The following is a 72,089-nucleotide window of genomic DNA, read 5'->3' on the forward strand; positions in this document are numbered from 1 at the left end:
TATATATATATATATATATATATATATATATATATATATATATAGTAGGTGTAAGACCCATGTAATACACGAGTTTATTAAAAAAAGTTTAATATAAAATTATAAGCATTAATTATTTCTTAAAGTACTATTTCTACATAAATACAAAAGATATATAATGAATACAGTAAGTAATTCAATATATATATATATATATATATATATATATATATATATATATATATATATATATATATATTTAAAAAAATGATGTTGAAACTTAGGTGTAAACATATACATATTTTTTAAAGTAAACTTTCGAAATAAAAGCAAACAAAATGATGAAAAAGTAGGTAATTGAATCTACCCTAATATAATAAAGTAATGACATATTGTAAATAATTATTATCAATCACAAATTTCCAAAGACTTTTTTGAATACAACATTAGATGTCGTATTGCTAAGTTTACTATCTTTGTCTAAAATTAATATTTTTAATCCATATTTGCTTTGAACTTTCGACAATACAACTACCCATGAGTGAACATTGGTTGTCTAAAAAACAATCACTCCTTCGATAGCGACTGTCATTGACTCTTGTTTATTGTCATCACAAAACATAGATTAAGTGGAAATTTTCTTCTTTGAAATGAGAAAGGATTCCTTTTATCCAAAGACAACAAAGACATTCTTAGAATACACATGCGGTTTCCTATATTACTTATGCATATTATATCTACTTCTATAAAACGCTTACCTAGTGCCTGTAGCATCGTTCCATCACATAAACCATACTTCTAATCAATATTTCTTAGGTGTCGTTTGTTTTTTCTGCATATCTTCTTGGCATCTTTTGTATGCGTCGTGCAAACCACGCACATACATTAGCCTTCGGAGACTTTTTTTTTGTAGACTGCAGACCTAAAAAGGTTTGTGTATCCTCTTCTTGGCACAACTGTGGACCATAGTCTTCTAACCTCTTCATATATTTCTTCAAGCCTAAAAAAACACATATATCTTTGTTTTTTTTAACTGAGATTTATTCCAACTTTATTTATGATAAACAACTTGAAAAAAAAGTCACAATACTTCAAGAAAAAAGGTTCGATAGACAAACATGATCTTTGTGCCAAATTTATAAATAAATATTTAATTACAATAATTGTCATTAGAGCTGTTTATGTAGATATGAAAAGAAATCATAATGTCATATATTTTTTGTGCCAAATTTTATAAACTATTATTTAATGAATTATCATCTATTTCTTGGAAAAATATTTATGGTCAGTTTTTAATTGATTTACTTGAAAATGTAAAATGAAAGTTTTGAAATTTTTCATTTTAAAATCGAAGTTTATTTCAATCCAATTTATATGTTAAATTCATTAATTCCTAATTACAATGTTTAGGTATAACTTTATGACTAAAGCTTGTTGGTTTTTATCAAATATATAGTTCGTATCATTTTATTTTCAGTTTTAATATAATAATACCTAAACATCGAATTGTCAGTTTAGCGGTAAGACATTGGGCGGTGGTTGTGAAAAGGTGGAAGTGATGTAAGACTGCGGAGTGACCTGTAACATTCACTAGTTAGCAGTTCGTGTGGAAGTGTTGTAAGACTGCGATGTGTCCCGTAGCGTTCACTAGTTGTCAGTTAGTGTGAGAGTGTTGTAAGACTGCAGGGTGGCCCATAGCATTCTTCGATCCATATGCAGCGGTGAGATTTTGGCAAATATGTGATTTGCTCACGGATTTCTTTATATGGTTTAGACTAAAGTGGTTATGTTCGCAAGGCTGTGGGAGGGCTACGACAGGTTTGGACTTAGGAATGGTAGGTCGTGGGAGATCAAGTATGAGGTAAGACTACAGTTGATCCTGTAGCGTTCAGTTTAGCATCGGGTTTGGTGTCGAGATGGTTCAAATAATTATTGCCAGTTGAGATTTTCTTTCAGAAGTCGCATTGGGCGAATGTGTTGGTTTCTTCTGGTGCAGTAACCTGGGAGGAATCCGGTATTTCAAATAGCGGGCAGACAAGTTGGGACCAGGAAGGTCTCAGCTGCTTTTGGAAAGCAACTAAGAGGCAACATAATGTTTCAGGCAGTATTAGTGATTTAGGATTTGTGTGTGGGGGGTAGCTTGTTGTTCGAAGGTGCTAAGTCACTTTCAGTAAATAATCTCAGAGTAATTGTTTTGACCCTATCGCGTAACTCTTGTTTGAGCCTAACCGTTGTAAGGATGAATCATCTACTCAAAGGATTATCAGAGCCTTCTGTTAAGTATAAGTGTTCTGTAGTTGTTTATGCTCGATAATTTTGTTTCCTTTGGTCTCATCAAGATAATCAGGGTTAGAAGTGTTATGTTTGGTATGTTATTCAATGAGGACTTGGTTTAGTGATGTTTCAGCGTGGGCGGTCTGTCGGATAATCAGACCAATGTAGATTTTAGGTTTCAGAAAGGTAGAAGTGGTTTTCTTAGGGGCTAAGAATTGTTCTTCTTCAGGTTGGAAGTTTCTGTTTGGGTTCGGTTGTATTAGGAAGGTCGTTTTTATACGCAAAATTCTTGGTTGCGTTCCTTGGGTTGTTTGGTTTGATCTAAGTGTTAGTAAGGAGCGATTTCGAGGATGAAATCTAATTGAAGTGGGGGAGATTTGTAACATTATGGAATTTTTAAGTGTTTTTTTTAAGATCCTTGAAGTTATAAAGTGTTGCAAATAAGTCATTGGAATGTTTGAAAATGTGGGTTGCTATTTTACGCTCAACGTAATTTGGTCTTACTCCCCGCGTAAGTAGGAAAAATGGACGCGGGTGTTGAGGGCTGTGCACCCAGCGTACAGAAAGAACGCCCATCGTAATGAGCTGGATCTCAAAACCCTAAAATTTAGGGTTGGATCAATATATAAATACCTTAAGTCCCAGGTGTTTGCCCCTCCACCAGCCTCCATTGTCATAAACCCTAATCTCGAACCGTAGCATCATCCAAGAGTGTTGTGAGCTCTTTATGTGCATCTTTGGTGGGTTTTGGTGATCATTCAAGAGTGTAAGCTTTGTGCAAGGTGGTGAATCAAGGGGAAGGCTTGTGCATCTTGACTAATTTTGCTCCATTTCCTGCTCATAAAAGGTAAAAAGTTCTAACCTTGCTCATTATAAGTTGAGATCTAAGATTATGTGAGTTTTGGACCTAATTTTGATCTCATGGATGAGATCTAGTGGTTGGACACCACTCTAGGAGATTTGAGTTGCTACTCTTAGCATTTCTGAGGTTATAAATTCATAAAGTTTCCACCTTTAAGGTTGAAAATCATCCATGCATGAGTTGTTGTCCAACTAGTGAAAGTAGAGTGTTGCTTCTTGAGGTTGGGTCCTTTTGGGGCATGTAAAGTCACCAAGTCCATGACTTTATGGTTACAGATGTTGATTAGGAGTTGGATCTGAGATTTGGACTTCTGTTCATAAGTAATAATGGCTTAATGGTTTTTTAGCTAAATGGTGTCGTATGCGGGGCGTACATTGTGGTACGTTGAGCGTACATGAGTGCCAACTCGTTCCCAGCCAGTTAGCCCAGTACGCGGGGCGTATCAGGGTTACGCCAAGCGTAAAGTGATCAGTACGAATTGGGCTTCTTTCCATTTTGAGCTTATCGGATTTGTTCATGGGTTGGGTTTATTTATATTTCTGGGCTCGTTTATGTCTGAGGATTTTATTAAAATTTGGTCCTTGACATTGAGCTTGCCTTGTTGGACCTGTGTTTTAGTATTGGGCCTTTGAGGGCCAAATGGGCTTGAGCCTCGTGGTGTCTTTTGGGCTTTATTTCTTTGGGCCTTTTGGGCCATCTAAGGTCAACTGTTGGACTAAGAGAATTATTGGGCTTAGGATAAGGCCCATATGGGGGGTTGGGCCTAATTTTGAAATTTGGGCCATTAGTGGGCCTTTGTGGAACTTTCGGATTTGGGCCTTTTTGGTTTTGGATTTGGGCCTCAGTTTTGGTTTAATTTGGGCCAGGGGTAAAATGGTCATTTTACCCAAAGTATGGATTATGGATCATAGTTTGGGACCTAATTGCTAATTGGGTGTTATTTTGGTATTGATAGCGTGTAGGAGTCGTTAGGGCAACAACTATGGATTTCTTTCAGTGAGCACTGCATTCGAGGTGAGTTTTCCTCACCAGGTTTAGTGGGTCTAAGGCACCAAGGCTGACCCTTGTTGATTATGTTGATATACTCGTTGTCTATCTGATACTTGTATGTGCTTGTATTTGTATGCCCATTGGACAGGGCCCGTATTACGAGTGTGGGCGGGGCTCATATCTTATTGGGCGGGGCCCGTTATGCGAGTGTGGACGGGCCCATATCTTATTGGGAGGGGACCGTTATGCGAGTCTGGGTAGAGGGCGGGGCCCGTATGTGATATGTTGGTATGTGGTATCTTGGGGAACTCACTAAGCTTTGTGCTTACAATTTGTGGTTTATGGTTTCAGGTACTTCCGGTTCGAAGGGGAATGGCTCAACTTGATCGCAGCACACACACCTATGTTTTTTCCGCAACTTATGATTTTGGGAGTTACTATGATAATTGTTTTAATTTGGAATACCTTAATGTTTGGATAAATGTAAATGGATGTTTGAATTTATATATTAAATATGAAAAATTTACCCTTGACTTTCGGGATGTTACATAAACATAACTATAAGCACAAAGCGTAGTGAGCTTCCCCAAAATACCACATACAACATACACATAAATATAATCGCACGTGGCTATGTCGAGTCCATATCAAACCCATGTAGTAGCAAGTAGTTGTGTTGGGTCCGTATCAACCGCGAGTCCATAATGACTCTGAGTCCAGTTTGGCTCCATGTATATATCATACAATTATATCAATAATAGTCATATAACCACATACATCCTACACATATGAATCAGTGGGCCGACATTAGTGTCTTCGACCCACTAGTGTGGTGAGAAGACTCACCTCACAGAAAAATGCTCTACTATTACTGCTCTTATTGATAGAGTACCACTGCTACGCAACACCTAATCAGTCAAACCAAATAAACCTTAAGCTCTTCCTCTAAAATTGGTGATTGACCAAAATTCAACTCAAGTCAAAGGTCAATGGTCAAAGTCAACGGTTGATGTTGACTTTAGTCAACCACCACGTCGTGGCCACCTATGGCCATGTCGTGGCCCTCTAGTAACAGCTAGTCGTGATTTTCCCTACCGCTACGCCGAGGCGACCTGTGCCAAGCCGTGGGCACTGGGTTTTCTGCATCTTAATGGATTAAGTTGTTTTCTTTGATCCCTAAGGCTCAAAATTTCAGATCTGGTCCGAAACAAAGTCTAGAAGGATAAATTTCCAACTTTACCCGATAAGACCATCCAAAAGGTCAAAACCTCAAGCCTAGATTCAATGGGGCTAAATATGACATGACTTTCCCCATTAAGCACTTATCCCAAAAATTCCATAACTCATTTACTCCAAAACATATTCTAATACCTAATCCAACATAAAAGTTGATGCTTTATAGACATGCACGTCCAATGCATGTCTTGAAGCCATAATGAGCCAAAAAGAAGGTTTTTCCATGGAAATCCCATGTGTGGTTCAAAACTCCACAAGAATTCATATCCATCCCAATAACTATGTCAAATGTCCTAAGACCCATAAAGTTGAAAACTTTATGAGATCTTAACACTCTAACCCACAAGAACATGAAGATTTAGGGACAAAAACACAAGATCTAGCAACCTAACATGATAAAAATCGAGTCTTGGACACTTACAAAGACCTAGAAGATTGCTAACACCAATCATGAGGACTAGCTTGCCGAGTCTTAGCTCACTTCTTCTTCTTCCTTCCTTCTAAGGCTTCAAGAACACCAACAAAGGCTCAAAATGAGAGAGAGAGAGAGAGAGATAAAGAGGGATTTTGGGCTTCACATATCTGATGGAGGCTAAGTGTGAGCAAACCCTAGCCCCCTCATTTCTTTAAATAGGGAGCAAAACCCGGAAAATAGGATTTCTCACTTGCCAACTGCCACGCCGTGGCCTATAATGCCACATCGTGGCGGCTTAAATGAAACACGTGGGCAAATATTGACTTGCCACGTCATGGTGCCTCCCCGCCACGTCATGGCAATCCTATAAAATGCTAACATTTGCAAAATGTAAAGTACCTTGGGATCTAAATGTTACACATAAACCATGATTGAGGTAATGCTGTAGAAAACTAATTATTAGAGGCTTATAGAAGGAACGATGTAACATCCCTTTAAGGCATGTACCATAATATTTTCTACTTTTAGCCACCCGACATGAAAAATTCTCAAGAGGTCCACCCATCCTAAAGATTGCTCTAAGATAGTCTCACTTATATGCATAGTTGTTATGAGATCTACTGTCATCACGATTTTAAAACATATTTTATATGGAATGTATCCACCTGTGACAACCCGAAAAATTTGGATCAAGCAAGGTCAAAATTGTAACCATGTGCAAGTGAATTCACAACGTAGTTTGTTGTAATAATACTTTGAAAACCAAGAGGGCTTGGTTTGGATAAGTGTATATATAGGAATATATACTTTGAAGATTATATTCATAAGAAACCTTTAAGATTCAACAAGTGATAACATGGCAAGACAAGTCAAATTGTGGGAGCACAAATCATGAAATTAAAACATTATTGTATTATTTAAGCCTAGTACCCCACAAAGAATGGGATTTCGGTCCATTTAAGGCCGAAATCACCCTCCCATGAAGCATCAAGACCGAAATCATCTTAACTCCAAACCACTAGGACCGGAAGCCCTTTAATGGGTGATACCTAGGTCGAAAACTCCAAGAATAAGCCCACTAAGGCCGAAAACAACAATTTTGGGGGAGTTTAGGACCGAAATCACATGGGGGAAACAATGTGATTTCGGTCTAGGGAAGCAGATAAGAAGTGTTGACTTATTGATTAGATGCTTATCCTTTTTTTCCCATGCAATTTTATACCCAACATGTATCCATGTATTACCCCATAGTTAACCAAGTATACATCACATCATTTTCCCTTCCTTATCTTTGGACGAAGTCAACCCCACCATTTCTCCATTTTCACTTCCTGTTAACTTCCTTCTCATCTCAAGGATTAATTTTCAAGTTTCAAAGGATTTTAAGCTCCAAGTTCATCCGTAGATTTTTGGTAAGTATTTTCATAATACCCTAGTGCTTATGTACAATTTTATGTTGGTTTCATCCACTTTACACACATTATTATGTGTTAAACTCTTAGGATAACATTCTTGCCAAGAAAGTTCAACCACCCCATTCAAGTGTTAGGCTTGGAAATCTTCACACCATCTTCTCAAATAACCCACAAAACCACTCACGGCGAGTTCATACCCCCACATTTTCAAGCTTTTTCATGTTTTCTTGTTTTTTTTTGTGTGTGTGTGTGTGGGGGGGGGGGGTGGGGGAGGGGATACAAGTAAAACTTTGTTTATCACACAAATATTTACGTGTTTTCATCTTTATATTCAAGATAAGATATTATTTGCATAATATATGGTTAATACTAGTTTCGTATAATTATTTGTGATATATATATATATATATATATATATATATATATATATAGTTTCAAATGCAAGACTAACAAAACAAACATAATCTATGTTATAAAATCATAAGAAAATTTATGATTTGTAAAACTACATGGTTTTTGAAGCTTTTTACTAAAATATAACTTTTATAACCAAGAGAGTACATTCTAGTTAGTTCACTACTTTGTGGGTTACAACCCAAAATATAATGTTTTGACCTTACATTCTGAAACTAGACAAGATAACTACTACATATTTATATAAATGGTTATTTAAATGTCCTTAACAAACAAACGTTATAAACTATAATTGGTATAGTTTGGGGAGTCACAAAGCTACACTTTCATTTCAGAAGAAACATATAATTATTTAATAATATAATTATTTCATTTACAAGAAAACGATTTTTCAAGTGCAATAGACGTAAGCTAGTTGATAAAGACTTGTGAGATCTTTAGCTTCACCGTACCCATCAGAGTACACAACTAAGTCCTGAATTATAACCAGAGTCTCATGTAAGGAGAACGTAACACTTGTGTATAGATCTATATGGGATTGACAACCCCACACCTCAGCGGTTCGCTATAGTTAGACCGGCCAGTCTAGGCTGACAAATGTCTTCTAGTTCCGGCGCCTGAAGAACATTGTAGCAGGCCTACTAGTCGTTAGCATGGTTATGATAATTCACATTACAGTATTAACAAAACATATTGGTTTATGGGCTAGAGTACACTTAAATAGTTTCACAAAAAGATAAATCTTACTAAAACTATTTTTCAGTACCGCATCGGTTACATTTTAGCTTTGGGTTTGAGACTTACAACAAGGTTAACATACACACAAGTAGTTTTATTTACAGATAAGGATACTACTTTTCAGCATAATATTACATACATTTTAGTCTTAGGGTTTAAAACTACAGTTCATATTTAAGAAAATATTGGATTTTCTGGAAACATACATTATCTTTGTACAAGGAAATGATACAAAGGAAATACATACATCTACAATTTATATTGAAGAAAATATTGAGTTTTCTGGAAACATACATTATCGCTTTACAAGGAAAATATACAAAGGAAATACATACATTTTAGTTTTGGGTATAAGGCTTACGACTCGCTTTTAAAGAAAATATCAGATTTTCTAGAAGTATACAAAACCATTTTACACGAAACCGTTACAAATCTTTTTCATACAAAATGCTTATGAACTCACCAACTTAATTGTTGACACTTTCAAAATCACTTGTATTCTCAGGAAACCAGTAAACATGTAATCAAGCATTTTGAGGGCAGGCGGCGTTGTATCATGTTTTCTACTTTTCAGTATTTGTATTTAACTTTTGAGTAAAAATAAACAATGTAAACTTGTAATCTCAATGTATGATGTTGTGTTGCTCTGAATCATTTATATTCAATTGTTATGATACTGTGAAATGACGTCATCGTTCCTAGTATTTGATACCAAGTATCATAATATTTTCTACTCTAGGCCACCTTGTAGGAAAACTTACCAGTGAGGTCACCCATCCTCCAACATGGACACACTTAACTACATAGTTTTTTGTGATTTATTGTACTTACTACTTTAATACATGTTGTGATGAAGAATGTATCTACACCCTTATAAGTAGATGTTTCGTTTTACTTCCCAATCGATGTGGGACCATACATCTCTCCCCCATTCTAATGAGGGAGTGACCCTACTCCCACATTGATTGGGAAGGAGAAATAATCATTTCCTTATAAAGGATATAATACATTCCATGTTACAACTCATTTTAAAGCTATGAGAACAGAATACTCTATAAGAACTCCACAGTTAAACATGCACAAGTGGAAGAATGGGAGATTGTCACGACGGCTGATTGAAGACGAGGAAGAAGTCTTCACAACGGCTTCACAACGGTGCAGAGGCGGCAGGTGAAAGGCCGAGGAGGGAAGAAGGAAGGGAAAAAATTCTAAGAGAAGATTAAGGAAAGCTCTTACGGTACCATGCTAATATATGTATATTTCTCATTAATTCAGAAGTGATTAAAATACACATACACAAATACATAGGCCTTGGGCCGACTATCACAATACAATACGTGGGCTACACTACATGTGACATGGTCTAACACATATTTGATATCAATGTAAAATATTAAACAAAACATAAATCGCTATAAGTATAAAAAATAAAAACTATAATAATTATTAATTTGTTCACAAATTTACTATAGAAAATATACAGAATACTTATATTAATCAAGTGTCAACAGTAGTTGCAAATTTTAAACTATCACAATATGATTCTTTTTAATCTTACTACTGCGATATTTATAGAGCTGTAATATAAATAAATATGGGATTTATAAAGTAAACCACTCAAGTCTTTATGTTATTTTCTTGTCTCGGAATACAAATTCTTACATACAACTACAAGAATCACATATTACTGATCTCAATTAACTTCATCAATATATACAATAAAATCTACCAAACTTATGATCAAAATCATTATAACTTTCTAAGCTAGTACTATCTTTTGAAGAATCTCCTATGTATATAAATTAACAAAGAAATGCGGCTTTAATTTCTTGATAAGTTATCACCACGGCTACAGCCTACAATGAGGGGTCAAGTAGTCTTACAAGGCGGATGTCACTAAAGTGAAGGCTTATCCAGTTATCGACTCTATCTGCAAAATCATATGTGACGTGATCGTTAGTTTCATAGAATAACACAAGTAAAAGTGTAGATTTAACCACCATATTTGAAAAGTCTATATGTAAACAACACTAATTCATCACTCAAAAACTAACTTGTAGCAATAGACAAGATAAGTTGACCCAATATCACCATATTAAACAATAACATGGTGCAATTTGGCATTAGGCATCTAATAATAACATGACATGTGGTGATGACCAACGAAACGACTGCCGTTTTGACTTGTTCCAATTACAAACCATCCAATAAATTAAAGTTAGGTCAGGCTTTTTTTTTTATAAAGTTACACTTTATATTTTTAAATTAAAAGACGCCCAACTTGACCATTGAGTAGCCCACACTATATATATATATATATATATATATATATATATATATATATATATATATATATATATATATATATATATATATATATATATATATATAACCCTTACAAGAAAAGGAGAAAGTGACAACTTTCATGTTTTGCACATGATATGAATCTTTCATGCAGTTTCTACTGAGGGGACATAAGATAGTGGCTATCTTTGGCACATTACAATCATAAGAAATCCTTGAAGATATGATATGACAATTATGGTGAAGGAAAAGCACTAGAATGACATGTATACCCTTGAAATAGATAGTTGAAAAGAAAAGCACTAGAATGACAGATATACCCTTGAAATAGATAGTTGAAAGGAGTAGAATTCAAGAAATGCATTACCTCTAATATCGCGCTCCCCATGCATTCTTTAAACTAAATGTTAGTCAAGTTCTCTATCTTTAGACAAAGATTAAGTATCCAATTAGCAAAAAGAGAAGGTTGAAGATAGACAATCCCTACAAAAACACAAGTTAAAAAAACATAATCAAAACTCAATAATTCATACTTAAACCACTTCAGTAACACAAGGACAAGAGCGTCTTTTCTTACATTTTTCATAGACGCCGAAAAATGCATACGAGGAAGGTAACCTTGTACACCAAGGTTATATACCGGAGTGCCATTAGGATAATACAATCCATAGTTTCTCTCTGATGTAGGGCCAGGCTTCATGTTCTCATTAAAAAGGGCAAAAACGTAAATGTCAATAGGTTGTGTAGGGTTCGCCGGTGTTCCTTGTCGTTGTTGCATTCTTTGAATCAAGTTTTTATGGTAAATCCCCGCGTTTTGAACTGTAGCTCCAAATTCGTTCTCATCTCCCTTCGAAGGCCACCCAGTTTCAGAGATTTGGACTTGTATATTGACATGATTCAATGCCTTTATAGCCGAATAAACCGCATCAATTTGAGCATACAACATATTATCATACTTCAAGTTTGTGTTTGGATCAATTGCCCCGGGATTCGGTTCAAAAAGAACGTATTCTAAAGGTACATTGTTGGGGTCATTCTTGTATGCAAAGTAAGGGTACACATTGATCAAGAAAGGAGAATTGGTTTGAGCATGGAAGGTAAGAATCGGTTGTATATATTGGATCAAATCTTCCCGAAATGCCCCTTGGGAAGGTGGGAAAGATGTTGCTAGGATTTGAAGGGAATGAGCTGTTGTCACGTAAACTTGTTGGTGTAATCCAAGATTAACCAACGCATTGTACATGCTTTGCATGGCTGGATATAGATATGGTGCTAATTGAATATCTTGTCCTCCTAAGATCTCATTACCTACGGTAATACAAGTGATCCTAGTTTGGGAAAGATAAGGTTGTACGTTTTGCTGAATCCACATTTGAGCTTCTTGAGGATCTTGCATTCTTTGAAGATACTCGTTTCCTAATCCTATGATGAATTCGACGTTGGAATTCGCGAAAGAACTTAACACTTTAGGATCGGCATCGTAGAGTTTAACTCGACTGATGTTTAAAGATTTTAGGAGGACTGAGACGTGTGATGCCGGTGGGAGATTGTTCGCTATTTGTCCATAATTTATACCAACTCCAAGGGCATATGTGCCAACGAATAATCCTGTGAATGCATCAAATTCAGAACTTTTTCGAATTAATATGATATAATTACAGTGCACAACTCAATGAATCCCAAAATATATCAAAAACCCAGACACGAATCAATAAATTAATCCCACGTTTTATTTAAAACCCAGAATCAAGATTTCTTGAAAACTAGTAAATGGTAGAAGATGAAGTACCTGATAAAGTTAGGAGTAAAAGAAATGTTGGAATGATATTGGCCATTAACATGTCAAATTTTGAGCTTCCACAGAGCTCAGCTGCCGGAAAGGTGTTTGTGTGATAAATCGAAGGCGGAAAGAGGCGTCTGAACTTGAAAGATGTTCGGCGTTTGGTGTTTATGAAATGGATCATGAGGCGGCATTATATAACCTCGATGATCGCAATGTGGAACTTTCTAGGGGCCAACAAATGAGTGGATACCAGGTATTGCACCGTCATTCTACTTGCAGCTCTAGGTCCAAGAAACCGACTTAATATGAATTTACCAATATGCCCCTGTCAGGTTTTCGAGTTTTAACTTTCATACACGGTTTCTTGCCTTTAATTGTTACTTCCTTTCCACCAGCCCACCACCCTATCTACCAGAAACAACACCATTCAATGAATAATTTTTTATTGCTTTCGTGTTATTATTAAATTAGCACATGATTAGGACACATTTATTATTGTTTTTTCTGCGGTATGTTATGGCGTATGTGCTTGGGATAATGTTATTATTGGGTAACAAAAGTTACTTGAATTGGTTTTGAATTGGTTTAGAAGGTTTTTAAATTAATTTTCTGGCTTTCTAAACAAATATAAAATTTGTGGTTTTAAATGGTTCTTTTTCAAAAACTGAAAGGGTAACCCAGTTACCCTTTTGTCTCTTTATGTGTTCAGATGATCATTACTTAATGTCGATCCATTAAGTTTAAACACGGATAAACTCATGAGGGCTCCACGACATCTCAGGCAAAAAAACATTAATTAGAATTTGGGAAATGAGTTATGCTCGATTGGGTTTTAGAAAATTCATCATGGACCTTTTCACTACAAGAAAAACGTGCGTTACCAGCGACACCATTAGTGGCGACTACACCATTAGCAGCGACAATTTTATTTGTCGCCGCTAATGGTGGAGTCGCCGCTAATGGCGTTGCTGACAAAGGTGGCACATAGCGATCCGCGTCGTCCTCCAAGAAGTAATTACATTCGTTGATCATATCACCCAATCGAACGACTGTTGATCCATTCCGTCTTAGATACCATTACCACTGACACAAATAGCGGCGATTGTGTCGCCGCTAGTGCTCGAAAATATAGACTGCGAATGAATTCCCTCCGATTACCCCAAAATGTCACCGGTAAATCCTTGCGTGGCTGCTATTTCCTGTTGCCGCCACTTCTCTCCATCTACATCAGGATGCATTCCTACTTTCATTCCAAATCACAACAAAACCTCAATTAAACTCATCCTCCAACGATTTCGACTTCCAAACCCACAATTGAAGCTCCAACCACCCACGATTGAAGCTCCGGCCACACATACATCACTGTCGACCACAATTTGTCGGCGACGAAGCATATACCGACGACGCCTTTCGTTTTTCCGACGACTGTATGTTCCCTCTTCCGTTTTTTCTCTTTCTCTTTTGACCAGAATTCCAGACCTAATTGTTTTTTTTGTTTTTGGTTTTTGTTGTCTTAAGTTACGCCACCACCACCACGACTGTTGCAGCACTGAAGACTACCACCACCGGTTGAAAGAGGGCAAAATTTTAGGGACCAAGGTGCATTTTTTGTAATTTGTTGTATATATGTGTGTGTATTTCATATATATATATATATATATATATATATATATATATATATGTGTGTGTGTGTGTGTGTGTGTGTGTGTCCGTGTGTATTTCTTATATGTGTGTGTATAAAAAGTATGTATATATGTGTATAATATATGTATGTGTGTATTTATATGCAATGTGTAAACTACAATGTCATAATGGAAAAAACAAACAAAAAACAGATAGGATGCTATTATTGAAAATGTTATTTAAAGTACATTACTATAATAGTTCCTATGTAATGTGTATTTGTAGATAAATTGGTAATTATTAGTTTGTTGGTTTGTTAGTTTGATTGTTGGTTTAACTTATAAGGTTAATGTTAGTTAGTTGGTTTGTTAATTTGATAGTTTGTTGATATATAGATAAATTGGTAATTGATAGTTTTCTTATCATTTGGTAATTTTTAGTTTGGTTTATGTTAATAGTTTAACTCACAAGTTTATATGTTGTTATTTACTATGTAGTTGGAGAATATTTGATCAATGTCCAACGATCCGGAGTCTACTACGGAACTTACAGGAGGAAACGAGGGTGGCGGTGATGATGACACATCATATTAGTTTTAGCTTTTATTAGTGATTCTAGTATGACATAAATTTATATGAATTTTGTTATTAATTTTGGTGTATGTATGGTATTATAAAACTTGGATGTTATGTAATCATTTTTCTGCATTTTATGTATCGGTTTTTCTGCATTTAACGTTATTATGTATCAGTTTTTGGACACCCGATAATGACTCATTTAAAAAAAAATGAAAAAAGACAATAGCGGCGACACGTAGCATTAGCGGCGACATTATCATTAGCGCTGACAGTGAGCATTAGCGATGACTTTTTGAGCAATAGCGATAGGGCAGTAGTGGCGAATCTGTAACATCTAGAAAATTTCAACAATTTTTTTTTTACTTTTCAAAACAACCCATTCACTAAATAGGTAGTTATAAAAACCATTGTTTCTAAAACATTATTTAAGAATCAAAATCATTTACAACATAGTTTTCAAAACATTTTCATTATCAGAGTCTCAAGAATCATAAGTCCCAAAAACACGAGAATGTGCACGGTTACGCCTTCACCTTGCCACGGTCTACCGAAGTACCTGAAACCATAAACCAAAACTGTAAGCACGAAGCTTAGTGCGTTTCCCCCAAAATACAAATACATAGCATACAATACAAATATAATAACATCATGCAATGGGTCCACAGCTAACAGACTGGATTACCCTTGAGCCTACAACATAAGTCTGGCTTGCCCTTGGCCCAAAACTTATGTCTGGCTTGCCCCTCGTCCTGATCAGTCCTCGGTCTGAATACCGCTAAGCCCTCAGTACGAGTCTCACATGCCCTTCCCGACACTCATCTTGTATCTGGAATGCTCATGAGCCCACAGTATGAGTCTGGCATGCCTTCCTTGACCCTCAGTTCATATCTGGTATGCTCTAGAGTTTGTTGGCTACAACACGGAATACTACAACCTCAGCCCAACCCACACAATATGTCGACATATAACAGATAACATCATATACATATAAACAGGCAATATCACAGGTAGTCCTACACATCAACCAACTAGCATATCTATTCCATACTCAGCATATCAACGATATCAGGTTATCTGTAACACCCCGTTTATTTAATAAATAAATAAATAAATAAATAAATGATTTTATAATAACCCTAAAATCAATAATTATAGAGCAAGGTATTGGTCTCGAGGACTTAATTGTCATAATTCTAGAAGTTCGGGGTTAAAAGTGTTAGTTCGGGATTTAATTTGAAAAGGATTTCAAAAGTTAGGGTGCGTTTGGTAACTAATGGACTTAAATTGAAAGGGTTTTTGGATGGCTGGGTTAAAAAGGAAAAATATGGACTGAACTTTAAAGAAAAGGGAAGGAGGGACTAAAATCGCCATTATGGAAACTAGCTTAAGGTGGTCGGGTATATAAACCCGTTACCCTTTTTGGAACCCTAACCCTAATGAATGAACAGTCGCCACTCTCCCTCCTCCATGACCGGCCACCACCCTTTTTTCTTCTCCGACCACTTAGTCGTCGTTATGTCATCCCATTGAAGGTGGAAACCTCAGACGTCGTAGCAGCGGGGGATCGGAAGGAACTCATTTGTGGTGTCGCTATTATTATTCCCGATGGAGGCCACCACCTTCTCGCGTCTTCTTATGTTGCATCACCATCCTCCTTCGCCTCCCCGTTAGCCGCTGTAAGCGCCGTTGTAGCGTTGCTGTTCCGCCGCTGCTATCCTCTAAGACATTGCTGCCATCGGCGACCGACCACCGCTTCCACTAATTTCAATGCTGCCAGCCACAAAGTTAGTGGCTGGGGGCTGCTGTTTTGCATCGGGTCTCACGTGGGTTGACTTGTTGAGGGCAGAAGACCAAGAGAAGTCGTCGCCACCGCAATCCGTCGTTGATTGCCGCTAGTATGCTGCTGCCGTCGCCGCCCACCACAGGTGGGTGTTGGATTCGTTTTGCAAGCAGAAATGTGTGTGTGTGTGTGGTGGGTGATTTCATTTGGCTTGAAAACTGGGAAAAAGCCACTGCCACCACGTGCCATCGCCGGCCACCACTAGGGTGGTTGCGTGTTTGTGTTTATTTTGGTGAGTGTGTGTGTGTGTGTTTATTTTGGGAATTCATTGTAGAAATTGTAAAAGCTAAAAGAATAATGAAAGAAACTCAAAACCACCACCATGAGGTGGTGGTTTCCGCCTCCTGCCGTCACCAGCCGCCATGTCAGGGGCGGTGTGTCTTGTTTGGATAGTGACTCGTTTGGAATGTTTGGACAAAGGGACTAAAATGTTAATGGGCCTAATGAACCCTAATTGGTCAAAGGACCTAGCTATTGGGCCTATTGGGCTAAGATGGATTGGAAACCCTAATTAGGGTTTGGAAAACCCTAATGCCATGAAACCTTAATTTGGCACTTATCGGGACCGCATCAGAATTATTTAATGAACTTAAAATATTAATTAATAATTATTCAAATTAACCTAAGGCCATGTGGGACATAATGGATTAAGACCTTAATGGGTTAAGTAGGAAAACTTAACCCTAATCATCATTTTATGTGAAAACCCTAATTTCACTTGGGTTTATTGTTGGGTCTTTATGATTGGGTTATTAATGGGCCATCCAAGATCAAGCAAATGGAATAGAATAATTAATGGGCTTTGAGTTAAGGCCCATATGAGGAGTTGGGCCTAATTTGGAAAATTGGGCCATAGATGAGCCATAGTTTGGGCATTTATGATTATGTGATATTGGGCCATTAAAATGTTGAATGTTGGACTGGACTAAATGGTTGGGCCTTATGGTAAGATCTTATAAAGTTTTAGGCCCAATTTGGAAAATTGGGCCATGTGTTGGGCTTTGACCCATAGTTGACTTTTGGGCCTTTGGATTGGGCCTTGGGCTTGAATAAAGCTAAGCTTGGGGTAAAGTAGTATTTACCCCAAGTATGTACATATGGTTATGTGTTGGAACCCAATTATTAATTGGGTGTCATTTTGATGTTGATAGATTCGGGAATCTGTCATCCAGCAGCTAGGGTTTTGTCAACGGGACTTCAACAGTGTGAGGTGAGTCCTCTTCCAGTAGGAATGGGTCTAGGACACCAAGGTCGGCCCGTATATGTGATACCTTAGTAGCTGAGTGTGGGTGGTGCCCGTATCTCATCATTATCTGAGTATAGACATCAGTCAGATTATTAGATTGCTATACTTGTTGTCTGTGTGATACTTGTATGTGTTGTTAGGAATGTGAGTGTGGGCGGGGCCTGTATCTCATACATAGCTAATATGGTACATCTTTATATGTTAGTGATACTTGTGGTCTGTGTGATACTTGTATGTATGTTTAGTAGCTGCGTGTGGGAGTGGCTCGTATATCATAGTAGCCGATTGTGGGCGGGGCCCGTATCTCAAAGTAGCTGAGTTTGGGTGGGGACCGTATCTCAGAGTTAGTGGGGTGTGGGCGGGGCCCGTATCTCCCAGTTAGCGGAGTATGGGTGGGGCCCGTATCTCCATGATTGCCGGCGGGGCCTGTATCTCTTAGTTGTATGTTATATGTTAATGGCGTGTGGTAGTTTGGGGAGACTCACTGAGCTTTGTGCTTACGGTTTCTAGTTTTGGTTTCAGGTACTTCGTTTTAAAGGAAAAGAGCCGGTTTGGTCGCAACGCATCACACTATGTTTTCCGCACATTAGATCTTTGGGAATACACTATGATATTGTTTTATGTTAACATGTTTTGATTATTGACACTTTGGTTTTGAAATAGACTGTTATTATGGAAGCTTCTATACTAATTGGTTTTATAATAATTTAATTAAAAATGAAAATTTTAGTCTTGAATTTTGGGATGTTACAAGTTGGTATCAGAGCCTTGGTTTGAGGGATTCGGGCACACTCCCGGGTGTGTCCGAACTTAAACTAAGGACTTGGTATGAAAATTTTCAAAAGTAAATGTGACATCCCCATTTTTACGACCAGAAAAGACCGATTTTGTTTATGCTTTGTAAAAATCAGAGTACTTCTTTTCATAAAAATGTTGCGGAATTTGTTCCCAGAAAAACATGTTAAATACGTTATCAAAACATTTTCGAAGAAACGTATTTTATTCATTTTAAAACGTTTGGGATGTCATCGTCAATACAAAAACATAAGCATAAACAGAACTTACATTTATTTACACTAGTGATCTACATCTCTTTAATCTCTGAGTGTAATGTGACTTCATAACAACACCTGTGATATTAATAAACTGAGTGGGTCAGGTTAGGCAACCTGGTGAGTACATAGGGTTTTCAACCCACAATCATATAATTATTATGTTCAATCATCAAACAATTAACCCAATTACCCATCCCCATTATCTTCTTTATTCCTAAGTACCCTCCCTAAGGATTTATCCTAAGGGTCGTCTCCTACATCATATTTTACCTCTCATCTCCTTACATCGCATCTCCTTTTATGTTTGTTCCTAAGGACTTTCCCTAAGGATCATCGCCTACATCGCCTAGACAGTATTGATTCAGGGATTACTCCATCAATACGTGCCCACCAAGGGTTAGGGTATCATCGCATGAATACGTAGTTACAACATCGCCTGAACTCGTAATTCATAGTAAGGGGGTTAGAGTATCATCACATGAATACAGAGTTACAACATCTCCTGAACTCGTAATTCATCACCTACAGGTTATGAGCATGCTGGTGTTTCCACGGGGTTGTCTTTAATAGTTCGTGGTCGCCATCTATACTCTGGTAGATGACTACATCTCCAAATTGTCGGACAAGGTTATAGTATCCTACATCACCGATTCATCATCACCTATCTATCCTTACCTAATTATCATCACCTTCCTATCATCACCTATCTCTCATTATTTTATTTCATCACACACCAACTATTTCATCTACCCATGTTTTATCCCAATATATTTGTAGATATAAAATAAATATACAGTTTAAATCATTTAAAACATGTATAAAATCATTCATCCAGCATAGACAACAAGTATTCAGATAATATGCACACATAACACGTAATTTATGTAAAATATTTCATATCTATGTGTAAGATGAAAGTAACTATGCACTCACTTGAAAGGTGGTCACTCAACACTCAGACAGCGCTTCGATACTCTCAAAACAATTTCCTTTGATAAAACCTAGTATCAATACCACTAGGGTTTAGTCTAACGATAACCGCGACAAATTAATAGTCTGACTATTATTATTATTATATAAGCGTTAAATAACATTCAATATAACTCACAATAATAGCCTAAATAATTATTTTAAGGACCTAATAACATTACTAGAATTATTTGGAAGCTATATTAAAAATCGCGTAAGCGTAGCTCACTTATAGCGGATTTTAAAGAAAACCAGGCTTTGCTCGAAGCAGCGTTTCGAAACCGAAAGACCCTTTTTGTCGGGACTCCGGGAGCCTCGGGGCTTCCTTCGGGTGCTAGGGGGTTTTACTAGGGTTTAGGGGGGGTTTGGGGTTGTAGAGAGAGAGTGAAGAAATGAGTGAGAAATCCGGAACATTTCGCATGGTATTTATAGGCTCAGCTCCTCGGAATTACGTTGGGCGTACCGAAGGCTACGCTGGGCGTAGCTTCGGATAAGGTTCCAACTGTCTTCGCACGTGGCTCGCACTCGTCGGATGGATAAGAACCGGAGTACGCTGCGCGTAATTGGCCTCGAATGCGGGGCGTAGCGAAGGGCGACGTGTCGCAAATCCGAAGCGAGGCGTGATCAGCAAGCGACGGTCCAGATGCTGCCACGTCATCAATTTCGCACCAAATTCGTGATTTTCTACTCCGTCTTCTAAAACTCATAACTCTCGCATACGAGCTCCATTTTTGACGTTCTTTATATCCACGCGAAGGTGGGAACGTAATCTACAACTTTCGTTTAGACTCCGTCAGCTAATTTTGACTTTATTTTAAAAGTTTTATTATTAATAGGCTGGTACAGGATTGGTCCGTTAAAAATTCATAACTTCTTCATCCAACGTCCGTTTTCGCCCATCTTTTTCTCATTACGCTATTCTTAACGAGATCTTCGATTCTTGTTTAGGTCGTGTCGGCTAAAAACTGCTCGATCTAATATTCGAATTTCAGGCTATACACTGTTAATCCGAAACTTCGAAAAATCATAACTTCCTCATACGAAGTCAGATTTGGGCGTTCTTTTTATGGACGCTCTCAGTCTTATGTATTCTATGACTTTCATTTAGATCGCTAAGGCTAAATCTCGCTCTATCGTAAATTCATTATTTACGCTTCCCGGTATCGTGTCGGTTCCGTCGCGAAACTTCGACGGGTCATAACTTCTTCGTTATAACTCGGATTTTGGCGGTCTTTATATGTATGGAAACCTTGTAACATATACTACAACTTGGTTAAGATTATTTATTCTAAATAATCTTTTGTCAAAAAGTCGTTTTCGACATTTATTGCCTCTATTTTGACTAGCCCGGGTCTACGGGCGTTACAGTAAAACCAATATATAAAAAGGAGTTTGAAATGAAATAGAAAAGAGAAAAGAACTTTGAAAAGAACAAGGTGTGTGATGCGTGCAATTAGCCAAGCTCAAGTAAGTTTTCCCCAAGATACCCATACATGTTATGATATGATATGTTATGATATGATTCTGAGAACTGCATGCTAGATTAGGGCTAAGGATCTAAGAGGATGCCCTATATGCCTATTGTATGTGCTTGTAGACTTGCATGTTAGTACTGATCAGTCAGTGATATGATAGCCTGCTTAGGTTATGCCTGATTGTATGAGCCTTTAAAAATACATGCTAGTGTAGATTCCTGATAAGAGGATATAATGATTTGTTTGGAATATGTTGGTTAGATTTCCATTATCTGAATGTTGCTTGCTTTGTGCTTTGTAGGGCTCTTAGTAATGGGAGCTAGTTATTAAGTGAATATGCTAAGTCACATGTGGCACGGGCTGGATAATCCTAGAATGATAGATTTGAACCTATTACGCAGCTCTTGTTTAAGTCCAACCGTTCTAGGGATGGGTCTTTTACTCAAAGGATTATGTCACACCCCAAAACCAAGAACGTCGGAAACGTTCTGGGGCGGAGGACGTCATGTACAGTATCACAACAATGAAAAGTAGTAAACAAGCAACAACATCATCCATTGCATTAATAATATAATTATTATACAATTGTGTTCTGTCAAATTTTGATAAACACTAAAGTATAAATCAAAATGAAAGATGCGTCTTGATCGAGCACCATCTTCCTGAACCTTGCATCGGTACCTGTCTATGATGACCTGAGGATACAAGTAATTTTGAAAGCGAGTATCAGCTTTGAAGCTGGTGAGATCATAAGTATTTTAGTGTCTTAATTTGTATGTAAATACTTGTATGTATTTGAAATGTAAGTATTTGTATGTATATGAATTGTAAGTATTGAAAATGTAAATGAACTGTAAGTATGAAAATGTATATGAATTGTAAGTATGAACATGTTTGTAAAACAACTGTAAACATTTGAAAAACCCTAGAAATCCCTATGATTCCTACTAGTAACAAAAAGGAGTCTTCTACCAAGACTTAACTGTTCTCAATGTTGCCTTCTACCAAGACCTAACTGCTCTGAATGTAGTCTTCTGTCGAGATCTAACTGTTCTGAATGTAGTCTTCTACCAAGACCTAACTGTTCTGAATGTAGTCTTCTACCAAGACCTAACTGTTCTGAATGTAGTCTTCTACCAAGACCAAGCTGTATTAGTATTACCCTTTGGAACAAGGGAAACTAACAATGTTAACTGAAGTCATCCGTAGATGTACATTTACCTCTGTTGCTAACAGCTGGGTATAGGAATAGTCAGTCCCCAAAAGTATACCTGTAATGGTATCAACCGTTGACATCCGTGGATGTGCTTTTACCTCTGTAGCTAACAGAGATTCTAGGAATGGTCAATCGCGCAACGTATCCTTTGGTACTAGGATATTAAATCCAATCTATCTCGTCGATTATTTGATTGAATCACAAGGTAAAGATAAGAATGAGGATTATATAACAGGATCTATACATATAAAATGTACTAGTAATTCTTGTAAGTGTACTCGTATAAATGTGATCATGTGACCATATCTATGTAATAGTATGGTAATGTACTGTAATGTTCTAGATATAGTGTACGTGCTCTCTATCTAGCAAGTATAGTAATGTACTGTAATGTTCTAGCTGTAGTGTATGTGCTCTCTATCTAGCAAGTATAGTAATGTACTGTAATGTTCTAGCTGTTGTGTACGTGCTCTCTATCTAGCAAGTATAGTAATGTACTGTAATGTTCTAGCTGTAGTGTACGTGCTCTCTACCTAGCAAGTATAGTAATGTACTGTAATGTTCTAGCAAGTATTGACTCATGAATGAACTGACTCATTGTATGGTATCGCATTCTAGTAATAGTTCTAGTATCTTTCTAAACTACCCATATGGTAGTTTACTAGTAATCTAACTCGGACGTATGAACATGGGTGTATACTCTTGCTACCCAAGGGCATTGGATGAACTGGAAGGACCTTTTATGACTATATATGTACACATGATATATAACTAATATTTAAACGACCTTCGGACGAGTACTCGATATCCTATTAGACCACATCCAAATCGAGGAAAAGGAAACAATGTGGATAGCCTTCCTAAGTCTTTTAAACATTACTTATATAACTATACATATAGAGGCATGCAATTTATAATATAAAAGCATAAAATAAGTTTTGTAAAACCTTTGAACATAATTATTATCTAAGAAAAGATCGACTTGATGTCAATTTATAAAACGTTTTGAAGGCATGGGTTTGATAAAACAACTTTAGTATAAGGAAACATTTGTTTGAATCATAATTGTAAATAAGTTTGAAATAAAACATACGAAGTAAAATGTACAGTGTAATAAGGCGTTTTAAACACATAAAGTGTTTATGAAAAACATTTGAAGTAAACTGTTTGGTAAAACGGCTAATGAGTAGCCAACCATTTCTATGCTGCTTATTAATCACCTGTGATTAATATAATAACTAGCATTATTCTACTTGTATCCCTCCCCCCCATAAAACATTTAAAAATAGTTAACACATTGATTAGGGGTATGATCTCACCTGTAGTAAGTGGATCGGAAGGAAGTGTTGGATAAGTGCTTGGTGTCAAGTGAAGACTTAGACATGCACAAAGATCCTAATAACATATAAGGATATATGTATATACACAATTAGTCTTTAAACAACTAATAAACAAATTTAAGACACTCTAGGACATGCTAAACACTTTATACAAGTGTTATAAGTCTCAAGGGTTGCATCTAAGTGTTGTAGGGAAAGGCTAGTGTGTTTGGGGTCCAAGGGTAAACTCCCTTGGAGTTTACGGTTTTGATGGTCATGACACCAAGAGTTTACGACAATAAACTCTAGAGTTTACGGTCGTAAACTCTAGTCCTAATGACTAGGTGTTGTTTGGTGGTTTAACAAGCCTCTTGGAGCAATTCTACTAAGTGGTTTGGCCTTTGGAATGGACTAGGGCATCAAAACACCTCATTTGAGGAGTTTACGGCCTCATGGCGTTTTCCCTTGGGTTCATAAACCATAAACCCATATGGAAGAGTGTAAATCCATGTTTTCAAGTCCCTAACACAATTAGGTAAGTGTATGAGCTAGTTTCTAAGCTTAAGGAATGAAAATGACCGACTTAAACTCACTTTAGAGTGTTTACGGTTTTGGGAGATCCCCAAACCGTAAACCCCTATATTTGATGGTCTTTGATGTTTTTCTAGGTTTAAACTCAACGAGAAAGGGTTTAAACATGTCAAGGAAGGTTTAAACATCAACTAGGGCTTAGATTTGAGGCTTAGACACACTTTGGTGTCATTTATGGTGTTTACGGCCCAAGCATCTCCTTGGACCGTGAACACCTCAAGTCTTGTGTTCTTGACATATTTTCTTGATGTTTAAATGTAATACTAGCTTAAAATCACTTAAGGATAGAAGCACTTCCTATTGGAAGGCTTGATTTGTGCTAAAAGGCCAAGAACACTTAGTGTGTGTTCTTGGTGTTTTGGAAAATCTAAACAAAATACATAAATGAATGGATGAATAGATGCACAAACACTAGATTAAGTGTTTTACTAACTTGAAATGGTTAGAACACTTACAACTTTGAAGATTTGGAATTAAATCTTGGATGATACTTGAGAGGATATTTTGGAGTTTACTCTTTTGACTTTTGGGGAGTAAACACAAATGACTAACTTTTTGGGGAGTAAACTCATACATAGGCATGAGTTTACGGTTTTGGGTGATTTCTAAACCCAAAACATAAAAGTTTGGTCAGGTGTTTCTAATACGCGAAGTGTTTGCGGTTTTCAAAAATCAAAACCCGAGACGACACTTTCTTTCACCCGTTCGTTTAAAAATAAAATTAAAAAAAATCAAACGAACTTTATATTCCTTAAAAATAAGAAATAATGACTTTGACTTACGATACGAAGTGGTTGACCTTTAGGGTTTGACCGAATGGAAATTTCGGGTTGTCACAGATTATCTGATCTCTGCCGTATGTGGCTATATTCATGAGGTAGCTAGTTGACATTGGTGAATTCAGCAGCTGAGGACTGGGCGGGTTCGGGAACCTAGGAAATCCTAGGATATGTTCCAGTGAGTTAGTAGTGAGGTTCAGTGAGACTTGGGTGTACCGATTTGTGGAAGTGACTTGGAGGATTCAGTAGGATTGGTGAGGAAGGTATGGATAGGGGTGGAAGGTAGTATTGAGAACGTACTACTAAAAGTACATGATCCATACTCGAATCGGTGAGAGTCTTAGAGAATCCGAGAAGCTTCGAGGAGGAGTTTGTGACCTGGATTCAGGACAGAGGATGTTCCGGTTGTTGCAGCTTAGCCATTGTCAAGTCAGCTAAGTGAGCATGCCAGGGTGTCAGACCCTAAAGGATATGATTTCCAGGAGGTTGCAGATGCGAGATCGATTCGGAGCCCTGGGAAGAGAGGACCGTGCCAGGTGCGTATAGTAGAGGGTCCCAGGAAGAGACCCATGACTTCTGATCATCGGGTGAAAGGCCAGTAGGGCCGGAGTAAGTGCAGTGCATATGGGAAAGTGCATAAGGGAGTTTGTCGCTCCAAGGGTTTAGGCTGCTACAGGTGTGGCAGGGTTGATCATGTCAGCTGAATATGATCAGTACTCCTCCAAATGTTGTGGGTACGTCATCTTCTACTGCTACTAGAGGGATATTGGGAATACGTATCGCTTTGGAATTATGAGTGATTTTTGATAAGTCAGATCTCGAGTCAGTTTTCTACTAGTGTTTGCGTTATCAAGGATCATATATTCCATCCTGCATGCCGAAGAGTCCTTGATGAACCCACAGAGGGACGCATCTGGCAGAGTGGGTCCCGCGTGGACAAGTATCATTCAAGATCTTTGTCGGGATCTGTGCAAGAGTCTTATTAGAGGATACTCGGTCAGAGTTAAAGTGATAGTTCTCCAGTGAAGCCAGCGGTCAGTGGTTCTATCATGGTTCAGGTATGGTCGACAATTGTCTATGGATGAACCTTGGAGTTCAATGCACTATCGTTGCTAGGACATGAGTGGTAGCACGAAGATGGTAGTGTTAGTTGCGGGTGTTAGATGTATAAGTGGTTGGTCATTGGATGTTCAAGAGAATTGTATTTTTGCATGGGCTGTGTTCGGTTAGAGTTCAGTGATGGTGCGAGATTGGAAGTGGGAAGAAGGACTCACCAGCTAGAGTGAAGATTAAGGCCTCTAGTTGTCAGCATGGGAGGTGGATTGAGGTGTCAGACCGGACCAGATTTTAAGAGTACTCATCAAGATTTCCGAGGATGGGCGATCTCAAGGTTTAAGCGATGATTAAACACTAGCATTGGTAGGCACAGGTTGTCATCGGTGGGATATTAGAAAGCGAGAAGGATTGGGAATCCTTCAATTCTCGTGTGCCGTGAAGACTTAGCCAAATCTAAGTAGGGGAGAGACTTTTTTTCAAGTTCTCCAAATGTGATTTATGGTTGCGCGAGGTGCAATCTCTTGGGCACCTTGTCAACCAGAAGGGTATTCTGGTCGATCCGGCCAAGATAGAGGACATGATGCAGTGAGAGATTCCAAGGTCTCCAGCTGAGATTCAAAGTCTCCTGGGTCTAGCAGGTTATTACCGGAGACTTATACGGGACTTCTCCGAGATTGCGACTCCTTTGAGCCGACTGACCAAGAAGTTGGTGGCCTTTCACTGGGAGCCTGAGCAGCAAACAACCTTCGAGACTCTCATACATCAGGTTTTGGGAACTAGGTTAGAGCTCCAGTTGGGACTCGAGTTCAGTTGTTTGTTAGGTCGAGTGCGTGTTCGACTGGAATGGAAAGTGTTGTAAGACTACAGGGGTAGTCGTAGCATTCACTAGCGATCAGGTAGTACGGAAAGTGTTGTATGACTGCGGGGGTAGTTGTAGCATTCACTAGCAGCAGATAGTGTGAGAGGTGTTGCAAGTCTTTGGGTGTCGCCATAGCATTCACAAAGTTAGCAGATAGTTATAGAGTGTTGTAAGTCTGCGGGGGTAGCCGTAGCATTCAATAGGTTGATAGATAGCACGAGTGTGTTGTTAGGATGCAGAAGGAACAACAGTACCCACGAGTCAGGTGTAGTAGTGAGGGCGTGGCACATCCACAGATTAGTTTACAAATTTCCCCAGAGGGATTAGATCTGGTTGAGCCAATGATAAGACTGTAGGAACGCCACCATAATTATGAGATTAAGGAAGCAAGGGACTGATGAAGGTCATGTGTGATATAAGGCTACCATTGGTCATGTAGCAATCAATTTTAGCCTCAGATTTGGTGATGTTAGGATTTGACGCATGGACCAGATCGTTTAGATCAGAAAGTTATTAGAACCTCAGTGACATGATTGTTGGATTAGTGTCTAAGCCTGTAACTATATTTGGTAAATACTTGACCCGGTTGTGCATGGTCCTTTTGGGTTGCCTTCACCGAAGCAACATGATAGGACGATTTATTAAGAAAGTGGTTATTATGATTTATTAATATGTTATATGAATAATATATTAATGGATAAATCATATGATTAAATTAATATTAGACAAGAATTAATTAAGAAATTAATTTTGTGGCTAAAAGACATTAATTTAATAACATGGGCTTAAACTGTCAAATGTGTAATAGTTGAGTATTGGGCTGAGGATCCTCTTGGACTAGGCATGGACGAAATTAGGATGTGTTCATCCATAATTTCGGCCCTAAGGCCCTATTCCAGAAGCTTCCTTGGATAGCTTAAGGCCTAAGTTGTCAATTAGGGTTTAGACTGAAACCCTAGCTGCTCCAGTATAAATAGGACCTTAAGGCTTACAATTTGTGGCCACTTGAAACCATAGAAAGATCATAGTCGAAATTGTGCCTCTTGTAACCTCTCTCCAAGATCATTCTTTTGCTATTTGTGTTTGTAAGCCATTAGAGGAGTGACACTTGTGACTCTAAGCTTCAAAGACAAGAAGATTCAAGCAAGCAACAAGAGGTAATCATCTAGATCTGATTTGTCACATTAAGTTCGAATTATACTCATTAGATCTATGGTTTGAAAGTCTTAGATGAATGCATGTATAATTAGAGAAACCTAGATCCAAGCATTAGGGTTTGCATGAGCACATCCAAGCATTAGGGTTTGCATGAGCACATAGGATGTTATTTTGGCTCAAACCCATCAATGATAACTAGTGGCAACTAATTCCAGAGAAGGATTTCATTCGGAGGTCGTGTGAGGCGACTAAGTAGGAGTCCTTTGGCTCCACAGCCAGGCCGGAACCCGGTATTTCAGATGACTGACGAATGAATTAGGACCAGGAAGGTCTCCGTAGATTTTGGAAAAGTAGTCATGTACCAGCATGCTGTTTCAAGCAGTTTCAGCTATTGGGCAGTGTTAGTAATTGTGTTTTAGGTTACATATACAAACGGAATAGCTGGTTGACCAGGAAGAGACAAGTCACTCACAGCGGGAGTATCTGAATCTTGGCCAAGTATAAGTGATATGCATGGATAATTAGGTCTGTGACCCTGTTACATAGTGGAAACCTCGAGCTATCAGAAGTTGAGTAGTCGGTTGAAGGATGAGCAGGCTGGTTTCATCGATAATGATTCAGTATGAATGGTTTGTTAGGGAATCCGACCATCTCAAGACAAAAGAATTCAGACAGAGTAGATGTGAACTTGTTGTGAGGAATTCATTCAACTGTGGATTTTAGGGCTTTGCAAAGATTGGTCATGGCTACCTTGGGAAGGATAGAGTGTGCCGAGGATGGTGACCATGTTGCTAGAGTGTTTGGGCGCGAAAGGATGGTAAGGAATGATTTCGAGGACGAAATCTAATTTAAGTGGGGGAGAGTTGTAACACCTCATTTATTTATTAAATAAATAAATAAATGATTTTATAATATCCCTAAAATCAATAATTATAGAGCAAGGTATTGGTCTCGAGGACTTAACTGTCACAATTCTAGAAATTCGGCGTTAAAAGTGGCAGTTCGGGATTTAATTTGAAAAGGATTTCAGAAGATAGGGTGCGTTTGGTAAATAATGGACTTAAATTGAAAGGGTTTTTGGATGGCTGGGGTTAAAAAGGAAAAAATATGGACTGAACTTTAAAGACAATGGAAGGAGGGACTAAAATCGCCATTAAGGAAACTAGCTTAAGGTGACTGAGTATATAAACCTGTCACCCTTTTTGGAACCCTAACCCTAATGAATGAACAACCGCCACTCTCCCTTCCTCCATGACCGACCGCCACCCTTTTTGCTTCTCCGACCACTAAGTCATCGTTGTGTCATCCCATTGAAGGCTGAAACCTCCCTTAGACGTCGTAGCAGCGAGGGATCGGAAGGAACTCATCTGTGGCGTCGCTATTATCATTCCCGGTGGAGGTCGCCACCCTCTCGTGTCTTCTTCTGTTGTGCTACCATCCTCCTTCGCCTCTTCGTTAGCCGCCGTAAGCGCCACTGTTATGCTGCTATTCCATTGTTGCTATCCTCTAAGCTATTGTTGCCGCCGACGACACCACCGCTTCCACTAATTTCAACACTGACAGCCGCCAAGTTAGTGGCTAGGGACTGCTGTTTTGCATCGGGTCTTACGTGGGTTGACTTGTTGATGGGTAGAAGACCAATAGAAGCCGTCGCCACCACCGTGAGGTGGTGGCTGACACCGCAATCTGCCATTGGTTGCCGCCAGTATGCTGCTGTCGTCGCCGCCCACCACATGTGGGTGTTGGATTTGTTTTGCAAGCAGAAATGTGTGTGTGTGTGTGTGTTGTTGGTGATTTCATTGGTCCGGAAAACTGGGAAAAAGCCACTGCCACCGCCGACTACCACAAGGGTGGTTGTGTTTGTGTGTTTATTTTAGTGTAGTGTGTGTGTGTGTGTGTTTATTTTGGGAATTCATTATAAAAATTGTAAAAGCTAAAAGAATAATGAAAGAAACTCAAAACCATGGTGGTGGCTGCTGCCTCCTGCCGCTATCGGCCGCCGTGTCGGGTAACAGTGTGTCTTGTTTGGATTGTGACTCGTCTGGAATGTTTGGATTGTGGCACGTATCTCATAGATAGCTGATATGGTACATATTTATATGTTAGTGATACTTGTGGTCTGTGTGATACTTGTATGTATGTTTAGTAGCTGCGGGTAGGTGGGGCCCGTATCTCATAGTAACAGAGTGTGTCCGGGGTCCGTATCTCGAAGTAGATGAGTGTGGGCGGGGCCCGTATCTCAGAGTTAGTGGGGTGTGGATGGGGCCCGTATCTCCCAGTTAGCGGAGTGTGGGCGGGGCCCGTATCTCCGTGAGTGTCAGTGGGGCCCGTATCTCTTAGTTGTATGTTATATGTTAATGGTGTGTGGTAGTTTGGGGAAACTCACTAAGCTTCGTGTTTACGGTTTACAGTTTTGGTTTCAGGTACTTCATTTCAACGAAAAAGAGTCAGCTTGGTCACAGCGCATCACATTATGTTTTCCTCACATGAGATCTTTGGGAATACACTCTGATATTGTTTTATGTTAACTTGTTTTGATTATTGGCACTTTGGTTTTGACATAGAATGTTATTATGGAAGCTTCTATAGTAATTGTTTTTATAATAACGTAATTAAAAATGAAAATTTTGGTTTTGAATTTTGGGATGTTACATTATCAAACCAATGGGCCGACCTTGGTGCATTCGACCCGAAAAATACGGTGAGAAAAACTTACCTCTCGATCTGATCCATAACTGATGAGGTCCCGACTCCGAATCTCAGCACCAACCAATACCTACCCATCCAAATGACCAATAACCATCAAAATACCAAAATACCCAAAATACCCCTCAAGGTCAAACTTGGCCAACCATGGTCAAAGTCAAAGTCAATGATCAAGGTTAATAGTCCATGTTGACACAACTCGTCGAGTGCACCAATGGACTCGTCGAGTTTCTATAGTACTCAGAAGGTCAGGAAAACCCTAACCAACTCACCTAGTTTTTCCCAGCTTAACACATTCAATTGATTCTTCGATTGCAAGGACTCTAAGGCTTATATCTAAAACTCAAATGTTGTTTAGAAATATAAAAGGATGCCTAACCGCCGCACCGATCATTCGGGGGGGGGGGGGGGGGACACTGCGAGGTGGGTAGTTTATCTGGGGTGGATGCCTCCTAAAGAGTAACGGAGGTGTGCGAAGGTAGTGGCCAATCCATGGGTATACCATGAAGTTACAAAGGTTGTACCTGTGAACCAACCCCCTACAGCGAAATAGGCACAAGGAAAGAGCAATAGGCCGGACCAACCTACAAAAACGAAACGGTCCCTCCGTAACCAGTCATCCATAATATCAAACAAATCATTTTCGTATTTGGTAACTTTACCAAGGGCTATAGTCATCGTAATCCTCCTATTCAACTACTTCGACCATTTCCGAACACCTCATAGTATTTTCCAACTTTATCCTTTGGGGCTACTCCAAGTGCTCAAAAACACATCCATTAGGCTTGAAAAAACTCAAGGGCTTAACCATTAAGCACAAAGTCCTTGAGATCTGGAAACCCAACCTTTCCCGACGAGATTCTAGCTTCAACATCAACCCAAATGTTGGTGCTTTATAGACATGCATGTCCAATGCATATCTTGAACCAAAAATGGGTCATAAAGGGGAAAATATGACCTAAAGCCCATGCATAGCATCAAAACTTGGCTAAAGACCAGATCTAAACCACTATAAGGTCACCTTGACCTGGAGATTCATAAAGTTCCAACCTTTATGAGATCCATCCAATGCAACATCCAAGAATAAGGAGAAAAGGGACAAAACTCAAGATCTAGCTATATAGAGGAATAAAATATGATCTTCGACACTTACAAAGGTCCAAAAGAGTGTCAATACTGAAGATGAGAGCTTTGCTTGCTAGATCCTTGCTTCCTTCTTCCAAATTTCTTCTTCTTTTGCTCCAAAATACCACACTCGCTCACAAATGAGAGGGAATGATGATTAGCATTCACAAGGGCCGATATGACGGTTTGGAGGCAAATAAAATATCAGCCCTAGGGACTTAAGGGGATTATATAGGGTACAAAATCCTAAAATTTAGGGTTTCCCACCCAACCATCAACACGTTGAGTTCCCCTCACCAACTCGCCGAGTTGGTCCACAAAAATGTGCGGCACAAAAGCGCTTCAACACGCCGAGTTGAGGCTATCAACTCGCCGAGTTTCAATGAGAAAACATGCTTAAAGAATCAAATCTCATACCTGGGAATCGGGATGTTACAACTCTCCCCCACTTGATTTAGATTTCGTCCTCGAAATTATTCATCGCTAACTCCTTTACCGAAGTAACGATCCAAACAGGATTCTCCGAATCCCAAAATTACTGGGGAAGTCACCTCGCTCGGATGACCACCCACCCTTACTGATGTCAAACCCAAAATAGAAGATATCACAAGTTCTCACAAGAATAAACCTCACATTTCCTTAGGCCACAAGTATCCAACTACTATACCTGAATTTGAAAACCCAGAACAATGTCAGACTCCCAGACAAACAAAACTATTCGCAACTGCCCCCGTAAGGATTTAACTTCACAGCCCAAATCGAACAATCTATTCGGCTTTCAATTAATCGAACCCAACCTTAGCCAAATTCTCCAAACCCAAAAATGAACGAATCTTTAATCCCTTGCACAAAACCACTTCTACCTTATCGAACGTAAAATCGTGAGTCTCAAATTTGGTCTGACTCCTTAACAGACTGCCCATAATGAACCATTGCTAATACCATTCCACTTATCCCCCAAACTGACTATTCAACTTCTGATAACCCGAGTCTCCCCCCCTAGAAAACTGTGACATCCCCATTTTCACGGCCAGAAAAGACCGGTTTTTGTTTATGCTTTATAAAAATCAGAGGATCTCTTTTAATAAAAACGTTGTGGAATTTGTTCCCAGAAAAACATGGTAATTTCATTATCAAAGAATTTCTGAAGAAATGTATTTTTATTCCTTTTAAAACATTTGGGATGTCATCATCAATACAGAAACATAAGCATAAACAGAACTTACATTCATTTACACTAGTGATCTATATCTCTTTAATCTCTCAGTGTAATGTAACTTCACATCGTCACCTGTGATACAAGTAAACTGAGTGGGTCAGGTTGGGAAACCTGGTGAGTACATAGAGTTTTCAACCCACAATAATATAATTATTATGTTTGATCATCAAACAATTAACCCAATTACCCATCCCCATTATCTTCTTTATTCCTAAGTACCTTCCCTAAGGATTTATCCTAAGGGTTGTCTCCTACATCATATTTACCTCTCATCTCCTTACATTGCATTTCCTTATATGTTTGTTCCTAAGGACTCTCTCTAAGGATCATCTCCTACATCACATATACAATATTGATTCAGGGAATACTCCCTCAATACGTGCCCAATAAGGGTTAGGGCATCATCGCATGAATACGTAGTTACAACATCGCCTGAACTTGTAATTCATAGTAAGGGGTTAGAGTATCATCACATGAATACGTAGTTACAACATCGCCTGAACTCATAATTCATCACCTACAGGTTATGGGCCTGCTGGTGTTTCCACGGGGTTGTCTAGAATAGTCTGTGGTCACCATCTATACTCTGGTAAATGACCACATCGCCACATTGTCGGTTAAGGTTATTGTATCTCCTTTCATCCTACATCACCTATCCATCATCATCTATTTACCTAATTATCATCACCTTTCTATCATCACTTATCTCTCATCATTTTATTCATCACACACCAACTATTTCATCTACCCATGTTTCATGCGCAACATATTTGTAGATATAAAATAAATATACCGTTTAAATCCTTTAAAACATGCATAAAATCGTTCATCCAGCATAGACAGCAAGTATTCAAATAATATGCACACACAGCACGTAATTTATATAAAATACTTCATATCTATGTTTAAGATGAAAGTAACTATGCACTCATCTGGTAAGGTGGTGAGTCGGCACTCGGACAACACTTCGTTACTCTTAAAACAATTATCCCTTGACGAAACCTAGTATCATTACCACTAGAGTTTAGTCTAAAGTTTGACGAGACAAATTAATAGTCTAGCTATTATTACTATTATATAAGCGTTAAAAAATACTTATATAAACCATAATAATAGCCCAAATATTCCTTATAAGGTCCTAATAACATTACTATATTGAAACATGAGATATACTAAAGATAGGGTAGGCATAGCTCACTTACAGCGGGTTTTCTCGAAAACCAGGCTTCGCTGGAGCAGCGTTCCTGAGCTGAAAGGCTCTCTTCTTGGGGCTTCGGGAGCCTCGGGGCTTCCTTCGGGTGCTAGGGGGTTTACTTAGACTTTAGGGGGCTTAAGGGGAGCTAGAGAGAGGTTCTAGAGAGAGAAAGTGAAGTTGGGAAGGTGTGAAGAATGAGGGAACCTAACACCTCTATTTATAGGCTGGAAAACAGCTCTACTCGTCGATTCCATGCCACATGTCACCTTCTGGTGGCTTGCCTTGGGGAGAAAGCCTTGGCCCATATTCAGCCACGTCACACCTTTTTGCAACAGCACCCTGCCGACTTCTAAACCACGTAACTTTCACATACGAGCTCCGTTTTCAACATTCTTTATATCCACGCATAGGTAAAAACAAGATCTACAACTTCAATTTAGACTCCGTCGGCTAATTCTTGACCAATCTTAAATTTAACAGTAGGAGGAGATTAGACTGTTAAATGACCGCGAAGAATTCGTAACTCCTTCATACGGACTCCGTTTTCGTCTGTCTTTTTATCGTAGAGTTACTATTAATGAGATCTTCAACTCTCATTTAGGTCGCGTAGGCCAAAAACCACTCGAACTAAAATTCAAGTTTCGGGCATTGCACTGTTATGCCAAATCTTAGAAAAATCATAACTTCCTCATACGAAGTCAGATTTGGGCGTTCTTTTTATGGACGCTATCGGTTTAACGTATACTACAACTTTTGTTTAGATTACTAAGGCTAAAAAGTACTTTATCAAAAATTGACTATTTACGTCTCGCAGTGCCGTGTCGGTTTTGCCGTAAAATTTTGACGGGTCATAATTTCTTCGTTATAACTCAGATTTTGGCGTTCTTTATATGTAGGGAACCCTTGAGACATATTTTAAAACTTGGTTAAGATTATTTATTCTAAATAATCTTTTGTCGAAAAGTCGTTTTCGACCCCTATTATCTCTAAATTAACTAGCTCGAATCTACAGGCGTTACAAAAACAAAGTCACATATTATATGCGGTTGCTGGCAACTCTTCACTTGACACAAGGGATTAGATATTCCTTCGAGAGAAAGCTTATTCTGATGAAAAAATTTCCAAGGACATAATGAACAATGGAAGACAAACCTGGGGATGACCCATCTAGTGCCAACCATACACCGCTTCCTTTAATTCCCAAACCAACACACACAACAACCAACTCACAAGCACAAACACTCATGCCTGGCCCAATCAGCCTCGGGCTGGAATACCAGGCATGCCTATGATGGGGCCAGTCATGTTTGGGATGGAATACCTTCGATTGGAATGCTAAAATACGTATAACTCAGTTCTAAACTCATGACCTGAGACCCAAGCACCTACCCTCACATTTCTCGAAATCTTTTGATTCATGACAACCCGCCACTAAACTTGGATACATAGATTTTCCTCAACCACCGCTGAGACAACCAGTCTGACATCTAATCCAGCAGCCAAATATTACTCATCTCATTCACAAGAATTTTCCGCATTGGCAATTAATGATATTACTCTGGTGTTTAAATGATATATTCAGTTTGATCGGTTTTGGAACAAGTCGTTTGTATGATTTATTGTTTAAAAAATGAAAAAAAAAATCCTTGGATTTTCAGGACGTTACAATGCCCACATAATTGTCATCGTGCTTACCACAACTTTCATCAAGATTATTTATCATAAAAAATTGTATCAAAAACTGGAACACCTCAAAATTTTCAAACTTTAAAATGCTATGGTTTTAACAAAATCATTCCAGGTATTAACCCACATCCCATAAAAATATATATGACTAAAGCATTGGGTGTTACTGTTAAGCATCATACAAACCATAGCAAACAAATAAGAATTACATCGATACAATTAATAAGGAACTTAACAAGTTCCAGCCCATTCTCTATCTTTTAACTTCTAACTTTTATGTATCATCCTCTCTCCTTAAATGTAACTTGAAAACAATAATGTCTCATTATCTACACGGGTTTGTGACCCAAAACATTTATCACATTTTCATCAAAAACATTTCATCTTTGTAAAATAAAATATTAGACCATAAAACATTTTCAATAAATTTCAAGTAAAACTCTTTTCATGCAAACCATTTCATATCTTATCATTTAATTTCTTTTTACTTCATTTCAAAAGACATCTTTCCACATTTCATTCTCTTTTATCATAGACCTCTTATGAGGCATCATGGCCCAGGAAGCTTTCATCCTTTCTTTACTTTTTTTTTTACATTCTTCTTAGCTTTCACTTTCCACATTAACAATACTTATATCATCATTTATAGTATCATAGGTTATTAGGAAGATATACTTTGAAAAGGCACATTTCAATATCAAACATTCATTTTTCCAAAATATTATTTACTTTCAAAACATTCTTACTTTCAAAGAATTCTTTCAAAACATTAGTTTCAAAAGCATTGAACACTTTCATTTCCAAACATTTCATATATCAAAGCATTGCATTTCATTATTATAAAATCAATTTTCAATGTAACCCAAAGTGGGAAAATGTCAACACGTACTCATCTCAATCACAAGAATGCTAGCTAGTCCTCTTCTAGTTCATTTCCTTAGAGCAACACTCGCAATCACCACCTATATAACGTGGATGACCATAAGTCATTAAAAATGACCAAAATACCCCTCTAAGATTTTTAACATTTAAATATTCCCTATAAGCTTATTTGCTTCCTATTAGCTTATATATAAACTTTGAGGGCAATCGAAGGTCGTTTACTAGGTTTTCCACGAAAATAATACACTTAATAGGACGTTTGACATGCCCCACGTTAAAAAGGACATGCCCCTGTGTCATGACTGACACCCCCGTGTCATTATGACACGCCCCGTGTTACGACTACATGTCACTATTTTAGGTAGAATTTTGCTAAAAGTTTTGTAACGTGTTCCTTATACTTCCATTGGCCACCACAATTTACAAACTGGTTGCTAAGGACTAAATAAAGGTTATCAACTTCTCAAATACTCAATTAATCCCTATGCTCATGATGACTTAATCATGAAGACATTTAAATGCCATCAAAGCTATCTAAAAGCATAAAATGACATCTAAGGATCCTAGTGAGCAATTAAGCTCTTAATGACCAATTTTCTCATCCAACATGTTTGTAAACTCAATAAAAATGTTGTTAATTACTTGACAGCACAATAAACTAATTTTAAATTACCTAATCTAACCATGGAATCATCAAGTCCGTTACATATTCTGAAATTTCCCTTAAGGCCAATCCTTTCGTATATCAATCAAGGAATCAAGTAACACCTTATGTTTTGAATCATAATCATTCCAAGAGTATGAACTTCCTTTATTCATTAATTGATCAACTATAAAGGATTCCATTGATTTCATCATATTGTCCCAAAATGCATTTCAATCATAACTTATACATGATTCTACTATCATGGATGTGTTTGAGTATTCCAATTGGATTCATTGTCATCAAACAACATCTACGTCAAAAAACCCATTCCAGTTTAACATATAAACATGAAATCCTCAATTTGAATTTCTAGGGTTCATGAGGGTTTTCACCCGGATCCTCGAATCCATTAGTAGGATGATTGGATTGAAATTGAGATCAACAAAACTAATCAAATGAGGTTATAAGTAAAACCATAATCATTAAATACAATCAAATTTTACATTCAGGTTCATTCTTTCATTAATTTGAATTATAATGTAACACCGTAAATTTTCAAACAAAATTTTCATTTAAAATCACATAATTCTCATAACACATTTAACAAAAATCTCAGTTATTTAATTTACTAAACAACACCATAATTGTTTGATTAAAATCCAGGATCCTCAAAACATAACTCTTTCAATGGTGTGTACAATCAAACCGGTGCCTTCCCGTGATCCTAATAAAAACTTGAAACACATAACACACCTAAAATTTAGGGTTTAAGTGGGTTTGCAATCTGAGGATGGTGGTCAGGAATCAGGCTATCTCATTCTTTATATAGGAACACACCTAAAATTAGGGTTTTCACTATGTGCCTAGTACGCCTAGCGTACCCTCTGGTACGCCCAACGTACTAGGTGGCTCTGCTTAAAAATCACGCACATGAGTACGCTAAGCGTACACACACGTATGCCCAACGTACTCAGCTGCCACCTTTCTTAAATAAGGGATTAATCCTGCCAAAACTTCAAACTTCCAGTGCTTCCTCGATATAACTTTGTTTCCAATGAACCTCATATCCATAGAAAGGTGATGAGATGCCCTACGCTTCTAGCAACTCGTCGCAACCCCGAGACTTTCTCGTGCCCGGGATACAGCCCACGAACCCTAATCACGGACGATCTGAAACAGGATGTTACATCTAAGCTAAATGGGGAGGAGAGTTTTACTTTGCAAGCCTTAATTCCTTCTCTCAATTGTTTGGTTGCTTAATTCACCACTTGAATCAAACCCTAGGTAGTAAGGGATGAGAAATTCACCATGAGAGGGTTTTTCTTGGATGCAAAACACGTTTGAATAAGGGTGAAGAGAGTGTGGGCATCTTATTTCCTCATTTCTCATATTTGGTCCCTCAAGTTTGCTTATCTTGGCCAAAACTCACCAAAAATGAATATATATTTGTGATTTTAACTTTTGTTTTGATATAATAAGTCATTCCTCATCCATTTTATAATTTTCTAGCCCCTTCCGTTAATTAAGTCAACCATTTGGTCAACTTACTTTGCTAACTTGACACTTTTGGCCCTTTAACTCTAAAATGTCATTATTTTCACTTCTAATTTTCTAGACTTCATGTCAACTAATGATGCATTTATTACTAGATGATTTATCTATATAAATCATCTTTCATTCATTTACTTTATTAATTCAAGAACCTACTCTAAATTTTAGGATGTTACAAAAACGTTATTTTTATCGTTTAGTGATAAAAATGTCTATATAGTCTGTAACGCGTACGAATAACAGTTATCCTATCTGATGATTTTAATTATTCAATAAAATGAATAATCATTATATATATATATATATATATATATATATATATATATATATATATATTAAAATTGTCCACCCTTAGCTATGGTAAAGTGGCTAAGGGATTGACATAATTCGTCCTTCTTTTTTTGCCTGATGTTGCATTATTATTATTAAATGTGTCCATACCAGCCTCACCGACTCATATGCTTCTCTAACCTTCCTTCCAATAGATGTTTTACTCACAGTTATTCATCGTTTCTTACTTAAAATCAAAGTCTTCCAACATGCAGCAACGTGTCTTCATCTCAGGAGGTCGGTCGAACACAACCACATACAGGTACTGTTTATCGAGTTACCCTCCTGGTTAGTTTAACTCTCCACCATCAATATCCGTTTCTACCTTCTGGTTCCTTCCATTGCTTCCATTTTCCTTCCCCGGTTCCACCGCTACCTATTCCTTTCAATTGATTTAGATCCTTCTGGTCGCCTTGCCTCCGATTTCTTCTGATCATCTCTTTACTCATTCCCTTTGTAATACCCACCTGCTTTGTTCTACTGTCTTCAAGTATGTTTCTAGAGGGATACTGTTCATAGGTTACTCTCCCTCTACCACAGTTGCCGCTTCTGGATCCTTCCCACCGCCTCTCTTATCAAATATCTTTCGATTCTGACTATACCCCCTTTCATTAACTACTTTAGCATATCAACCAATCTCCTCCATCACCTCTTTATTCCAATCAGAAGCTTATAACATCATAGACCGGTTTTTTCAATCGCCGACTACAAAGACCTCTTCATCTTCTAATATTCAGCTGAGAGATACTTATGTTCAAAACGAGATGTTCATTAATCAAGGGTTTCGTTTTTAGGGTTTTAAAATGAAAATCTAAAGGTCAGTTCCTTCTGTGCTCTATTTTTCTTACAATCGATTGTATTCTCACTTAAAATTGAAAACGATTGAGGAAGGGACGGACGCAAATGCAGGGTCGGAACCTTTACCTGCTACAAGCAAGCAACGATCGGTGTATGATGTTGACTAAACGGCGGACAAGGAAGAGGACCCAGCGACAACGGACGCTGGCGCTACTGGTGGTGGTGGTGGCCAGAAGCGAGGTCTTGGTATCGCCAATAATTTGTTGCTTTCACGTCCTCCAGGTTTGAATACCTAATCGGCGAAGTATAAAGATGAAAAGGGGAAGTGGCCGGGCCACTGGAGTCGGTCATTGATGAGGCTTGAAGATGGAGATCAAACATCGACAAAACTGGTTAGACCAATCACAAGTGTTAATTTTTCATTTTTCAACGGATTTCTTTGCTATCCTTAATCATTACTCCTCTTCTCAATCGTTTATTACTTCCACTGTGTTTTCTTGATATCGATTTTTGTATTAACTGATTTGTTTGGTTAATTGTGGAAATCCTAACTATATCAGTTAATTTATAGATGCTTTCAACTTGTAGGTGCAAGAACTTAATTAAATGCTTTGTCATGCTTTAGTTGAGTCGTTTCGGATATACGATTATCTTCGATGTTTTCTGACAGGTTGTATATATTGGGTTGAAGAATTGATTTTACTGTGGACTAGCAGTAAAATTCCAAGATTTCATATGTATTTTCTTTTACTTTAATTCAAAATGTATCTCCCACATTAATTTTTTGCTATTCCTTTGTTCTAATAGGCATACCCATCTCATAATAAATGCAATTGTTTCTATTTTAGAATATGTCTCACATTGATTGGAGTTTGCTTTTTAACATCCCTTTAATTTGGCTTTCATTCTTTCTATGTATGAAATGGCAAGGGATACCGGTTTTGTCTCTACCATCTGTTTGTCAACAGTGGAAACTAAGGTTTGATGTCAACCATTTGATCCACTCTATTCCTCCTCCACCACCACCGCTGTAACTTCCAGCTCTTGGTTGTCACCTGAAAGATCGGTGGTAGCTGGTGGGCGTGTTTGACTAGCTAACTGGAGGTTTCTGAGCTCCGGTCACCGGACATGTCGACATGGCAAGCGATCCAAGATGTAAGTGCTTTTATACTGATGATATCGAGTTTCTTTTATTAATTTCTATTATATGGTTAAATCCTTTCATCTTATTTCAGGAATTTCGTAGTCTATAGTGGTGACAAAGTTGCAGATTTCTTAGCTTTTGGAATTCATCTCCCTGAAAATTGGTTACTTTTTTCCTTAATTAAATTGAAGATTTACATTCTATTTATTGTTTTTACTTAGATCTCAAAGTGAAATGCATATTTATATAATAAATTATTATTTTTTAGTTAATATAAACAACTAAGTTTATTATTTTGAGGTTTATTGAGGTTTTCGGGAAAGCTTATTAAAAAAAAAAAATGTTTGTATGCCTATTATTAGTCCATAAAGTCAATTTACAATCTTGTATGTCTGTACACAGTCTGGAAGATGAGAAAGGCTGTTGTGTAAAAATCTGAAAACGAAAGGACCCTTTTTGTAATTTTGAGTAAATTAGAATTTTTTTACATTGTTTAATTCATAACTGAAACCTTTTCAATTTTAGCCATTGTTTCAAGGTTCTAAGTCCAAAATTGATATGAAGCCTTGAAAGAAGGATAAAAGGTGAAAAATGAAAATTTTTAGTCTAAGCACGGTAAAAAACCAGAAATTATAAGGACTATTTTTGTAATTTACTTTTGATATATATATATATATATATATATATATATATATATATATATATATATATATATATATATATATATATATATATATATATACACACACTAGACGTATATTCTATACTTTCATACAACATGTTTTTTAATGCTTCAGGTTTCAAGAATTTTTCTTGGGAAAGAAGAAATGGAGTCCTCTTTGCGAAAACTGGAAAAAGATTTGAAAGAAACAACAAATGAAAGGGACAAAGCGTCATAACAACTAAATCAGCGTAAACAACATTTACTGAAAAAGATTTTCATCTTTTATTTTCTTTAAATATTAGATCTAATAAGACTTCGAGTAAACTACAATTTTTGGTCACTATATAGCTGATTTGTTCACTTTTGCTTCTTAAAGTTATCTTTTGCAGTATAGGTCCTTTAAAGTATTTTTTTAATGTTTTTAGTCCATCTTTCAAGTAAAATGTGATAACCCCCAACTCAGGGACCAAAAATAGTCATTTTACTTGAAACAGGGACTTAAAACGTCACAAGAACCTCAAATAAGGACCAAAATTACAAAAATCAGTTAATACTTGGGGATCAAAATGTAATTACTTAAAAAATATTATAAAACAATCCACATGTTATACTCACAAGATGATTGTTTAATATTGTTTAGGAATCTGAAGATTCGGAAAAAAATGGATAAAGACAGCAAGATAATCATAGGTCTACTAGAAAATAATGAAAAATCAAGTGCTCAAATAAAAACAATTGAAGAGATTTTTGAATCAATAACAACAAACTTTTAAAGTCCAGGGAAATCATTAATTGTTTAAATAAAAAAGTAGATGCAAAAAATATCAAACTGTTAAATCTCAAAACTGCCATTGGTCAGTATTATGCTGAAATACAAGCTAAGGTAATTTAGTACTCTAATTTCTTTTTCTTTTTAATTGGTGTGTTGATGAAATATGCGACTTTATATGAATGAATAAATTGTAATGTTAGTTCTTAAAGATTGGTGACGAATATACCTCTGTTTTTTTGTTGTTTCCCGAATAATCAATCAACTATGTAGTGCATGTAAACTCTTTTTGGAAATGGTTTAATCGAAATCTAACCCCCGCAACGCGGGGTCACTTTTCTAGTTTATTATAATCATGTAAATCATATAGCTCTAACTTACGGGCGTTACATGAATTTAGGAATCACAATCTCAAAAGGAGTCTCCACAAACAAAACAGATAGTATAACCCACCTAATACCAAACAGAGGCCAATCCTCATTCTAATACTCAAATTCATTAAAGTTTAAACAAAAGTCAAACTGGTCAAAAAGTCAACGATCAATGGTCAAAGTTAACTGTCAACGCTTGACACGTCACGACCAACACATAGTCATATCGTGTTGCTACCGTCCAAAATAGTCGCAACTGGTCCCTATTGGACACGTCACGACTATAGGCCAAAACAACCTCATTGTTAAGCACTTATTCCATAAGTCAGAGGCTATAACTTCCTAGAAACCTTATAAGGAGGTTCTTAATAGATGGAGTTTCCAACTTTATCCACATGCAAGTCTCTAACATGATAAATCCCAGTTCGTAAAATGATTTAATTGTATGTAAATAACACTAATGATTTATGTATATGTGAATATTACATATAAAATTCGTGGTTATTTTATTCATATCTAAATATCATATCATAGTATATATTCCAGTAATCTAAATAATCATATATTTTTAGTTCATAAAATGATTTAATCATGTGTGACTAACATTAATAATTTATTCAAATTTGATTATTACATATAAAAGACATTGTTATCCTACCATGTCATAGTATATATACTAGTAGTCTTAATGATCATATATTGTCAATTCACAAAATGATTTATTCATATGCAAGATAACATTAATGACTTATACATGTAGATATTAAATAGATAAACATGATATATTATTTATATGTGAATACCATATCACACTATATACATGTAGTATTAAAATCATATATTTTTGTTTCATGTAATATTAACATGTGAATATATCTTCATACATGACTTAATATATGTACAAAACAAATTCGCAAGGTTATATGTTATTCACATATGAATTACGTATAAATATTATAAACAGAACTCTATGGAGCATTTTATCAAACGTTGGAAAAACATACAAGTTGAATGCATATTTAGTTATTTAAATATAAATATATATTTGTTTTATGCATTTAATCCGGTTGGTGTGAAAAGCAAGTAAACTTATATAATTATGGCAACAAAAATTCAAATACAATACTAACTATACATACGAGCGTTACTCTATTTTCAATATTATTATATATCTTATGAATAACAAAAGAAAAATAATTAACCTACTTATTGATGTGACAGGTAGGTTTTTTGGGACGGGGATTCCCACCTCAGAAAAGGTCGATGGGAGGTTTGGGAACAGGCCAAGAGGGTGGTCTCACTTTGGACGGGGCCTGAGAGGATTTTTGACAGCCCCATGTCCCTAACTATAATCAATCAAATTCAAATGGTGGAGAACGTTTGACATTTTATTTTCATACACACTAAAAAGCATTATTATATATATATCGTGGTCAAAAAATATACGCTGATGCATGCAAAAGTACTGGTTAATGAATAATGAAGGTTTATCCATTAAGAATATATAAGAGGCTTTTGTTGCTTTATCTTCTTTCTTTATATCCACAATGGACTTCAAACACATCCAAATATTATTTTAAGATTCGATTCAATGAACCACAGTGTAGATAGCTAACTTTAATCTGTATATTACTGTATTTGTCTTACTAAAACACTTCTATTTCTATTTACATTGCGTGTCAAGGGAAATAAATATTACTTTTCTTTACATTAATATGTCGTTTAATTACTTATGCTTTACTAGCTGCATTAGAATAAATATCCGTTTGTAATCTCATAACTTTTTGCTTTTAATTTTAGTCATTATTATTATTATTATAACTAAAATATAGTAATATTATTATATTTCAAATTAGATAGATTATATTATTAATTAAATTAAAAAAATATGTAAAACATTCCTATGGCTATGTGTTTCAAAATTTTAAATACCATATAATACCGAAAAATTAATATATTCCTATATTTTCTTTCTATTTGTCTTCCATTCTATATGAAGTAAAGTAATGATACGTGTTACATTTTGAAAAATATTCTAACTAGCAGTTTTTGTATTAGTTCAGGTAAACCAAAAAAAAATATACTAATATAAATTAAACTGTTCAATAATGAAGATTTATGGTTTTTTTTTTTAAATTAAAGAAACTTCATCTTTTATTGAAAATATTTCTAAAGATCAAATAAATGCTTTTATCGTATCATTTTCGACATTTGTAGGGACTTATACAAATAAACTTTTATTGAACTCTTTGTGAATCAATTTGAAAGAAATCCGTTTTTGTTGTTTTTTTTTTAATTTAATAAATGGATGGGCAAAATTCTTAGGAGCTAAGGAGAGCCATGGCCTCTCAACTTTTTGGGCCTACCAAATATTAATACTTTTACACTAAAAATTAGTAAGAAGCTAGTTGTGAATTTGTGATGAGTAATGCAAATGAACTAAATTTGGTTCCTTGAGCCAATTAAAACACAACCATGAAACTTATTATAATGGAAAGTAATTCAAGAAAATGGAGTTATCATGTATCGACAAGATACTCCAAACACAATCTACCATTTCTAAAAACTTTGTCGTTTTGATGCATCCATAAAAGTTATAAACCTGATAAAACTACTGAATCCAACCCAACCGTTTTAAACAAGTTAATAAATATGTTCAATTAGCATTTTAACATACAAACATAAACAAGGATCAGCAAACTAATTCTTTATCAAAGAAACACACAACACTTTGATGATTATCATGTGTTACGGACTTAAGGTGGTTGATTTTCTTTATAATTTTACATGTGTGCCCATTTAATATTTATGTATCAACTGTGTAAAAAAATCATGACCATATTTGATTGTTACAAATTTTATATAATTTGATCTTTATACGACAAAAAGTTTGCAATAAATAAATTTACATTATATGGATGCAAATCCACGGTTTACACTTTGTTCGTCGTTTATAAACAGAAACTTAATTTCGAGATTTCATCAAATCTTTTATTTTGGATAAAATCAAATAAAAAACTGTAAAGTTTAAATCTTGAATGCTTTTTATAAAGCTATTACGTATGTAATAGCATTTCTTTTGGTTATTTTATACGTTAAAACTATTTTACTCATGTCTTTTTCTTAGTTATTAACTAATTGTCAAAGCGTTTATCTTAGATACGGAAGTTAGTATATATATACATGATTTGCAGTCATATTTGAAACCTTAATACGAGTAATTTCATTAACCTTATTTGATTATTGCCATAATCTTTCACGTGTTTATAATGAAGTTAAGTCAAAGTGTATAATACCATATTCCAAATGCTGACGCGTATCTCTGTAAGATCACGTGGTAATCGACGTGTATGAAGCCATCCACGTAAGAATCCACACATGTCGGCGGGCGTCGGGCACGTTAGCCCCTTTTGGCGGCAGATTATTCAAGGGCGTTTTTGTCCTTTCTCGGGACCTCCTACTTGAAAATTATGACGGAATTACCCCTCAAGAATGTTTATGTCGACGTACAACAATGTAATACTTAAATCAATACAAAAAGTGGTGATGAGCTTGAGACATGTCACATTAGATATAAACCTATTTAGATTTTGTTGTAAAACATGTATATCTTGAAATTATTGGTGAGTGGTGATGAGGTCATCGATTTGATTTTTAAATTTAAAAAAAAAAAAACAAAAAACATTTTAGAGCAAATTAAAAGGTTTATTAAGAACACTTTTGTATCTTCTATCCATCAATGTGGGACCATAGAACTTTGCCTACTAGTGTAATACATGTACATTGGTCAAGTTGTGCAAATTAATATTACTTTGTTATCACATGTAAAAAGTAAAGCACATTGTCTAAGGAAAACTATGTTGCTTTTTCTTGTAATTTTCCCTACAAAGATATGTAGAATTGATATCATTGCAAACCCAAATTACCAAGTTTTCATGAGTCGCAAATTGGCCAATGGGTTGCGATTCCAACCCAAACATAAAGAAAAACATAACATCGGCCTATCATGTTCTCAAAATAAGCCAAATCAAATTGAATATCAAATACATTGTTAGGCATGCTCACTATGAAAGATTCATGTAAAAAGATTACTATTTGAAGACACTTAAGGAAATAAAAAACATGATCATGGCTTCATAATGTACACCATAAGCCTCAATCACTTTAATATGTTGTGCTTTATATGACTACCATCACAAAGTGACAAAGTCCTTGACCTCCAACACCTACATAATCATAACTCATTATCAAATACTCAACAAGAAGACAAGATGGTATGTAACGGTGTCATCAAGATATTCAGGAAAGCATTTAATTAACCATAATTCAAGATTTTCCTGCTCTGATACCATGTAGAAGTTTAAGATTTGGAAATAATTTCTTATCAATTTCTTAATCTGGTTAACCGAATACAAAACTATATACATCAAATAAACAACCAATTAACTTAACTCTGATCAACTAGCTAAACTATAGTTAACTAACAACCAACTCTGTAATAAAGGTCAAGAATAGCCAACAAGTCAACGCCAACTAACTTCATCTTCTCCAATAACATTTAATTAACCATAATTCTAAAACTTAAATTTTAGTCGATGAAAAGAAATTTTAAATTTAAGTTACTTTATTAAACTCCCATATTTTATTAGTGTCCAATTATTTAAATAAAGGTGTTAACCTTAGGAAAATAGAATATCAAAGTTATAAATTTCAAAACTTACTTCTAGTCACCATATTTTATTAGTGTCCAATTATTTAAAGAAAGGTGTTAACCTTAGGAAAATAGAATATTAAAGTTATAAATTTCAAAACTTACTTCTGGTCACCCTTTAGTACTGGCTTCCATATTGTCATTAAACATCATAGAATCAAATAGCTTTAGTAATGTCGAAATTGCCGCAAAAAGGAAGTACAATCTCTAGGTTATTTCAAGAGGTTTACCAAACAACAAATACATCAAGATGCACATATTGGTTGAGAAATACAATCTCTAGGTTATTTTTTTATGAACAAGAACTTAAAGTTCATTTTGTTAAGACGGAAAGTGTGATGAAAATACATCAAGATGCACATATTGGTTGAGAAATACAATCTTTAGGCTATTTTTTTATGAACAAGAACTTAAAGTTCATTTTGTTAAGATGGAAAGTGTGATGAAGTGTGTGATGAAGTGCGAAAATGTCGATGAATGTTCAACGTTTCCTTAACATATCTTAGACATTAACATAAATTTATTCAAGATTTCACTAAAACAAACCATGATATTAACTACTCACTCAAGACTAATAATTTCGAGTAGAGGATACCATACAACACAAAGAAGAAATTCCATACTTGGAAATTTAAAATTGAAATCCGCACACTCCAAAGCTCCTCAGACACTAACCCTTTACCTATTCATCAAGACTCTAAAATTCGATCTTTCTACAAGAGCTTCTTATAGAAAACTATAGAGTAAAGGGGTTCTTTAAACTCTACCATTACAACTTCTCCACTACAAAACACAAGGCTCTTCCGAACTTAAAAAACACCGGATGCCTGCTCCATCCATCCATCCATCCATCCATACTATACAAAACCATAACCTCGTTTTTTTTTTCTTTTTTTTTTTTTCTCAAAAGGAGTCCTAAGCTATAATATTCTTATAACAACAAACTCCTTTTTTCACACATGCAAACCATTGTTTACATTCACGTTTACATTCACCTTCACGTTACCATATCGATGATGTGGCGATAACCCCGAGACCCCCTTCCCAATGGCATTATTGTTATTATTAGTATACCCAATGTTCACCTTCATGCCAATGTTCTTTTTCAACAAGGCATCCAATTGCCCACAAGCTGCTGCGATAAGTCCTGCATTTTTCACCAAAAAATAATCTTTTATTTTTTCAAATAATTGTTATTTAACTATTTATATGTGCTTTGATAATAAAAAACTCACCTATGAAAAGTGGCGAAGGTTTCCTTGGTCTAGACTTGAATTCCGGATGGAATTGAACTCCCACAAAATACGGATGACTCGCGAGTTCAACAATCTGTTTATTAATATAATTTACAAAATCAGACCCTGTGCTTCCTGATTCTTACCATGTTTGGTCCTTATTTCAAGATTTTGTATCAAATTTGGTCCCTAAGAACTTTTTATTTTGGTCTTTATTTCATGGTTCCGGACACCAAAATCGATAAGAAGCCTTGAAATAAGAACCAAAACTGAAAACGGTTTAAGTTTCAGACTAGACATGGTACAAGTCAGAAAGTACAGGGACTAGTTTTGTAAATTACTCATGAATTTATACAAAATAACCCACCTGCATTCTCTGACCAGTCTCATCTTTCCCTGTGAAACTAAGTCCACTTTTTTCTAGTTGTGACACCATATCCGGATTCACCTAATTTTTAAATCAAAAAGTTAGAAAAAAAATATATTCATTGCAATGAATATAAATTATTAAATTTAACACAATCATATATATATTAGTGACAAACATACTTCATATCGATGCCTGTGTCTCTCACTAATGAAGCTCTGATTTCCATATCTAATGACACAATTTAATTTTGATTACATTTTATTATCTTCAAGAAATAATTAAAACTAATAAGCTATAAAGTAATCGGTTTTTTCTTACAGTTGAGCTGATTTGCAATCTGTGACATGAAAATACGTCTTCCTAGATCCAAGCCTCATAGTCCCACCCATATGAGTTTTTGAACCCTATATTATAAAACATATAATATCAAAAGGGTGTTCAAAAAATCAAGATTTTAAATTAATTATTAGTTTGAAATTCGAACACAAACCAAAGCACAAACCTCGGGCATAAATATAACACAAGGGTTTTTAGTTTCAGGATCAAATTCAGTGCTATTCGCATTCTGTAAACCAAGAACAGATCTCGCATACTCAATCACAGCAATTTGCATTCCTAAACAAATCCCAAGATATGGAATTTTGTTTTCACGAGCGTATTTTGCTGCAATTATTTTCCCTTCAACGCCCCTATCGCCAAAACCCCCTGGAACAACAACAGCGTCTGCAGCTTTCAGTGAGTTCCACGCAGCTTTATAAACATCTGGACTCTGTAAGGGTAAAATTGTCCATTAATATCATATAATTTCCGTTAAAAAAAGCGATGAAGAAGTAGAAGAAGAAGATAATCACTTCTAAAGCGGTTGAATTTTCAAGTTCAGTAGCGGAAACCCAATTGATTACTAGCTTCCTTCTACAAGCAACGGAAGCGTGTAATAAAGCCTGAAAAAATATTAAATATTAATATTTTTTCAAATAATCGAAATGAAAATTATTATTTAATTTATTATTACCTTGAGTACAGATAAATAGGAATCAGAAAGACCGGTATACTTTCCAACCATGGCAACTCTGATTGGCTCTTGTAACATGTCACACCGTTGAGCCATGGCTGTCCATTCCCCTAAAACCGGTTTGCGTACCACGCTGTACAAAGGAATGGAATTGCTGATTCCATCGGAATTGAAGTTTAAGTGTGAGAGTATTGGTTTATGGAAGGAGGACAAACCTTAGAAGATTAAGTGTTTTCAGGATTGATTCGTGAACCTTCTGGTCCTATAAAGATAAAATAGAAGAAAAAATTTAGTGTTTGGTATGAGGGAATCATGGAACGAATGGAATGGAATCGCTGATTCCGTCGGAATGGAAGATAAAATAAAAATTGCTTGTTTCCTTCCGTTTTGTTAATTTTGATTCCTTAGCTAGAATCTAGAGTGTCTTTTTTTATTCCATAACGTTTGTTTGTGATTCCATTCCATTTGTCTGTGATTCCATTCCATTCAACAAAACAGATTAATAACAAGAATGAAATTTAAAAGGAGGAACGAGTACGTACTCTTAAGAGCAAAGGAATGTGCCAAATATTGGGGACATCGTACAAACTGACTATGTTTTGTAACTGCAAACAAAGGAATTATTGAATTATTGAAGACTCATTTCAAAAACTAAAAGTCATACAAATGAGTTCAATGGAATAGTTTGTGGTGTATATGAATATATATATACCGGGACATGACAAAATCTTGAAAGTTTTTCCTTCAAACTCACATCCAATTCCTGCATATTTATTTAAATATTTAGTAAATATAACTTATAAAAACGAAAAAAAAATTGATATTGTTAGGCTTATTCCAACCGTTGTGCTGCGACATGCTAATATGTCCGGTGTTAATCCCAAGCTCCTTAACTTACGAACACTATGTTGGGTTGGTTTTGTTTTCTAAAAAAAAAAAATTAAACATTTTAAATCTTAACAAATTTCTTCACATTTTAAAACACAAAACCAATAAATTCTCATTTTTTGACTTACCGGTTCACCAACAACATTTAAAACCGGCACAAGACTCACATGTATTAAATAAAAATTCCCGGCTCCTAAAAAAGTTGAAACAAGTTTATTATTACACCTCTGACTATCAGTATCCGTATTAGTATCAGTATTAAAACAACCATACTGTAATACTCTATCATAGTATCAAATATTTAAAATATTTACCAACACGATAAGAGAATTGTCCGAGAGCTTCAATAAACGGCATGGATTCGATATCCCCTGAAAATCCATACAACCAGTTTTAGTAAAAAGATAAAATAAATAAAAATTCATTTATGGAAACAAAACAAGAAATAATTAAAGAATACCTATAGTACCCCCCAACTCAATCACACAGACATCTGGCGAACCTTCTTTCCCATCAACAGGTATCGCTGCCACACGTTCGATCCAATCTTGAATCGCATCGGTAATATGTGGCACAACCTGAACCGTTGATCCAAGATAATCTCCTTTCCTCTCTTTATCAATCACATACTTCAATCAAAAATCATATCGAATAACAATAAGTTCGTATCTTTTATGATTTGTGATTTAATTCGTTTCAAAAATCCTCTTTTTTTTTTTGTAATTAATGATTTAATACCTGATAAATCTTCCCTGTTGTGATGTTATTATCACGTGTTAACTTGATATCAAGAAATCGCTCGTAGTTTCCTAGGTCCAAATCCACCTTCAAATCATTAAAATTAAATCAATTAATTAATTAATCAATTAATTTGGATGTTAATCGAGTTATTCATAATTAGAAACAGTGACGGAGATAAGGAGGGGCCATGGAGTGTCATAAAGGCCCCATTTTTGAAATGGACAAATGGGTTTTTGGATATTAGTAAAGAATTTTATATCGAATACTTTTTAGAGGTTCCCAAATCGTAATCTTTTTCTGTAAATTTTCAATGATTTTCACCTCTCCTCCATCGTCTAAAACAAAGACTTCACCATGTTCGAAAGGGGACATAGTTCCTGCATCTGTGTTTAGATACGGATCTGCGAAGAAAAATTAGACATTAAAAACAAAAAATTAAACAAACAAATGAACAATACTTTCGATTTAGCTTGAGAAATCTTGAAATTGTTTATTTTTTTAATCCAGAAGTAAATCCAAACTCTGAAATCTCAATTACATAGTGTGGTTGTGTACGACAATGAGACAGGAAATCACCATATCCAGATTTTGATAACGACGAGTGGGATTTAGCAAGAACATGTAAAACCCAGTTGGTAAATACAAAAGGGTATTAAAATGTTCTCTTTTTTTCGAAGAAGAAAACCTAGAAATGTTGAAACGAAAATAAGCAGATAGATCAAAGATGAACAACACGGGAAAGTGAAAGTGAAAAACAACCCAATCCCAGTAAGAAATAAGTTATCGAAAACAAAATCAAGGAAACCAGTGAGGGAAATTTGTGTATTCTCCATAAAACAGAAAGATTCGAACCAATTTTAATGGAAGTAACGCGAAGATCGCAGGTTTGAAGAAGAAGGCCGATACTGCTAGCAGTGACGCCTTTCCCCAGTCCGCTAACAACACCTCCGGTGACCAAAACGTACTTCATCTCCTTCTTTCCGCCTGCCATTACGCCTCAAAAACATGAATTCCGTTTAGGGTTGTAAATTCCCCAACAAGAAAGAAAGAGAAGAAACATTATTTATTACCCTTTTGAAGGTTTTTGGAGTGTGCTTGAGCGCAATTCATGTTAGAATAGTTGCTTGTTGAGATATGTTAAACTTAGAAGATGATGGAAGAAATCAGATTTGTATTGTATTGTATGTTTGGGAGACAATGGATGAATGAATTGATGGAAGAGCAGAGGAGTGGCGGCTTTATATGTGAAGGAAATGGAAAATACAAGAAAAATTAAAAAGAAAAATGAAAAATGAAAAGAATACCCACTTTTTCTTGTTCAATAGAGAGAGAGAAATAAAAAAGACAGTCTCCCCCCCTACGCTTTACTTAACTTTCATTTGTCCACATCTTCACTCGTGACATAATTTAGAAAGAAAAATACAAATATAGTTTAATTTTTTTTAGACTTAATAAAAAAATAAAAATAATCCAAATAGCCTTTGATTGTATGTAAAGTCTTATGGGTTATACGGGCGTCACCAACGATTTTATGTATAATATTTAACAAAGAATCAAATTTTATCACGTACACCAACGATTTTATGTATAATATTTAACAAAGAATCAAATTTTATCAGGTAAAAAGGATAAGAGGAAATCCGAAATAGTTTTTAGGAAGATGACAAAGTTCAAAAAAAATATATATTATACACAAAATAGTAGATTAAATTGTAGGCTTCACCTTTTTGTTGGCTATTTGTGTAATTTTTTTAAAAAACAAATTGGTTAAATCTATTGGTAGCAATAGCACTCGTGTCTTGTTAAAAACTTGGGGTTTTACCTCGTATGACATTTTTTGGTTTTTTTTTTGTTTGTATATGCAGTAGATTAGAGATAATCTAGAATATAAAAAATATAATTATGTTTATGTTACACATGTCGACAAAATATTATATATTTGTAGTGTAACTATACAACTAAATATTGTAATATGGCTCTGGTTACCAAGAAATTCATTATAATTGGTGATTTATATAAAAGGTTTTTAACATAGCAGTATTTTGTGTTCTTTTTTTTTAGAATCGAGGTTTCAAATTTCGTTTAAACATGTGAAAATGAGTAGTTTAGGAGTTAATTAGTTTTTATGTTTTAAAAAATGGTAATTTATGTTGATTATAATGACAATATTAGTTTCGAAATGACATTACCAAGTATAGTAGAAAACGACATACACTTTATTAAATTCTTTATAACTCAAACGTCCTTAGAGTTTCGTATTTTAGCAATATGAATTACGATAAATTCAATTTATAAAGATAAGTGAAAACATACATTATAACCATATAAAAAATTAAATTTTGAGATTAAGTTTATGTTATATAAGACATATTAAGATTTAGACAAATTTAATTATATTATATAAATAAAAAAATCGTGTCAATGATATATTGGATATTTAATCAATATTAGGCAACAAAGATTATGATGCAAATGATATCCGGTTTAGTTGGATTGAAGCACTGAGTTTTATATTCATATGGAATGTGAGGTTGGAAGTTCGATTCCCTTAAACTATCTTTTGTGGTACTATATGTGGAGAATTTTTCTCTTAAAATCTTTATGGAGGTTAGGTGAGCTCGAACCCGAGATGCTCGTTGAAATATTGTGAGTAGACTTCTACTTAATTCGTTTGCAGTTTGCGAACAAAAATAATAATATCAAGATTATGATAGAAAATACAGTTAAAAACTTAAACTATTTATTAAAAAAACTAGTAATTTCTTTTTTCATCCTTGGAAACATATGGAGAATACCAAAAAAAAAAGATAGATTAGTGTGGAAACTAGGGGTGTAAGTGAGTCGAGCTACTCGTGAGCTATTCAGGATCGACTTGTTAAAAGCTTAATTCGAGATTGAATTAAACAAGCCTGAGCCGAGCTCGAGCCTAAAGATGAGGCTCGTTTATTAAATGAGCTCAAGTCGAGCTTCAATTAGTGAGCTCGCGAGCCTAAACGATATATATATATATATATATATATATATATATATATATATATATATATATATATATATATATATATATATATAGGCTCGTGAGCCCACTAAATTGTTCACAAGCCGAGCTTGAACTTCATTTTAAGGCTTGAATCGAGATCGAGCTACCTCAAAATTAAACGAGCCGAGCTCGAGCTTGGTCAGGCTCGGGCTTGGCTCGGCTCATTTACACCCCTAGTGGAAACCACGACTTCATGAGGCGTGTAAAATCATTAAAGGAAAATAAATAAACTTACTATTTAGACACTATTAATCGATAGAGATGGGAATTTGGCTTGAAAACATGAACACAACCGAATTAGGTCTGAATAAACAATTTGATTTGGTTTCGAGTAGCTATATTATGCTTATTCGGTTCGGGTTACCTAAATAAGAGTTTATTCGGTTCTAAATATTCGACCTAAAATTGAAAAGTCATTTAATTTTAATCCTAATTACTTTCCCTCGTTAGGCGCAAGTAACCCTTATATGATCGAAGTCAAACTCAAAGTCATACCATGCATTCCTCATCCCTATTCTCTGATCGATAGAAATCGAAAACACCTTCGGTCATCATCGTTCACAACAGAAAAAAAAAACCCTATACTCGTTTAATGTTTAACGTATATACTTATATATGGATTTTTTGGTGTTCTGGGTGTTTAATGTTTAGTATTTAGTATGTTGCTTCATAGTAATATCTTAAGATTTTGATGTTTGGATTTTACATTCTTATATCTCAAGAATAGTTAATTCGTATTTACATTCTTACTAGACAAATTCTAATCTTTATTTGTACATTTGAAAAAATTATGTATACTTCGCTATTTAATTAACAAATTTGTTTATTTAAAATATTTGTTATGGAATCATAAGTTACAAAAGTCATAAAAATACAATGTTTATAATCATATTGTAAATGTTATTCCGATTATTCGGGTTATAGAATCCTAATACAGTTACTCGGTTCTTTTCAGTTGTATTAGGTCCTTAGTCATCTTATAAATATTATTCAGGTTAACCGAACTGAACCGATTAATATCCTAACCGAACCGAACTCATATTAGTTAATCGATTCAATTTCGAGTTCATACAATTACCCTTATTCGATTTTCAGGTTATTCGGGTTTGGTCGGTTCAGTCATATTCCGACCCGAATAACACCTTATTCATCTGTTCCAAATCCTTCCTAATATAATTTGTGTATACATAATAAAAATAAGTTTACTTATAGATAAAAGTGTATTTATAATTTATGAATATGAATACACAAAATGTGAGTTTTTTTTATATTTTTTCATAATTCTACACTAGTGAAAGCAAATCAAAGAGAAAATAGAAAATGCACTTATCAAAAAATTAATTTTTTTTTTTTTTAAAAAGTCATGAAAGAAATGCATTAAAAATGATAATAAAATAACTCAATAAAGAAACCTATTCATCCTTAAACTTAATTGAAAAATTCAAAGTTGCAAAAAAAATTATAAAAATCATTTTTTTTTCTAAATTAAGCTTTAAAAAACATATTAACAAACATCAAAAAACAATTTAAAAACTTTTGTAAAATGGTATTGCACCAAATTTATTAAAAAAAAAAATTTACAAGTTTGGGCAAAATAAGGGGGAGAAAAGGAAACAATCCTTGGGGCAACAATGGTCAGGATGGAGGTGTAACCCAAACCCAGCCATTCACGAATAAAAAAAGATGTGAGTCACAGGATCGAAGCTCGACTTCTGTCATCATAAAGCGGTGCTGAAACAAAATAGGCTACATATCATTTAAATTAAAAATATCTCAATAAATAAATAAATAAATAAATAAACTAAAATTAATAAACAAAATTAAAAATACTATTCTTCAATTCAGAATTCCTAATAATAATAATATTTATTTATTAATTGTTTCATTAAGGCTTTAAATAATGATGTATCTTACATTTAATTTAATATATATATATATATATATATATATATATATATATATATATATATATATAATGTTAGGTTCATGTGAGACGTCCTAATTTTGTAAAACCGTGAGACGCAATCTTAACCATTCATTTGCTAAACAAAACAAAAAACATTTTTAAAATGCAAACTAATTGAAAATTTTCAAATATTATTTTCAGAATTTATATTTTCCAAAAAAAAAATACCAAAAAATATAAAAAAAAGATACCTTTTTTTTACATATTCTAGTAGAATAAATATAATATTCTACATCTCTGAAAAATCTAGTATAATATTCTAACATTCTAAAAATCACATTAGAATATTTAAAGTGTAATATTGTATTAGAATATTTCACATATTTTAAAAAAAACTTTATTTTTTTATTTTTTTATATTTTTATTTTTTAGGTAATTAAAGTTCCGAAAATAATAATTAAAAAAAGAATTTTTGGATTTTTCCTTTTATTTTTCATTTTAAAATTATTTTAGATTTAGTCTCACGATCTCACAAAATTAGCATGGTCTCAAATTAACCTGAATATATATATATATATATATATATATTCAGGATTTTTTGCGAACCCATATTTTTTCTTCAATAAATTGACATAAAGCACTAAATTGGTCCTATAAAAAATACTCGCAAAAAAATATCTCGAAAAAAATATGCATAGACGATAGGTGAATATGTACAAAAACGTCGGAAAATTCACAAGTTTGAAAAAATGTACATATGCACATGTTGTATACGTATATTTTTTTTAATTTTTTTGAAAATATTCTTCTATAAGACTGATTTGGTGTTTCATGTTACATTTTTCTGAAAAAAAATAATATCACACAAAAATGTTGGCACTCTAAGAATTGTTCGCGGGAAAATATGGGTTTGCAAAAGATCATGATATATATATATATATATATATATATATATATATATATATATATATATATATATATATATATATATATATATCTTCTCTGTCTGTGATTAAACCTCCTACTTAGTCGTTAGATTATAATCTTCATGTTAGTCAAGTGGGCTAGTCCCAACTTTATATATATATATATATATATATATATATATATATATATATATATATATATATATATATATATATATATATATATATATATATATATTAGGTTTATGTGAGACGACATATTTTTATGAGATTATAAAACCATTTTTTTAATGAAATATTCTTATATTGTAGCGTTCATAAAAATATAATATATGTAATATTCTAATAATCTAAACCAATATTATTAACACATTTTACATTGATCTAAAAAAATATATAATGTTAGCATATATATATATATATATATATATATATATATATATATATATATATATATATATATATATATATATATATATAACATCCCATTTTCACAAAAAAAATCGTTTTATTAAAGGTAAGACTCTGTATTAAGAAAAGTATTTGTTCCAATTTACATTTGTTAAAAATCAGAGTAATATAATAACGCATAATCTTCATTGTTGCTGATGAATGTGTACAGTCACGCCTTCGCCTTCCCATGATAACTGATAGAACCTGAAAACATAAATAATTGGGTATGCACAAAGCTTAGTGAGTTCTCCTAAAATACCTCATACAACAAACATAGTAGCATGCATATATCGTCCACAAACTTTGGATTGGATTACCCCGAGTATGTTGGTCTGCCGCCTCAACCTAACCGCTTTTCCCGAGCCTCCGTACCTACGACATTCAGCCAACCCGCACCTGATATCTTGGCCAACAACACACAACAAGACCGTCTCAACCTCATCCGCTACCATATGTTGAAATATAACAATCAAGGATCAAGTAGGCACATAATACATACAATTATCAATCATACAACTCACTACCGCCTACTCGACTCCTCACCACACATTGCTCTGCTACCAGCTAACCTCCATGGAATGCATAACCATAAATACACATAACTAAGATAGCCATCCGAATAGAGGATCTTACTCTAGAGCCACAACCAAACAAGGAACAACCAAGAAAGCTCAAATTAAGAGTTCTCAGGCTATTCTACATGACTACTTACAACCCCTAGGGCACTCCACTAGATGATAACCAACCTACTAGCACTCTAAGTAGCATACCACTACTGATGCTTCCTATTATACAAGGATACATAACCAACACTTCGAGGAATGCATATATATATATATATATATATATATATATGCCTAGAGGTGAGATAGCCACCCAAACAGATGATCCAACTCTAGAGCCACAACCAAACAAGGAACATGCAAGAAAGCCTAGATTAAGAGTCCTCAGTCTATCCTACGTGACTACATAAAGTCCCTATGACTTCCCTCTACTAAATGATAACCAAAACTAGTAGGTCGGCATTGGTGCCTTCGACTCACAGGTAAAATGAGGAAAACTCACCCGAAACGAAGAACCAGAAGCACTTCGATGCGCTTCCATTTTCTGCACTGTTTGCTCCCACAAGCCATCTATCACCAAAACATGGAAGAATATTAATCAACAACTCAAATCCTTCATGTTTGACCCAAAGTCAAACTGGTCAAAAAGTCAACGGTCAACGAAAGTCAACTGTCAACTCCCCCTCACAACATCACCATCTATTGCTCATGTCATGAGCCACTAAGGGACAAAATAATTGAGACACTTGATCTTCACGATGTGACAGGCATAGAATCACGTCGTGAGATCAGTATGAATGACATTTTGATTCATAAACTTCTTAATCCGATAAGCCACTAAACTATCTTCTCTAGAAGGTTTCCTAATGCCCAAAGACCATAAAAGTTGATGCTTTAAGGTCTTGCATGCATAATGCAAGACTTGAAATCATACTAGGGCATTTATGAAGAAAATGAGGTCAAAACCTCAAGCATAAGCTCAAACATCATTCAAACTTCAGATCCATCACATATAATCACCAGGGGATTCTAAGTACCCATAAAGTTGCTAACTTTATGGAGTTCCAATACTCTAACTCATCTAACCATGGATAAACATGCGTAAAACCTTAGATCTAGCAACAAGGAATCAAAACGCTTGAATCATGGTTACTTACAATGGTCCAAAGAAGTTGCTAGGAGATGCAAATGAAGCTTCCAAGCTGAAACTGTGATCAAATGGTGATCTCTTCTCCTTCTAGCCACCAAAAGCTCAAAACTCACAAAGAGAGGCTACGGTTAGGGTTTTTCTGTGTTTGAGGACGAAGGAGACTGTTAAGGAACCATAAAATGAAGTTTATGGGGTTTAAATACAAAGGAAACCCTAAAAGATCATGGGCTTGGACTGAAACCCATCTCACGTCATGAGCTCCCATGGCTCACGTCGTGAAATCTATTTAAATCAGCATTTTTCATTTAATCTCTTGTCACGTCGTGACACTTGGTTTTACCCAATAACAATCCCTTTGACTCCTTGAAGCCCTAAACTAATCTATTCTGAAAACTATGGGTTACAGTTCTCCCCCACTTAAATTAGTTTTTATTCTCGAAATCGGTTCTCGCTTCCACTCTCGGAGTAACCCCTTGTGGGTCTTTCAAGATAGACTCCTTCTAAGCGGCATGCAATCACTTGAATACTAGCACTTACCGCCATCAACAACCAAGGTACCAAAACCATGCCCATGAGCCAATTTAGGCAGAGACTCAAACGATATGAATTACAACTATCACAACATCCCTTGATCAGTCAACCACCTCCCGACACCTTGGCATACTTTAATGAGAATCAAGAGTCCTCACGAAAACACTACTCCTCACAACATCCTTAATCCATAAGAGAAAAATTTGCTCCTTAGTCTGTGACCTGCTGGTCTCAAAATCATATCCAACCTTCAAATAGACAGAGCCACCCTAATTGACTCCCACGCTAACCAAAACTCCTAACCAGATCCGTCCAAGGTCTCTTGGCCATACTTCTCTCATCAAACATCAAAATTAGGAACTACATCCTACATAATAACTTCCAACCTCATGCACCAACGCATCAGGGACAAATTCTTTCAAAACCCAGCAGGTAAGGCTAAACCACCCTTTCTATTAACTATGATGACCGAAATCTATAGATTTGATCGGTCCTCGATCTTCTCGGCCACATACCGTCCTTCTAAACAATGAGTCCTAGAACTCTTGTTCGACTGTCGTTATGCTAACCCCACATATAAATGAACCAACGCAAGGAAACCCAATGATCACATACTAAACTAGACAAGGTTCCTAATTCACTCTATGTAACATCCCGATTTCCAAGAATGAGATTTAGGGATTTCATGCAATTAAGGAAGTCCAATCGACGAGTTGGAGGCACCAACTCGTCGTGTAGAGTTTTAGTTAGCCTGCGTGATTTATGTGGTCTACTCAACGAGTCGGAGGACCCCGACTCGTCGAGTAACAGCTAGAAGATGAAACCCTAATTTCTAGGGTTTTGCACCCTATTTTAAGGGTCATTAGCCTCCCTCAGCCTCCCTTACCATCCCCCTTGAGCTCAAAAAACCCTAATCTCACCTACTCTCCATTTATGTGTGTAAAGAAGCTTGGAAGGTGGAATTTGTGAAGAAGGCTTGAAGTCTAAGAAGCTTGGAGCAAAGAGAAGCTTGTGGATCTGACTCTACCTCATCTTGGAATCATTTTGAAGGTAACAAGTCATTACCTTGACTTATCTTTAGATAGATCTCTTCATATAAAGGTTTAGGGCCATTTTCTAGTTGGATGTGGGTTATTTCGGGTATTAGGCATGATTTGAAGTTGTAACTTCAGATCTGGACTCCTCTAAGTCCCCATAGTCATAAAGTTATCAGATTTAGCAAGATTTGGCCCTTCTCTTTGGTTTAAACCTTTCCCTTAGCTTGGTTTTGTCATTTAGGACCGTGCATGTACGTAAAGTTTGCAATTTTATGTGGAAACCATGCCTTAGGAGGTTAGATCTGTAATTTGGAGCTTTGGGGTAGCTTAAAATTGTCTAAATTAGAAATGGACTGAAGGGACTCGAAGAGTTTCATGGTCAACTCGATGAGTCAGATGAAGATTGGATGTGGTGGGTTTCTGCATGGACTCGGCGAGTCAGTGAGACAACTCAGCGATTCTGTTAGGGTTTTCCCAACTTTTGGACATGCATGGACTCAACAAGTTGTCTGGAAACTCAGCGAGTCAACTAGGATTTTCATGATTTCTCGAGTTCTGGAAGGACTCGACGAGTCAGTGAGCTACACTCGACAAGTTTGGTCAACATGGACTATTGACCTTGACCATTGACTTTGTATTTGACCAAGGATTAACCAGTTTGACTTCTGAGGGTATTTTAGTAATTTAGGAATTTATGGAAGTGGATCATTGGTGGATGTAGGTGTTGGAGTTGGAGTTGTATTTGGAGGAATTTGATATTATCATTCCGAGCTACTTGTGAGGTGAGTTGTCCTCACTATACTAACAGGGTCGAAGGCACCAATGCCAACCCTTTTCAGATTTGTATCCGGGTTTACTGCATGATATGCTTATTGATTTACATACTGGTAGTTAGGATGGTGATATGCTTAGTGACCTAGTTAGGTCGGTATCCTTGTATATAGGATAATGCTATGTTAGAGACCGGTTAGGTCGGTATCCTGGTATATAGGATAATGCTATGTTAGTGACTGATTAGGTCGGTATCCTAGTTATAGGATGTTGCTATGATTGTTGATCAGTTAGATCGGTTTGACATTTATATACATGCTAGCGTATGATATTTATGTGCACATGATTGTTTGATTAGGGTTGGGTTGAGGCGGACCTGCTTTGTGCTGAAGGCCAACATACCCTGGGCGAAACGGATAGACTACAGACCCGGGAGGGTATACTAGTCAGGCCGAAGGCCCGACAAGCAGTCCGGAAAGGCTGAAGGCCCTGAGAGGCGGTCCAGACGTGAAGAAGGCTTGGAGAGCAGTCCAGATAGACTGTAGGCCCGGTGCGGGCGGTCCAGTCAGGCTGATGGCTCATTATGCATGCTGTTTGTTTATATGATATGATTATGATTGTATGGCGTTGGTATTTTGGATAAACTCACTAAGCTTCGGGCTTACAGTTGTTGTTTTTGTTTCAGGTACTTCTGATAAACGCGAAAAGGCGAAGGCGTGATCATGCACCTCCTTATGTTTTTATGATTTGATTATGGGATACTCTGACATTAAACCATTTTGAAAACATGTTTGTAAATTTATCGGTTTTGAATGATTTAAAAAGTTTTAAATTGGCTTGAATTTATGGATGTTACAAGTTGGTATCAAAACCTTGGTTTGAGTGAATTGGAGGAAACACTCGTGTGTCTCCAGTCTTGAACTAAGGACAAGAGTTTTAAAATAATTTTTCAAATGGTTTTAAAAATAATAAAGGAGGATGCAAGTGTACGATCAACCAGAGCCAGCAAAGTAGACCCCAAAATACCTTACGAGTTACTTTGAATTTGTGATATGTTAGAACAACATGCTAGTACTAGGCTAGGGATCTTCAGGAATTGCATGATAAAATTGCCTGATTATATGATTCCTGTTAGCCTAGGGTTTTTCCTTATATGAGGCCGCTAGGCGGCGTGAGCGTGAGATCGAGTTACAGTTACGGGAGCAGAGGCAGGCCTCGACATAGTCACTGTCAGCGCCAAAGCGGTCTAAGACCGTTGATTCCAGGACATGAGGACAGCAGGGCCGCACATGTGGCAAGTGCGGGAAGGGTCACTCGGGGGTTTGTAGATCTGGTAGTGTGTGCCGCAAATGCGACAAGAAGGGGAAATTTGCAAGGGATTGCCGCCAACTAGCTCCACTTCAGGATATGAGGATTTGCTACCACTGCCATCAGGTTGGTCACGTGAAGACCAACTGCCCAGAGCTCGCTGCCAGGCCGGTGCAGGCTCCAACACCGGCTACACTGAGGATTATTGAAGGGGGCCAGGGTAGAGCAGAGCCTCCGAGGGCTCATGGAAGTGCTTTCCAGCTTACAGCAGAGGAGGCCAGGGCAACACCAAATGCGATTGATGGTATGTTTCTACCTTTTATCTTACTGTTTATGATTATATTATGAACTTTCCATTACCTTCTGCATAAGATTTTAGGATATAAGAGGATCAGGGGAATTTAGTATTGAAGGGTTGTAGACTGTTAGGATCCAGGGAGGCATTGAGGATGAGAAGTTAGGATAGAGAATCCCCATTCCAGGGTCAGTAGTTGTGGTTTGGAGATTCAGAAGCATTCAGCTGAGATTCAGGTTTCTCTTGAAGTTTAGTTTCTCTGGGCCGGGAGGATTGTTTTGTGTAGGTTATTCATTCCAGGGTTAATCATTCCATGGTTAAGTATGGTAATACCTAGTAGGGATGGTTAAGGTGGTGTTTTGGTGTCGCCACTAGTAGGTAGTGGTTAGTGTCCCAAATGGGGGATAATTGGGAATTCTCGGATGGAGCATTAGCCATTGAGGGTTTTTTTAGCTACCCAGGATCGACAATACTTTCAGCACAGGTGTGCGGGTTATTTAGCATATGTGGCGAATACGTGGGTCAGAGATTAGACCACGGTCTTCCTGAGAGGGTGGGCGAGCAACACAAGGTCTAGAGTTATGCCCGAATTATAGTTTATGGATTGGATCGGGGGTTCGAAACCCCAAGTGGGGGAGAACTGTCCATATGGGAGAGGGCACCAGGATGGATCCAGGGTTATGCTCAACAGACTTAGGGTAGTCTGGATAGACTGAAGGCCAGTGGGGCGTACCAGTCAGGCCGAAGGCTCGGAGAACGGTCCGGACTGGATGAAGGCCCAGAGAGGCGGTCCAGAAATGATGAAGGTTCTGAGAGTGGTCTAGATAGGCTGAAGGCCCGGTGAGGCGGTCCAGTCATGTTGAAGACTCTACGTGTATTCTGTTAGATCTACATTCTGGTATTGAGCGCGTTGTTTTGTGATTATAACTTGTGGAATTGTATGTTAGTTGTGCTTGCTGGTTATCACCTATGGAGTGCCCTTAGGGAATGTCAGTGGTCATGTAGGAGAGTCTGAAGACTCTTGGGCAACAATTTGTTTTATAGGGAAGTCGTGTATGGTAGGATTTATGTATTGTGATGCTTGTTTAGTGTTGTGTAGGACATCGAATTGATCCCCTTAAGGCAGTGAAAGGAGGAGAGTATCTCTAGGACTCATGAGGATGGACAAGCAATGTAATACCGACAAGGTCGGTATGAGATCAGGAGCATTTCAGCCATGGACTAAGGACCTGATAGGGGCATTCCAGTCATGGGATGCAGTCTAAATGGCCAAAATTGATCATTTAATCTCTTTGCGATACTCTCAGTGTGACGCGTTGATGGAGATCGGAAGACCCATTAATTAGTTGGTTTGGATAGGGAACGGTCAAGGACCGTTGGGAGCGTCAGTCAGGTATCAAAATGCATTCGGGGGAATGTTTGCCCTGTATTCCTTCTCTTTCTCAAGTTGTTGTCAGGGATGGATGTAATGTGGAAGTTCTTGGTTGATCATCTTCTTTTGTCACTCCGAAGATTGGTAATGGCATGGCAAAGAGTCAAAGGTTATATTAACATATGGATTCGGATTGTGAAAGGTTCACTATCGACCTGTTTGGGGGTCTTCTCTACATGACTTGTGGTAGTTTCAGGCAGAAACTTGGGGTGGATTCATGGACGACTATTTCAAGATGGCTTATAGTGGAAACTTGCGTTGGGGATCGCAAGTGTATCCGTGTGAAGCATGCACTCTGGAGGTCAGTGAGGTAAATGGGAGAAAACTTTTGCTTGTAGGGTAGATCGCGAGTGGCAGGCGAATGGTATGAAATCATCTACAAAAATCGAGGGTTGCTAGGTTAGAGTGTCCCTGTCTGTCAGGTTCTGAGAACTGGGTTAGATCTTGCTCCTGATTATCTATGGCAATACATTGTGTTGGGAGGGTTGAGGTGGTCATGTTCAATGCAGTAGGCCAAGATACCCGGTGTGGGCCGACTGTAAGTCGTAGGCACGGAGACTCAAGATGAGTAGTAGGGTTGCAACAGTAGGCCAAGATACTTGGTGCGGGCCGACTGTAAGTTGTATGCATGAAGGACATGAGGAGCGATAGGGTTGAGGCGGTAGGGCAATAAACCTTGAGGATTTCAATCCGGTGGTTGATCGGATTCGACATATTGATATTCCAGCCCGAGGCTGTCATAGGTGTTTATGGTTATGCGTCCGCAGTTGACTGTTACTATATGTAGATTCGGGAGCTAAAGGAAGCATTGTACTGTCATCACAATAAGGGTTCATCTCCTAGTTTTCCTCCTGTAGTCCATGTTATCTCTAAAAATTCAATTATCGAATGAGTTCCTGTTAAAGAATATATAATCTCTTCTCCAGCAGAGAATTATCGACAGTCGCGTATGATCCATGATTGTGTTTTGGGAAGGACTCCAGGTTTCCAGGGTGTGATCCACTTCAGGAAGGAGGGAATTTGGGTTCCCAATATATCATGCCATTTCGGGTTTTCCAAGGTTGGCAAGACAACGTATCGATTGGGTCTCCCGGAGGAGCTTAGTCAGATTCATAACACTTCATATTATTTGTAGATACGGAAGTGCATTTCGGGCAAGGACGACGTGGCATCATTGAGTGATCTTCAGGATTTGATACAATTAAGGAAGTCTACTCGACGAGTCGTAGGCCCCAACTCGTCGTGTAGAGTTTTAGTCTGCCCATGTGATTTATGTGGTCTACTCGATGAGTCAAAGGACCCTGACTCGACGAGTAGGAGTTAGAAGATGAAACCCTAATTTCTAGGGTTTTGCACCCTATTTAAAGGGTCATTAGCCTCCCTTACCATCCCCCTTGAGCTCAGAAAACCCTAATCTCACCTACTCTCTAATTTTGTGTGTAAAGAAGCTTGGAAGGTGGAATTTGTGAAGAAGGCTTGAAGTCTAAGAAGCTTGGAGAAAAGAGAAGCTTGTGGATCTGACTCTACTTCATCTTAGCATCATTTTGAAGGTAAAAAGTCATTACCTTGACTTATCTTTAGCTAGATCTCTTCATGTAAACGTTTAGGGCCATTTTCTAGTTGGTTGTGGGTTATTTCGGGTATTGGGCTTGATCTGAAGTTGTAACTTCAGATCTGGACTCCTCTAAGTCCCCATAGTCATAAAGTTATTAGATTTAGCAAGCTTTGGCCCTTCTCTTTGGGTTAAACCTTTCCCTTAGCTTGGTTTTGTCATTTAGGACCGTGTATGTACGTAAAGTTTGCAATTTTATGTGGAAACCATGCCTTAGTAGGTTAGATCTGCAATTTGGAGCTTTGGGATAGCTTAACATTGTCTGAATGAGAAATGGACTGAAGGGACTCGAAGAGTTGCATGGTCAACTCGATGAGTCGGATGAAGATTGGCCGTGGTGGGTTTTTGCAAGGACTCGGCGAGTCAGTGAGACAACTTGGCGATTCAGTTAGGGTTTTCCCAACTTTTGGACACGCATGGACTCGACGAGTTGTTTGGAAACTCAGCAAGTCAACTAGGATTTTCATGATTTCTCGAGTTCTGGAAGGAGTCGACGAGTCAGTGAGCTGCACTAGACGAGTTGGGTCAACATGGACTGTTGACCTTGACCATTAACTTTGACTTTGACCAAGGGTTGACCAGTTTGACTTCTGAGGGTATTTTAGTAATTTGGGAATTTATTGAAGTGGATCATTGGTGGATGCAGGTGTTGGAGTTGGAGCTGTATTTGGAGGAATTTGACATTATCATTCCGAGCTACTTGTGAGGTGAGTTGTCCTCACTATACTAACAAGGTCGAAGGCACCAATGTCGACCCTTTTCGGATTTGTATCCGGGTTTATTGCATGATATGCTTATTGATTTACATCCTGGTAGTTAGGATGGTGATATGCTTAGTGACCTGGTTAGGTTGGTATCCTGGTATATAGGATAATGCTATGTTAGAGATCGGTTAGGTTGGTATCCTGGTATATAGGATAATGCTATGTTAGTGACGGGTTAGGTCAGTATCATGGTTATAGGATGTTGTTATGATTATTGATCTGTTAGATCGGTTTGACTGTTATATACATGCTAGCGTATTATATTTATGTGCACATGAATGTTTTAGTGGGGTTCGGTTGAGGCGGACCTGCTTCGTGCTGAAGGCCAACATACCCTGGGCGTTCCGGATAGACTGCAGACCCGGGAGGGCATACTATTCAGGCCGAAGGCGCTGAGAGGCGGTCCAGATGTGCCGAAGGCTCGAAGAGCGGTCCAGATAGACTATAGGCCCGGTGCGGGCGATCCAGCTAGGCTGATGTCTCATTATGCATGCTGTTTGTTTATATGATATGATTACGATTGTATGGCGTTGGTATTTTGGGGAAACTCACTAAGATTTGGGCTTACAGTTGTTGATTTTGTTTCAGGTACATCTGATGATCGCGAAAAGGCGAAGGCGTGATCGTGCACCTCCTTATGTTTTTATGATTTGATTCCGGGATACTCTGACATTAAACCATTTTGGAAACATGTTTGTAAAAATTGTCGGTTTTGAATGATTTAAAACCATGCTCTGCTATCTACCGACAACACTCGAGCTTACCCCCAATGCACTATTCACTGATAACACTCCATCTTACCCCTGTTCTACTAACTAACAAAATCATTCGGGCTTACCCCTGATCCAGTAACCAATCAACAACACTCGATCTTACCCCCGATCCACTAACCAATCAACAACACTCGATCTTACATACATACATACATACATACATACATGCATACATACGTACATACATACATACATACATACATATATACATACATACATACATACATACATACATACATACATACATACATACATACATACATACATACATACATCTAGCAGATCACTATAGCACACCAAGATCTTATACACAAGGATACATAACCAACACTCTAAGGAATGCATAACCATATGTGCCCAGAGGTGAGATAGACACCCGAACATATGATCCTACTCTAGAGCCACAACCAAACAAGGAACATGCAAGATAGCATAGATCAAGAGTCCTCAGTCTATCTTATGTGACTACATATAATCCCTATGTCATCTCCCTACTAAATGATAACCAAAAGTAATGGGCCGACATTAGTGCTTTCGAACCATATGTACATTGAGGAAAACTCACTTGAAACGAATAACCCAAAAACACTGTGACACACTTCCCTTTCTGCACTACTTCCTCTTACAAGCCCTCTAGCACCAAAACATGGAAGAATCTTAATCAACATCCCAAATCCTTCAAGTTTGACCTAAAGTTAAACTGGTCAAAAACTCAAAGGTCAACGAAAGTCTATAAAAGTCAACTATCAATTGCACTTCACGATGTAACCATCTATTGCTCATTTCGTGAGCCGCTAAGGGACAAAATAATTGAATATCTTGATCCTCACGACATGACAAACATAGCCTCACATTGTGAGATCAGTTTGAATGACATTTTAATGCATAAACTTCTTAATCCATTAAGCCACTAATCCATCTTCTCTAGAAGGCTTCCTAACACCATAAAGACCATAAAAATTGATGGTTTAAGGTATTGGATGTCCAATGCAATACTTGAGATCAAACTAGGGCATTTATGAAGAAAAGGAGGTCAAAACGTCAAGCATGAGCTCAAACATCATCCAAACTTCAGATCGATCTCATGTAATCACCAAAGGGACTCTAAGGACCTATAAAGTTGCTAACTTTATGGAGTCCCAACACTCTAACTCATCTAACCATGGATAAACATGCATAAAACCTTAGATCTAGCAATAAGGAATCAAAAAGCTTGAATCTTGGTTACTCACAATGGTCCGGAGATATTTCTAGGAGATACAAATGAAGCTTCCAAGTTGAAACTATTTTCCAGTGGTGATATCTTCTTCTTCAAGCCACCAAAATACCATCAAAATCTCAAGAACTAGAAAGAGAGGCTAGGGTTAGGGTTTTTCTGTGTTTGAGGACGAAGGAGGTTGTTAAGGAACCCTAAAATGAAGTTTATGGGTTTAAATACGAAGGAAACCCTAAACGATCATGGGCTTGGGCTGTAGTGCATCTCACATCGTGAGCTCCTATGGCTCACGTCGTGAGCTTAGTTTAAATCATCATTTTTGATTTAATCTCTTGTCACATTGTGACATCTCTATGGTTACGTCGTGACACCTAGTTTTACCCAAAAACCATGCATTTGACTCTTTGAAGGTCTAAATCAATCTGTTCTAAGAACCGGGTGTTACAATATAAGTGTAAGGGCCGTGCTCATGAGGACCCATTGACCATTTTATAGTAAGTTTCAAAAGATTGTAATCCAGTTAAAGATGGAACTTGTAATGAGGTTTTTTGGGAGAAAATTTTCAATATCAAGGTATCTTCAAAGGGAAGGAGTCTGTTGCTATGTAGGTTCCTGGATGCTTGGTAGCTGGATGGAGTAGTCCTCTTCTAATATGCAATCTAGAAGGCACACTGCAAAAGATGGACAATAATCGGTTAGAAAGCTATACCTGGGGACGAACCCCAATATTTCTCTCTGATGCCTAAGTTAGATGACAATTAGAAGAATAATAATATTGTTTCGGTTCTAAAAACTCTACCTAGCTGTTGTGTACCAAAAGTCTTATATACATACGAGATGGTCTGATTTCTTGCTTTTTTTAAACAGTTACCTAGCTGTTCTAAAAACCCTTCAATATAATATTGTTGTCTTTTCCATGTTTCCTGGAATATTGCCTGAGAATCTATATGGATGATTTCTTTACCTTTAATATATTGTTGTCCGGTTTTGCATGGTCGGTTAACTTTATTAAGAACCACTGGTCTGCTAAGTATTTGGGCTTGTTGTTTATGATTGGACTCCTCTTCATGGTGATATTTCAACTTTTGGTTTGGGCTGATCCCCATATACCGCGAAGCCCCCTGGCCTAATTGTTAAAGAAGGTTGTTAAACCGTTTTTAAGGATTAGGCTTAAATGTGATTTTAAAAGGTCTGGGTATCGAGGCATTTGTCATTTGCTTACACATGCTTAAGTAAACATGTAGTAGTTTGATTTCTTGAGTTTGTCAGTGGTTGATATTCCCACCTTATTTCCCTTATAAATGCTTGCCATGCCAGCTATTCTTCTCCATTACTTTGTCAATTACTTTCTTTTACCATTCCTTTCCCCTTGTTTCTTGAAAAAATGTATCAATCTATCATGTCTATGCTTTCTAGGGGTGAACATGGTACAATACCGATTTGTTTTTTCCTAAACCGTGTATTGTACCAATTATAATTGGAACAAAAAATTTCTACCAATACCGTGTGAAGGATACTTGGTACCAATATATTTGGTTACCAACAAGTTTAGTTTGTAAAAATTGATAATGGTATATACCACTTGTTTTAATTTTCTATTATAAGATTTAAAAATAAGAAATAAAATCGGGTAATTTTAACGTTTAGTAAATAAATTAGTTACATAGTTTTGTTTTTTAATTTCAAAATAATTCTATTGAACTAACTATTGGAAAATAATTGGTAAATTGAAACTAATCACCAAAGTTGAGGGGTTGAATGATATATAATCGAAATATGATTTTTAATTTTCGGTTAAATTCGTAATTAAGAACGATATTAAATACAATATTGGTTACGAATTGTGTTTTATTTACAGTTTAATTGTTTTGTTGGTTATGAGTTCTAGTATAAGTATAACCATTCTACAACCATTTGAGATACCTCAAAAACTGTTAAAACTCTATTCGTTTCCATTTCATCTTTTTAGTTTTCTTGTTGTATCGAATGTATAATTGAACTATATTGAGGGTTCGTGTGGTCTAGAAGAATCACTTCAAACTGTTGTATCCTGGGAAACAAACAACCTCTAGCGTGGACGAATTTGATTTAAGGACAA

General features: G+C 36.5%; 2 protein-coding genes and 1 long non-coding RNA gene across 4 annotated transcripts; 1 reads left to right on the forward strand and 2 right to left on the reverse strand.

Moving 5' to 3' along the window:
• Positions 1-9,923: 9,923 nt before the first annotated feature.
• LOC145086897 (glucan endo-1,3-beta-glucosidase 14-like) lies at positions 9,924-12,588 on the reverse strand. Its single transcript, XM_079024748.1, has 4 exons — positions 12,417-12,588; positions 11,205-12,235; positions 10,995-11,110; positions 9,924-10,253 (listed from the first exon to the last, which is right to left on the reverse strand). The coding sequence occupies exons 1-3, from the start codon at positions 12,466-12,468 to the stop codon at positions 11,054-11,056; spliced, it is 1,140 nt and encodes a 379-aa protein (XP_078880874.1). The 5' UTR covers positions 12,469-12,588; the 3' UTR covers positions 9,924-10,253; positions 10,995-11,053.
• A 27,320-nt stretch (positions 12,589-39,908) lies between these two features.
• Positions 39,909-42,090, forward strand: LOC145086899 (uncharacterized). The gene is made up of 3 exons (XR_013700665.1): positions 39,909-40,331; positions 40,424-41,467; positions 41,548-42,090. It is a non-coding gene; the product is annotated as an uncharacterized LOC145086899 (long non-coding RNA).
• Positions 42,091-48,501: 6,411 nt separating this feature from the next.
• LOC145086898 (uncharacterized) lies at positions 48,502-53,459 on the reverse strand. Of its 2 annotated transcripts, none has more exons than XM_079024749.1 (19): positions 53,288-53,459; positions 53,070-53,201; positions 52,539-52,618; positions 52,215-52,301; positions 51,937-52,105; positions 51,791-51,847; positions 51,605-51,669; positions 51,431-51,514; positions 51,301-51,351; positions 51,131-51,193; positions 50,804-50,850; positions 50,589-50,721; positions 50,428-50,517; positions 50,079-50,345; positions 49,895-49,980; positions 49,756-49,804; positions 49,574-49,654; positions 49,207-49,300; positions 48,502-49,118 (listed from the first exon to the last, which is right to left on the reverse strand). In XM_079024749.1, the coding sequence occupies exons 1-19, from the start codon at positions 53,325-53,327 to the stop codon at positions 48,925-48,927; spliced, it is 1,869 nt and encodes a 622-aa protein (XP_078880875.1). In that variant the 5' UTR covers positions 53,328-53,459; the 3' UTR covers positions 48,502-48,924. The 2 variants fall into 2 exon arrangements, with proteins under 2 accessions (XP_078880875.1, XP_078880876.1); XM_079024750.1 differs by lacking the exon at positions 53,288-53,459 and adding an exon at positions 52,794-52,902.
• Positions 53,460-72,089: the final 18,630 nt, after the last annotated feature.

Source organism: Lactuca serriola, chromosome 2 (genome assembly GCF_051521515.1).
Source record: "Lactuca serriola cultivar US96UC23 chromosome 2, Lser_US96UC23_V15, whole genome shotgun sequence".
Classification (NCBI taxonomy): Eukaryota; Viridiplantae; Streptophyta; class Magnoliopsida; order Asterales; family Asteraceae; genus Lactuca; species Lactuca serriola.

Bases quoted from the DNA above. Each gene is read 5' to 3' on its own strand.
- LOC145086897 (XM_079024748.1), bottom strand. From the start codon at position 12,468: ATGTTAATGGCCAATATCATTCCAACATTTCTTTTACTCCTAACTTTA. The intron at 12,236-12,416 runs GTACTTCATCTT...ATGCATTCACAG, and splicing joins TTTACTCCTAACTTTATCAG to GATTATTCGTTGGCACATAT. The intron at 11,111-11,204 runs GTAAGAAAAGAC...GTGTTTTTGTAG, and splicing joins TTTCGGCGTCTATGAAAAAT to GGATTGTCTATCTTCAACCT.
- LOC145086898 (XM_079024749.1), bottom strand. From the start codon at position 53,327: ATGAATTGCGCTCAAGCACACTCCAAAAACCTTCAAAAGG. The intron at 52,106-52,214 runs GTATTAAATCAT...TTTTGATTGAAG, and splicing joins CAACAGGGAAGATTTATCAG to TATGTGATTGATAAAGAGAG. The intron at 51,670-51,790 runs GTAAATATTTTA...CAACTTTTTTAG, and splicing joins ACAATTCTCTTATCGTGTTG to GAGCCGGGAATTTTTATTTA.